Here is a 60,780-nt window from a genome sequence, read left to right as displayed (position 1 = left end):
AGAATTGATTGCTTATAGGAATAATTGTGATTCATTTTGAAATTGGAATTCATTTGAGAAATTTGATTTCTATAATTGATCAAAAATCGTCGAATACTGTCAAGTTTCGAATAATAGCCATTAAAATTTTTGTGACCGGTACTAGGACACCCTGGTTCAGTTTGTATTAGGCGATAGTTCGGGTTCAACATGGAAGATAACGTGATGGATTGTGCTAATTGATGGATTGCTTCTACCACAAAATTTTCGGAACTTGAATGTAGTTTATCTATTGATTCGACTTCATATTTATATATAGTGCGAAACAAAATTACTCGTCTTAAATAACTTTCAATCTAATACGTAAATGGTTTAAGTCTTGAGTCTCAATTTTTTTTTTTTTTGTTCGAGGATTTAATCTTGTACATGCTAATTAATTTATACAAACGATATTTTAAGTTACAAAACAAGAAGGAAAAAAAAACGATTTTTTTTTCTCCTATGGATTTGAATTTTTGATCCTAAAAATATGGAAGGTAGTCAATATTTTAAAAGTTTTCCAGCCTGAAAATATTGCCAAAGTTGTTTAGGCAGGAGAGCGATTGAATGTTTGGATCTCTTAATGTTAACAAAGCTTTTTGAGTATTTCGCTGTATTTGAAGAGCTTTTTTAAGCGAATCATGAAGGTTTTGCACACTATTATAAGATTCGTTTATCCAAAGATAATTCTATGCAAAAAATAACTTTAAATAAATATTATTTTTTATTTTATTTACTAATTGTCGAAAACACTTTGCATTGCAAAATATAGAAATTTTTTTCCATAATTTTTAAGAAAGTAATTTTAAAGGCAAAATGAGAAATTTGAATGAAATCGGACTAATAGTTTCTAGGTAGTCAAAGTCTAAAAAGAATCTATTTATAGAAAATTCGATTTCTGAAGAACACTTCGATTGATTTCATTCAAATTTTAAATTTTTGATTTGCTTTAAAAGTTATACAATACGAAATTGGCAAAAAGGAATTTTAACATTAAGTGATTCAAACTTTCAACCGCTCTCCTTCATAAACTGTTGATACCATATTTTGCAAATGGCAGGTGCTTCTCCTGTTTTAAGGGTCTAGGAACTGAATCCCTCATAAAGTTAGACATTTTCAAACAAATAAGATCGATTAGTATTATGTACATTAAAATCCGATCAATAGATAAAATATTTTCAGGGTTTTCCCTTTTTTGCGCCCTGTTTATACATAAGTGCATACATCGTTATTACATAGCGCATATATGCGTACATATATTGAACATATATAAATTGTGTATATACGTACAAACGTACGGGCGTACAAATATACCCACATTTACATAGATACATATATATGTTACGGGCAATGTAATTATTTACGTCAGTATTCATAATGCTTAGTTATTATGAATAATGACCATTAAAATTGGGCAATTTGATAAATTTGAATTACTTTACGATAATTTCTCACATTGCCCGGTCATTATAAATACCGCTATTATTTCTTTGGGCACTTTGATTAATTGACAGCAATGGGACAAACACGTGCGTGTGGTGTGATTCTGGCTGGCCAATGTTCACCGGTGAATGTTGACAATCAAATTAGTCGCTTTGGTGAATGTCCGAAATATTTATTACATCCAATTTGATACTAATTTATTCGTGGATATAATTACATTTATTCGATACTTTAATACTTACTGACGATAGATTAGAACAAACATCATTGTTTGGAGTATCGGGCAAATATATACCGGGCAATGGCACTTGACTTTAAAAAAATATCCGTGTAGGGTATACCGGGCAGTGGCACTTGACCTTAAAAAAACATCAGTGTAGGGTATACTGGGCAAATGTATACCGGGCAGTGGCACTGAACCTTAAAAAAACATCAGTGTAGGGTATACCGGCCAAATGTATACCGGGCAGTGGCTCTTAACCTTAAAAAAACATCAGTGTAGGATATACCGGGCAATGGCACTTAACCAGACCTAGTGTGACTAGACCTTTGGTAAATGTCCGAAATATATACTAGGTCTAGTGCCACTTTTGCTATAACTTAAATGTTTAAAAAAATTAAACAAAGCGTTTGAATCAATTTTGAACTGATACCGAAATTATTACTTTAAAATTTAAAAAAAATAATAAAAACTGCGCCAGATAAGAGTAATTGAAGTAGTTGCTTTATACAGCGTATGTGCGGGAAAAAATTTTAAAAAAATTATGCAGGTGCATCTAAAAGTGGATGAATATCCCAAGACATCCTGTGGCTGTGTGTGACACAAATTGCCCACTTGACTTTTAGCATTATACATAATGACCGGGCAATGTAATAATTGCAACATAATTTATCATTTTGTCATATCCTTTTGGGCACTTTTTAAATTGCCCGGGCATTATAAACAATGCCCAATTATTTACATTGCCCGTGACATATACATTATATATTTATATAAAGTATGCGTGTATCTGCATATATGTGAATTAGCGTACATAAGATTATGCATACTTATATATACTACTTAAAGTATATATACGTATGTACAATACGCAAAAAATAAATGGACCATTCTATATAAGTTTTCATCTAATGATCGTATCTTCACATTCAAGGACTCAATCTTTAAGGTTCGAGAGGATGACATATATGATAATTACTTAGTGCCCACGATATTTAAAGTTACGAAATCAGACACAAAAACATACTTTCTCTGAACAAACATACCTTTTTTATGGTGTTTCTTGGGTTTTTGACTCTCAAATTATAGGGGTGGCCGTAATCTGGAAAAAAATAGTCCCAATAGTTATAGTCAGAAGAGCGGTTCAAGGTTTGTATCCCTTAATGTTAATATTTTTTACGTATGAGACCACATCTTGAGAGCATCTTAAATTAATTGAAAATTTTTTTGCACTCAATCAAAAAATTCGTTTGTCCAAAGCTAATTCCATGCAAAATATAAATTTTAGTCAAAATAATTGTTTTTAATTATTTTATTCAACGATAGTCTAAAAAATTTTGAATTTAAGTTAAACAATTTTAAATGGCAAAGCGCAAAATTTGAACGAAATCAATCGAATAGCTCTTAATAATGTGACTTTTTCAAAATTCAATTTTTCAGGAACTATTCGATCCATTCTACTCAAATGTTGTATTTTGCCATTTAAAATTTCCTTCTTTAAAATGTCATAAAAAATTGTGTACTGTAATAATCAAAAATTTTTTGGCTATTATAAAATAAAATTTTAAAAAAGTAAATATTTACTAAAAGTTATATTTTGCAAAGAATTATCTTTGGATAAACGAAATTTATGTTTGTATGCAAAATTATTTTAATTCGTTTTAAAAGTTCTCAAGACATGGTGAAATACTCAAAAAGTCAAATTAACATTAAGGAGTCTAAGCTTTGGACTCACACCTCACTATTGGGCGGCTCGTTTGACCAACCTATTATTAGGACCATATTTCCCAGAGTGCGGCTACGCCCTATATTTTGTGGGTCAGAAATGTGCATCAGTCGAGAAAAGGTATGTTTTTCAGAGAAAGTAAGTTTTATTTTTGTCTAATTTAATAACTTAAAATATGGTTTGCATTAATTAATTAACATATTTGAGATCCTTTGAATCCTTAAGATTGAGATCAAGAACGTAAATATCCGATTATCTCGCAGTAGAGTGAACTTTAAGACACTGTTCCCAGTAGAACACCGAAGTCAAGGATCACGGTCAGTGTGTGGATGGGTGATCACTTTGATCAACCTACAAAGGAACCAAAGGTGTGCGGTATCTATCCTAATTAAACTTTTCAACCATTAAAATCTCGATTTCACTCGCAGGTCGTCAAGCAGGAGATCCATCCCCTCTGCAGAGGATCAAAATTGTGTTGACATGTCTTCATATCATCCTCAGGAATGTTTCCCAACTCTACACCAATAGCCCATTGTTCATCGTTAGTGCGACATAGACCAACAAAAACAACCGATCATTAGATCAAAAAATTTTCAGAGTGGTCTGCTTTTTGTTTTCAACAAATAATTTATTCATTCTAAGTTTATATGACATACAATGTACTCACGAGTGCATGTACTATTTAATAACAATGTTATTCATACAACGATATTTAAAGTGACCACATAAATATAATTATATACTGCGTGTGTATGCATGTATTTTTACTTATACGTGTGTATGCATGCATTTTTATTTATACGTGTATATGCACCTGTATACATATAATGTATGCATGCGTTCCTGTAGGTACAATATACGTTTGTGTCCATGTACGTACATACAATTCATGTGTATATGCATAAAATTTCATTCAATATACGCAAGTACGCTCACAAAAATTTCCTCTTATTTTTCAGAGAAAGGAGAATATCTGACGAGGAAGTAATTTATTTTAATGAGGATTGTTTCGCTAATTCCTTCATGTTAAATATGTTGTATATTCACTGGTGGTTATTATACCTATAATATCATTTGTTTATGTATTGACGAAATAGTTGATTATGGTGTATCAGTTTTGTATTATTCACTAATGGTTATTATACAAATAATATTTTTATATAACAAAATACCTAATATAATTATGGCATATCTGATTTGTACTAATACACTTGTCATATACTAATTGTTATGATAATCATAATATTTATTTGTTGTTTTGTGTTAAAAAAATATGTTTGGAGCTTCTACATTCATTAAGCGATTTCTTTTAAAAAAATATTTTGTTATCATTACGTTTCCTACATTTATCATATCATACATATTAAGTAAGAGATAAATAATCATTTGCAATTTATTTATTTTGACAGAAGAAGATATTTCATGTTAATTTTCTTTGATATAAACTCATGTTTGTGAAAATTGCAACACCATGAAGGACTTACGCAAGTGAGCTGAAATTTTCGGAAAATGCAAAGTAGAGCATAATATGCAAATGATTAGAATTTCAGACCCGTAGCGCATGTGTATGCTGACCAGCACCCTCTGAACGGCGGATGGATCCGAATAAATAGACGGCTGTAGCAAGCCGTGTATGGTTATCGGTGGTTATCTGCTAGTGGCAAACGTTAGCTCAGACGTTACATATGCCTTTTCGACGAAAGACAGCGAGATTTCAACAACTTACGGAGTTTGAAAGGGGGAGAATCATCGGCCTTCGTGAAGCTGGATTGTCTCATCGTGTAGTAACCGCTCGTGTGCAGCGTAACAGCAGCACAGTGATGCGTGCTTGGAAGCAGTGGAAGGACGAGTGTCAGACAACTCGTAAATCCGGAAGTGGACCCGAAATGTCACGTCAGCTCGCGATGATAGACACCTGGTCCGCATGGCGCTGACAGACCGCACGGCTCCCTCTAGACAACAGGCAGCACAGTGGTCAATAGCTACAGGTGTTTCATTGTGTGCTTCATCAATTCGTAGACGTCCACTGCAACGTGGACTGCGCGCAAGGATTCCTTTATGCAGGATCACCATCACGCTAAACCATAGCCGCCTGCGGCTCCAATGGGCCAATCAACATAAGGGCTGGCGTGCTGATTGGCAGCATGTCGTGTTTTCTGACGAATCCCGCTTTAATTTGTGGTACCATGATGGCCGCATTTGTGTCAGACGCTATGCCTGTGAACGGCACCTTCCGGAGTGCATTATCGAACACCACAGTGGACGAACACCCGGAGTTATGGTCTGGGGTGCCATAGCATATCATGGACAATCTCAATTGCTACGAATTGTGGGTAATCTGAACAACAACCGGTACATCAGTGAAGTTTTACAGCCCCAAGCTGTTCCCTTCCTTCAAGCCCTGCCAGGCGCTGTATTTCAACAAGACAATGCCCGCCCTCATATTGCTAGGACTGTTCAATCCTGCCTTGCATTGCGGCAGGTACAGCTTCTTCCTTGGCCTGCGTATTCCCCAGATAAGTCACCGATTGAACATGTGTGTCATTTCGTTGATCGGTGCCTCACTCGTGATCCTCGTCCTGCTGCTTCTACAGACGAACTTTGGGTACGCATAAAAACTATATGGAATGCTCTTTCTCAGACAGCCATTCAAAATTTGCTTGACTCCATGCCACCTCGTGCAGCAGCGCTTATTGCGGTGCGTGGTGGCTACACAAAATACTAATTTCGATCTCTTGTTATTGTTTGTTTGCTTTGAAAGTTTAATCATTTATTTGTACCAGTACCACTCAACTGTGTAGTAAATTTAATTCAATTATGACGACTCCTTCATGGTGTTGCAATTTTCACAAACAGGAGTTTACAAAAAACTGAACATTTTTGCACTCATCAAAACTTCTCACACCGCATAAATTTCCGAATAAGAAAGACGAAAATATGCAGACCCTCTTTAAGTATTACATATGTTCTATTTATTTTATGTTTTCATTAATCAAATCGTCAAATAAAAAAAATTTCATATTAAACGATATTTTAACTTGTAAATCTCTAAGTTCTAAAAGCAAAATAAGTCAGACTGATAAAAAATGACTGTTTTCCCCAAAATAATCAAGCAAAATAGATAGAAAGGAGAATTTTTCTCGGATTGAGAAGCTATAAGAAGTAAAATATAAAACGAATAATGAAACGCGCCGTCACACAATCGTGGAAGAAATGACATCACGTTCAGAATGACGTTTTAGCTGACGTACACTAGCAATAGTATTAAATTGCATTGTCAATGAAAATCTCATGACAAGGTAGATTTTAGCTGAGCATACGAAACGCTGCAAACGGAAACCTTATAATTATGTAGATTTAGGATGATTTTCATCTTAGAACTAGCGTTATTCAAGGTTTTTTTTTTCACTTGAAAACCCTAAAACAACCTCGTTTTAAGGTTGTTAGGCAGAAGGTTGTTTTCCAAGGTTTTGGATTAGGGTAATGTGCGTAGAATAGAGCAGATTGTCGCAGACCTCGTTTTAAGGTTAGAAGGTTTACACGTAAACCGTGTAAAAAAACCTTTTTAGGTTTACATGAAAAGGTTTTTGTTGGGGGAAAAAACCTTATATTGCTATCTGGGGTCTGACTTTTTTTAAATTCATTTTCCTAGATATTTGAAATTCGCCTGGTCAGTGTGCGGATGGGTGACCCACTTGGATCAGTCTGCGCAGGGACCGAGGGTGTGCGGTATTGGTCCTCGTTAAACTGTGCTACCGTAAAGTGCTCGACTTCGCGTGCAGGTCGTCGGGCTACCGAAGCAGGGGTGCCATCCCCTCTGCGGAGGATCAAAATTGTGATGGCATGTCTTCGGATCATCCTCAGGGATGTTTCCCAGACCGTCGCCAATATATAGCCCATTGTGCAGCTCTAGTGCGACGTAAATGAACAAATCAAATCAAATGAAATTCGCCTAAAAAAGTTTTTCAGACATAGCGAAAAGTGAAAACTAATATCTGCTGACTAAACAATGGGGACCATATTTCCCAGTCTGCGACTACCCTCTGTATTTCGGGAGGTAAAAAATTCGAATCCGTTGAAAAAAAATATGTTTATTCTGAGAAAATTCGTTTTTGTGTCTGATTTTCTAATTTAAAAATATCTTCTGCACTTATAATTAGCATATTTGAGGTCTCCCTTTGAACCATTAAGATTGAATTTTAGAAGGTGAGAAATATTCAGGGAGGTCCGCTATAGGGGTTAAAGCATCTTATAAGGGGTAAAGCATCCTACCGGGAGCCAATTAACATCTCTCTCCTCCACATATATTCTTACGCGCGTGTAGAGCAAGTGGTTGTAACGCAAATGCACTGAAATCGGCGTTGTAGGAAAATTGTTTCCGAAGAATATTATAAAGCTGAAAGCACAGTATTCATTCTTATAAACTGGCTTTTTTCGGTAATCAATCAATTAATCAATCTAAAATCAAAACAAACTTTCCTCTTATATTTATAAAATATTTTGATCGCAAAATCTTTGTTAAAATTTGCTTGACAATTTTCTTTCTCTATTTAAAATAAAAAGAATGACTCTTACATTCACTTTATATTCAAATTAAATTAGTTTAAGCAATTTTAATATCAAGTTTGGGTATGGAAGAACCTTGTTCATATGATGATCTTCTTTCTCTTCAACGAAAGGAAAAGAAAGATTTATTAGGTTTGAAATTTTTTTATACTTCCATTCAATGAACTAAGTTTCGAAAAATTGCTTAGTTTCGAAAAGTATATTATTATCTTAAAAAAAATGGTTTTTCTTTTAACTAACTGTCCGTGATTATAATAAGTTAGTTTATTGCTACGTTTTGGACAAACATAGAATTAATGTAACACTAAATATTTTATAATGGGATTGCAAACGTTATCTTCCTTCCTTGGTTACTCTTCGCCAACTTGCCGTGATCATGATAATATCCCCTTTATGATTCATAATGCTTATTAACTGTGCATCAAATTATATAATTAATTTGTAAAAAATTACTGATAAAAATTAATAAAGAATTAGGACCTAAATAATTTGAATAAAATGCACACGTTAATTAATATATGAATTTACATTAAAAAATTGTTGCACTATTATGGGAAAGATATTGTTTTCAAGAAGGATACAGAATTTTTTGAATATTATTTCTGGATATAAAGTCTTATTTATTTATCCAAAAAGTGAGTTTAAATTGGCTAATTACAGTTGCATGAGGAATTAAGAGTATATTATACAATTTTTGGGCGGATTTCTATAAAAACTACGGCAAGGACAAGTGTCGCCAACCTTTTGGCGACCTATCTAAAAAGGTCACCCAAGGGTTGGAGGAAAAAGGGAAGCCTGATCGGGGAGAGAAAATATGGGGGGAGGAAGAGGCGTAAATTTCATGATCAAAAGAAAACTCATTTCCTCTGCCAGAAATGTTATCTTCCTTCCTCGGCGAGCAAACAGAACTTGTCGCCAACTTGCTGTAGTTATGATAATTCCCCCAATTTTATTTTTATAAACATTGGTGAACAAAGTTTTAATTAGTTTATTTATTAGCTGATGGAGAGTTATATAAACAAAAAAAATTCTTATAGAGAGATTTTGCATGGCATTATGGCTTTCCACTAATGTTATTTAATCTTTACAGTGTAGGCTCAAAAGTATTCTGATGGAAAAGGCTATACAGAATCTATCCGATGTAAAGTTCCTACATTTTTATACAATTGTTTATTACAAATATTTTACACAATTTTTGTCACCTTGTTTATGCTGTGCATTACTGTGATACCATTTAGGCATTACATATTTCATGACTTTTAATATTTCTTTAATTTCATAAATTTAATTTTTTTTAATCATTCTTAATCCTGTAATAATTAAATTAAGTCAATTTGATTTTTATCATGTTTTATAAAAAGCAAATGTAATACTTTTATTCTTTTTGTTGCAATCAATGTTACTTAACTTTTTAATTCAATTATAATTTTAAAAATGCTGCCTAATTAAAAAGGATTATTTTCTTTGGTTAATCATATCTAAGAAATTTCTCTATTTTAGTACAAAGTCAGAATTACACTATAAATATGGGGCATAATAAATACTGTATGCAATTGAATGAGAAAATGGTAAAAGGAAAATTCTGCATTAGAGTACTTATTTATGATAAAATGAATTAACATTAAATTTATCATAAATAGCACAAGATGTTTAATCGGACAATGTTTTAGTTATCTTTTTTTTACAATTTAATTTTCATGATTGTTTAATTTTGTAAGATCAGCTTCATCCAACAAAAGGTGTATTTTATTAAATTAATTGAATATAGTAAGTTATTCAATGTTTTTACTTTTTTACAGCTAAAACTCAAAAAATGAAACATAGTATAGCTAAAGGGGATAAAAAGAAGAAAAAAGAAGTAACAGCTGAAATTGCTCAACTTCTAGCTGATTTAGAGTTGAAACATGAAGAACAGCTTAAGTTATATGAAGTAAGCATTGTTTCTCTTCATTGGAAGTACTAAATCCATTTGTATTCTTGCAAATGGAAAATTTCCTTTGTTTCAATATTAAAATGGAAAAAGATGACATATTAGGTGCACTCAAACCAAGTCACCTATATGTAAAACCAACCACATGTGAAAAAGTGTAAGGAGATGTTTACAATTTAATTATTTTCTCTTTTTTTCACAAAAGATATTATAATTTTATTATATTATTTTAAACTGAAACTTAAATATATTTATTATTTATTTCACTGAAATGAGAATATTATTAATTTCAATTAGTTTATATTACCTTGTTATAAAAGTGTCTTTATTTTAAAATGAGTGTAATTTAAATTTATAGTCATACATATTAGCTACAAAAGAAAAGGATATTTCTTGTATTGACTTTATTGTTGTTGTTGTTGTTAATTTACGTCGCACTAGAGCTGCACAATGGGCTATTGGCGACGGTCTGGGAAACATCCCGGAGGATGATCCGAAGACATGCCATCACAATTTTGATCCTCTGCGGAGGGGATGGCACCCCGCTTCGGTAGCCCGACGACCATTGACTTTATGAGACCAACATTTTCTCTTATAACTCTATAGAGTCACAATAAATTAAAAAAATTTTGATTAAAGCTTTCTGGAATTAAGTTTTTTTAGTTCACATGAAATCTATGCCAGTATGTTGATATGAAAACCTAGGTTTTCAAATAAGGCATTTTAAAAAAAAAAAAAAAGATGGAAATATTCTTGATAATTAACCTTTTTTTAAAAAAACAAACAATTATATATATTTTTGTCATTTTAACAATTCATGTTAATTTCATAATTTAAACATTAGTCGTTATTGATTTATTAAGACTAATAACTTTAAGTTTTTGTTAACATTGATGATGTTTGAAAAGGCACTAATCTCCATTAATTATGGTTAGTACGAATTTTCTATGAGCATCAATAGTAAAATATCTAAATGCTTCAATTCTGATTTCTCAAAATGTATTAGCACATTAAGAATTTTTAATTTTCATAGACTACTAATGCTGCAAAAAAAAGAGTGTTATTTTCAATTCAAATTTTAAAATGACATTAAATTTGTATGTAAAAAAAAATAGCTTATAATTTTTTCACACTCGGTATATTTTTCCTATGCTCTTTAACCTTTAGGTGTATATTGTTTTATTTAATGTGTTTATTAAGGGGCAGAATGCTGAAAATCCAGATACTACAGACAATGGCTGTATCGAACAAGCAATATCTGATGAAAATATTAAAAATAATTCTACGAAGGAAGAGACTGATATTGTAGAGACATTAGATGAAGATAACGAGGCTGAAGCACCAAATACTGCTGCGAAAGTGAGCAAAGCTCAAAAACGAAGAGTAAGAAAGTTTTTCATACTTATACTTAATTTTTTAAATAGTATAAGTAGAAAGTTTTTCATACTTATACTTAATTTTTTGCCAATATCAAATTTTTAGTATAAATTTGATGAATATTTTTATTTTTTTAATAGAACTTTAACAAAAGTGCTTTTCTTTATCTTATTTATTTTTGATAATGTTAACTAAAACTATTAAAATTTGAGGCAAAATGTTACTTAGAATTTTTAGGCATATTTTATCTTTCAATTATAGAAAGAAAAAGGAAATATCTATTCTTTTTGCTTTAATTTCTTTGAAAAAATATTCTTTTTATTTGATAAAGAATGAAAAAGAAATGTACAATGAAAATGCAATAAAAGACACATAAGTGTACAATACAATGCTATAAAAGAAATATACAATACAAGAATAAAACTGCATTAAGAATTGTTTAACATATATTTTGAAAGTTTTTTTTCTCCTCTCTACTCACAGCTTAATATTATACTTGTGTAAATATTTAGTCTTACAGTGATAATTATTACAGTGATATTAAATGAAACAATATAAACTGCATCTTTTAAAAGAGTATTTTTAATTTTAATGTGCTTCTAAGTATCTTAAGCAAGCTTACAAAGTTCTAGCACTAAAAATTGATGAGTCTACTGTACTAAATCGCTTTTAATATAACGCAGGAAAAACTTTTATTCATGAGAAATGTTCAAAATTGCACCCTTTTTTCTTAGATGCCATGCTGAATTTTTATGCACATGTTTTTAGATGCATGTTTCAAGTCGTCGGGAAAAACTTCTTGTAACCTTTGAATACAGAAAATTTCAGATCATGTTTTATTTAAGGACAAAGTTTGCTTTGATAAGTTATGTAAACAAATCAAAATCTTACATATAAGCTGCAACAAATTTCCACTCATTTTGTAAAAGCTTTTACATCATTCTCCAAAAAAAAAAAAGTTTTTATGGTGTGCTGCATCATAAAAAAGCATGGAAGTGACACTTTATTTATATATATATATGTTGCTGGTATGTTATGCAGAGAAGTTGTACAAAAAAGTGGGTGAAGAAAATGGAAGTTTTTATTTCTAAAACGCTATAGTGAAGAAAAGATGTCTTATATAAAAAGAAGTTTGATATAAAAATTTCGAAATTGATTAATAGCTTCCCATTGCACATCACACTTGAAATATATTAAAACTGATAAAATTTATTATTTTATATTGTTAATATTTATAGCCATAATTTTCAAAATTTTGCAAGTGATAATACCATCTTAAAATTTTGTTTACCCAATATGGTCTATACACATACCTTCTAATATTTGAGGTTTTTACCAAATATTATTTACAATGGTAGTTGACTAAAGCAGAAATATTCTACGACTCTTAACAAGACGTAGGTCATATGGTTATGAGCATTTGCTCACTTGTCCTTCTATATATTTGTTTAAATTATTTATTTGTGGTGGTGGATATAATTTTTTAAATTTTAATTTATTAAAACATTAATGCATAAACACTATGTAAATTATTTTCTGAAACTATGGAAATTCTGTAGCTGTTAGGGGGTATATATCGACCACTTTTTACTGACAGTACTTCCTAATTAACATTAAAGATAAAGAAAAATATTTTATTTGTAATATTCCACAGCTACAGAATTATAATGAAATATAATGATTTTAAGTTTATAATTTATATTGTACTTTACAGTAGCGTGTGTAATTTTAAAAAGATTATATTTCTAGTTTTCACTCAATTCTGGATTCTATATAGTGAACTTGTGTTTGATAGTGCATTATTTCAACTTCCTAAGATTTTATTTACTAAGAAATAAATTTTGCTTTTAAAATAGAATAAAAAAGCTCAGCAACGAAAAGAAAGGGAAATAGCTATTGCTAGTCAAGCAGAAGAAAATTTATTTGGCCTACGCCACGTAGAATCTTTAAAGATAAAGAAAATCTTGTCTGATAGAGGGTTAGCTATCTATGAGGTTTGTAGTTTACAGTTATATTAAAATTATTTTTATAATACATTTTTAGCTAATATATATATATATATATATATATATATATATATATATATATATATATATATATATATATATATATATATATATATATATATATATATATATATATAATGCATTATAGTTTTGTTCCTTGCATTCTTTCTGAAATAAGAGAATTTTTCTATTATTTAAAAAGTTATTTTAATTTTATTTTGTAATGTTATTGAAGAAACAATTTATTTTAGCAATTATGTCATCATAGAGTTCTCTAACCCTACTGGTTGAAGTTTATTATTTGCCTATTATCAATCAATCCATTACTGTAGTCAATATTTGTCAATAATAACAAGGTGTTTTTTAATGAAATGTTTGTGAGTAATAATAATTGTTTAATGGCTTCGATTTCTTCTTTTGTGTAATTTCTATAAAGAATTTTAATTAAATTAAGACAAAAAATGAAGTTGCACTTTTTCCTTGCAAATCAAAATGTGCCTTCACGAGTAATAAGTTGTCAATAAAGTGCGAGATAACAACTTTACTTGATCAACATTTTGCTTCTGGTAACTTATTGTAGGCAGATACAGGCTGTTAGTAGCCAGGTACATCATAGTGGTGTCAGCTTAGACTTCTTTCTTTCTTTCTTTTTTTTTTTTTTTTTAAGAATTGAATAGTTAGTATTTATTGCTTATTTCTGTATAAATAATTTGTGTGTAATGTTATATTACTGTTACAATATGTAAGATACGGTAACTAATTTGCAAATATTTATTTTTGTTTTTAGATTCCTTCTGATGGAAATTGGTATGTAGCATCATTTTTATCATGATTCTTTAGTCTAAGGTATATGAATTGATAAATCATTTGGTTATTAGCTTACTGCTAACTTGAGAAATGGTAACACTCAAAATTGAATTGCATAAGAACTTGAGATAATTTTAATACCAGACTTCCATTGTCATAGTCAAAGTAAACAAGCATTGAGAACTGAGAATTGTTTGAAAAAATTTGTTATGTTGTTCACTTATTCAATGTTAATGTTAAATTAATATATTTGTTTATAATTATTATATATTTTTCTTAAATATTTGCTAATTTTTTTAAAATTTTTCTTTTAATATTGCATATTTTTTTAATGTAATGTTTTAAGTACTTTTCTACAATTTTAAATGAAAATTTTATGTTAAGATAAAGTATGATCTTAAAATAAACTGAGTCAATCACTCTTAAGAACGATTTCACAGCTGTAATTTTTTATAATTATATGTAGTTTTGTGTTTGTAGTGAAATCTTTGTTTTATAATGTAATTTTTTCAAAATTGTAATTTAAAGATTTAAGGGTTGTGTTTTAAAGTTTTTTTATTACTTATAAATTTGCTCGTGTTTTTGTTTTTTATTGTTAAAGAAAATTGCCTTGATACACTTTCTCTAATTTCCAGTTTATATCAAGCCATTGTGCATCAACTAACTATTTTCAATTTAGAAGTAAGATATTATTTTTGTTAATTCTATTCGAATTGCATATTTTTGAATGTTATGTAATCAGTTTTTATAGTAAAGTTACATTTGTTTAAAATTATTCTTAAAATAATTATTTCAATTGATAAATATTTTTTAATAATTGTAAAATCATAAGCAACTGTTGCTAAGGTTGAATACAGTAGGAAAAAGTTTAGAGATGGTCGTCTCAAAAAGGGTAAAAGAGTTCAGTATTTTCACAAAAAATGTAGAATAAGTACTTCCCTTAGTTGAAAAAAAAATTTCATGAAAATGTTAAAATCAAAAGGAAAAAGATAAAGGATTTTTTTTTATTTAAATGCAACAATCTATTTTATTTTTATCATGCACTTTAGAGTGATGTTAGTACACCCGCTAATTTATAAGTATGACAATTTAAATATATATGACAATATAAATATTTTTCTTAATGAAACTAAATGTTTTGCCAATTGGGTTATAAGTATGTTAGGTTAATGCTAGAATACCTATAAATTTATAAAATTATTATATAACAATTTAAGTATTTTTTTTAATGTAACTGAATGTTTTGCTAATTAGGTAATAAGTAGGTTGATGTCAACATACCTACAAATTTATTAAAAGATAATATGACGATATATATGATATGACAATATGATATGAAGATAATATGACATAAGCTTTCTTAATATAAATCTGTGTTTTACTAATTACTTTATTAGTATGTTAGGTCGTTGTCAACATACCTACAGATTTACTTTCAATAAAAATGAGATAATATAAGTATTTTTTTTTTAATTTAATGAACATTTTAATATTAAAGATAGTTTTAAAATATAGCTCTGTAAATTAGTTAAATTCTCTTGTCTAGTGAATAAACTTTTTGCTATTCTTCAATTTTTATTGATTCTAACAATCTAAAAAAACTTTCTATTAGTAGCATACAGTTATTATTTATTTATTGAAACCAATAATTAATTTGTATTTAAAATTAAAACCTGAACTGTAAATAGTAATTATTTAAACTATAAATTTAAAATTAATAATCTGATTTCAAGTCGTTTGCTTTTTAGATTAGATTTTCTAATTAAAATTATTTTTACTCTTTACTCCATCTTACCTTCTACTCCGATGAAAATAATTTTTGTTCATTTTATTATGCTATTAAATGTTTTAAATTTTTTTTTCTTTTCTTAAGGAACAGCATCACTGTCTCAAAATAAGACAATGTTTTCATAAAAAATAATATGCTCAGAAATTTATTAACTAAAATATTTCTCAAATTTGTATTAAATCTGGAATGTTTTTTGATTGTACAAGCTATTTTTTTTTAATCATGGTCTTTGATCCCTTTCAAAAATATTTGCCTGACATTAAATATTACTTATCATTTCCTGTCATCATATTTTAAATTTGTTAAAAATACTATAATTTTCTGGTTTTGAAACTTCGCACATTTTTATTTATTTATTTTAAAAAAATATCAGTTAGTATAATGCTTCACAAGTTGTTTTAGCAAATTTTAACATCTAAGGCCACTTTGTAAAATTTTTTATTTTTAATTTTTATTTGACTATTCATATAAATAGAATTAAGCTTGATGTAAATGCGTTTTGTTTTCTTTGAATACAAATACTGATAAACATTAAAAGATTTGCTTATTTTTTTAAACACATAATTATTCTATTTTTATGTTTTTTAGAAAAGAACTGTTCCATCTTTGCGGGAAGAAGCAGCTAAGTATTTACGATTGCACAAAGAAGACTACTTGCCATTTATCACTCATCCTGAAACAGGAGATATGTTGACAGATGGTAATATTCTCTCTTTTTTTTAGTTTATACAGTTAGTTTAGTTCAACCTTCATTCTTAAAGTAACTTTTGATCTAATATTCATTTGGGTTCATTTGTTTAATTTTTTTGGTTTTGTAGACACACATATAATTAATTAATAATGCTTATTAATTTATACTGACTTTCAATTAAATGAATTTTCCTTTCACTTAATTCATGATTGATTAAAATTTAGATTTTACCCTAAGTTACTAAACTTAAATCAGTGTTACTCTGTAGCTAATCATTAGAATCATAGGTTATGAGTTAAAAACAGGTTTATTATTATAATTTTTTTATTACGCCAAACAAATCAGCATAACTTAAAATAAATACCCTTATATTTTTATTGAAATGTTGATAAGTGAGAAAGTTTAATCTTTGCAATCTTCGAAGATGTTAAAATGTAATGATCTTTACAAAGCCAGCTAAAGTGGGAAATTTATTGGATGAAAGTTTAGATTATCTAAGTTTAAAATAAAAGAACATCATAAATTTGAAATACAGTCAAACTTGGATAATTCGAAGGGCAGGAGCCTCTGCAAAATTTCAAATTATCCAAACTTCGAATTATCCGAAAAATGTTATTTTTATGTCTTAAAATAATCACTCGTAACAGAAATTGCGAAACAAAGATTGTTTATTAATTTTAAATTAAAACGCTACAATTTTTAAAAATATTTAGCTATATCAGATTGCTTTAAAGAGTTTACTTGATTTTTTCTAACAAAAACCTTCAAGAATATTTATAGCTCTAAACACAGCTTCACTTACGTCAGATTGTCCTTCTGCATAGCGTCGATATTCTAATAAATGAACGACTGCCTCACTTGAAGTTGGAATTGGCCTCTGTTCTTCTACCTCATCTTCAACATCCTCTTCGTCTTCTGTTATAATATTCTTATTGTTTAGAACTTCAGATAGAATATCTGTATCCGATAACTCTCCACAAATGTCTATGTTTTCATCCATACTGACGTAATCATCGAACGGAATGTTGTCTTCCCATGCAACTGGGGGAGGTAAATTTTCATCAAAAAGATCGCTAGGGACAGTGTTCCTGATGAATCCTCCCTTCCGAAAACAATTTGCTATTGCTTTTTGGGTGACTTTGGACCATGCATTTTAACACATTCTTGAAGCATCGAGGAAAGTAATGGGACGCTTTTAGGAAGATTCAGTAAGGAGGTGTTGGACGACTAGACAATGCTTCTGTATAAATGCTTCAGATTTTTAATGATGCCTTGATCCATTGGTTGCACCACTGATGTCATGTTTGGCGGGAAAAAACAAACGGGATATTTTCCATAGTGGGTATCGATTTATGAGCAGTGCAGTTATCAATAAACAGGATGATTTTTCTATTTTTTCTTTGGTATGTGCGATTGAGATCTAGTAGCCATTCTTCAAAAATATTCGCCGTCATCCATGCTTTTGTGTTAGAATGGTATTCTATAGGCTTTGATTTGACATTTTTAAAACACCTTGAATTTCTTGATTTTCCATTCATCAGTAATGGTAATTTCTCAGGTCTAGGTCCATTTCCTCTTTAATCCTGTTCTGTTTGAGCAGATAAGACTATTCTCCCTCCCCCTTGTCATCTCTAAAAAAACTTCCATAATAGCTGAAAATAACCAGAATACTTTTCAAAAATAGCTGCATTTAAACTAGATTTTGTCATTTTTGAAAGCGCAAAAACTTCGAATTAAAGAAGTAGGACTTCGAAATAATCAAGATTTTTAGCATTAACTGAACATGCATGCGTCTAGGGAAAGAGAAAAGCTTCGAATTATACACGAATTCGAATTAAAGACGTTCGAATTATCCAAGTTTGACTGTACATTGGAACCTTGGTTTCACATAGTCTTTTTTGTATGTTATTCCGCCTCCTACGTCATTTTCTGCTGGTCTGTGAAAATCGCTTATACCAATAATGTTAAATTATTCCAGATTTTACGTTCCTCTTTTTAAGAAAATCCTGTTTTATACAAATCAAAATCATATTTTCTCAGCAACACTTGCATTAATTTTTTCTGAGTTCTTTCTTTCATTTTTTATCTTCTTTAAAAGAAGAGAGATTTGTTTAATAACTATTTGGCTGTTTTGACATTATTTTTATTTCATCTTATTCCATCTTTCTATTCCATCTTATGTCTGAGATTTTCCTTTGGAGTCAAAAAAATGTGGGATGGGGTGAAGCACAGAAAGGGGAAATATGCGAGTTTAAATTATAAAAATTTTTAATGGAATTTTTTCTACCAAACTTCAACTTTTGAATCTTGGAATAATCCAGTCGTTTAAAGAGAATTACACCAAACAACTGGTTAGGCAATAATTTCTTTTTCTTGATTCTAAATGCAAAATTAAATCATTAGAAAGCTCTGAATTTGATTTCTAAAGCATTGGACAGTATCAACTAAAATGCATTACAATTCGTTTAATAAAACAGACTCCTCAGTGTTCAGCAGAAACATTGGCACTTTGGAAGATCTTTAGAAATCGATTATGCATATATCGACTGCAACACACATCCCATTGCTTTTCAATTCCTTCAATATCTGATTTAATGCCTGTTCTCATTGATTGTGATGAAAACGATGAAGATGAATGAAAAATATTGAAGGATACACCCACAGTTGATCAAGAATTCCAAAGCATGAAAATTCTGAAACAATATTTATTTGCTAATACCAACTATATTTATTTGCTTTTGTAAACCAAAAAAGCTAAATTTGCAGACAATAATAAGTATTGTTTGGGATATTTTTGAAATAATATCTAAAACTGAAAAATAGATAAATGTTCTACTGGTTCATCTTGTGTCAATTTCAAAAAAATATGCTTCTAATTTTTTATATATATTTTTTACGTTTTTCCGCTTGCACTTTTTACGCTGGTTTGGCTGAAAACATGAAATTGGGATTCCACTGTATTTTCTCAAATGGTTTATTGAGGGACATCAAAAAAAATATTTGTTTAATGATTATAGATTAGTAAATCTATTTTAGCTGATTGTTTTTGATCTTGTATATCACTGTGTTCACACTATAAATTAGCTAAACTTACCTTGCCCACATTTTTGATAAATGGCTTATCTGTGCTCAATCTGCAAAAAAATATTTTGAAATACTTTAATTGATTATAAATGTTTTATTTTATTGAGTAATTATACCATTTAAAATGTCTTTTTTTCTTTTAATTTTTTTAGAGCAATTTGAAAAATATTGTGATGATATTGTTAATACTCCAGCTTGGGGAGGTCACGTAGAAGTAAGAAAAGTTAACATTTTATTATTTCAGTAGGTTGATAATTATTAATTTTCAACTGATTTTATAATTTTCTCTAGCTGAAAACTACAAAATTATGAACTACATACAAAATAATAATAATAATAAATAAATAGAAAAGAAAATCGGGAAGTAAATTCTAAACCTTTTTTTGTATAATCTACTCATTTTCCACATCTTTTTTGTCTTAGCATGGCTTTTTCTGTGAAAGAATTGCCAATTGAAATAATTGAAAATTTTTTCCTCATCAAAGCCTTCCAGCCTTTCTTTATCATCCGATGATAAAAAATGTAACAATAAGTTTGTAATTTTTAACAATTATTTTGGTTGTTATATGCAATAACTGCACAAAATTTCCTAAACGTAGATTAAATATTTATGAAAATATGAACATTTTTATGAACAAACTAATTTTTTTGTCTTACTTTTTTTATAACTTTAAAATATTTCAATAAAATTAAACAAAATCTTTGGAATATTTTAAAAATTAATTACAAAATTTTTTCTTTAAAGTTTGAAAAAAAAATTCTTGAAAGCTATGCATTATATAAGTAATTAAAGTAGTTCTTTTATACTGTACATGCGCGGAAAAAAATTTACTTTTTATTCATAATTTTGTAGTAAATTTTATTTTGCAACTAATGACAGAAGTTCGATTTGAATATCTTAAAAATTTAAAAAGTTTCAAGCAATTTTTAAGAAGTTTTTTACTTTTTAAAGGAAACTCAAAATGATAAGGGGTTTTCTCCACATATTATTTTGTATCATAACTAATGATACTAATGATAGTATCTAATAATGATAGTAACGAAGTAACTAATGATAATAACTTACAATAAATTTTCTACACCGAAATAGAATTGTATAAGGAAAGAAAACCTGCGAAAGAAAAGATACTTTTAAGTTGGATGGTCCCCAATAATACCGATGTCATTTTTAATAAGTCTTGCTTATTTTTAATAACCAAAATAATTGTTACAAGTTTCTAATTCATAGATATATTTTTTAGCATAGGGTGTTCAAAAACTCTATCCTAATTTATTTTTTATTATTGTCACCCATTTGTAATTTATTGTTGGTTCCTCGAACCTCTAGAAGCTTTAAACTTCATTGAAAAAAATGAAAAATCGCATAACCTAAATATTTCTAATTTTATAAAATGATTCTCATAGTATTTTTTAAGAAAGATAAAAAAATGTGTTAGTATAGCTGTCTTTTCATTGTTTTGTACAACCCCTTTATCCTAATATAAAAAGCTTCTTAGTCTTATGTCTTAATTGCCGTTTCAAATTGCAACATTTTGATGAAAAAAATCATTCAATGGTATGATTCTTAAGAATTTTGCGCTAGGATTTCAAAAGAATCCTTTGAGTAGAGTTTTAAACTTTAGTATAGAAACTGTTTATTTATAACTTCTAATACAAGCCCATATCCTAACTTGTTCAGATAAACAAAAAAATATATTTATTTATTTTTCTTCAAGCTTTAGTGTGTTGTGCTGTTTTGTTGCAGATAAAAATTTTATCAAACATCTGCTGCAAACCAATAGAAGTAATTCAAGCTGATGGTCCTAGTGTCATTGTTGGCGAAGAAAATTCAGATCCTAGGCTCATTATCAGGTTAAAAAAATTTCAAAAAAACTTTATTAATTTACTTTTTGCACTCAACCAACTCTTGCTTCTAAAGTGATTTCTAATATATTAATTTTAAAACCATTATAATAACAATGTATCTCTGTATAGTATATCTCAAACGCTTAAAAAATTGGTACATAACTAGGTGTTCCATATAGATGTGTGTAATATCTTTTGTTTAGGGATGCATTGGTTAGTAGTAAGGGAAAAACTAAAAATAGTTTAAAAACTAAGGCTGCATCTCAAAACAGTTTTAGACTATGAAAATAATATCTAGGTATATATTTGGATTCTACAATAATGTATTGATATACAAAATTTTAAATATGTTACCTTCAATATATTATGTTTCATGCAAGCAAAAAAAAATTTTTTTTAATCAATTTAAAAAAAAAAAAAAACTAACATTAACTTTAGACATGAGCTGCATTTTCTAAAATCATTTAGTATTTGAAATAAAGGCAAAAGGTAAAGGAATTCAATGCTACACATGTTTTAATGGAATTACTTTGTTTAATTCTTCAGCATCATAATCAATATTATCATTATAATCAATATTTATTATAAGCATAAGGCAGGTGAGTGTTCGAAAATTTCTACCCTTTAATGTTAATTTTACTTTCTTCATATTTCACCATATCTCCGAAACAAATAAATCTAATCAAAATATTTTTGCACACAATTTTAAAACTTGTTTATCCAAAGATAATTCCACATAAAAAATAATTTTTTAGATTGAATTTTAAAAAAATCATTTACATTTTCATCTTCATAGATTTTAAGATTGAGTTCTATTACATGAAAATCAGATCATTAGATCAAAAATTATTATGGTGTTCCCTTTTTTGTGCAGTGAACATAGTGTATCTAATTAAAATTTTTCACTACTTAATTTATTCTTACTTCATTCACTTTTGCTCATTGTTTCATAATAATTATTTCTGAAATAATAATATTTATTATAAAGCATTATAAAACTCATTAATTGATCTTTAAATTTTGTAGCTATCACAGGCACGTGTATGGATTAGGAGAGCATTACAATTCAGTCATACCAGCTGATAAATCATCAGATAATGCAACAGACATGCCATGACTTTTTCCTCCTGTGAGCTTACACACATTCTCTGTTTTATTTATATTCAATAAAATGTTTATATGTTCTCATGGTTTCTTTCTTTATTAATTACAATTCTTTTTGGAAGTTAATACAACGTAACAAAATCACATTAATGCATTCAAGACAACAATAATAATACTGATTCTTCTGGATCACTTTTCTTGAACAATTTGTATAACTTTATTTATTAAGTTCCTTTACTGCTATCTTTGCAAAATATTTGTTATCTGCTTTTCTCAAAAGTAAATCTTTCTTATTATTTGCATTTGGAGGCATCTAGCAATTAAACTCAAGAATTAAAGAAATCACAAGCAAGAAAAAAATAAGTTGAATACTTAGATTCAACAAACAGAGCTACAGCATTTTTTACAGCCACAGAATGTTATTTTAGTTTTAAATGTTGAACTTAATAAGAAAAGGAATGGTGAGGCTTATGCTCTATCTATATTGATTGGTGCCCTATTTTTTTTAAACATTCATTTATTTCATAATTGAATGTTTTTTTAAAAAAATAATTTTGTATATAAGTTTTATTTCCAAGTAGGGTTAAAAAATATATTGAAATTATATCCTTCAATTTAAAAAAGAAGAAAAAATTGCATTAATTTAAATCAGAGACACAATTTTAAAAAAGAGCCACCTAATTCAAAATTATGAACAAATAATAGGTCTTTTCTCTCTTTGGGATAGGGATAGCACATTAAATTTTTTTGGAAAATTTAGGTTATTAAATAATTAAACAGGCAGAATATTTTATCTTTCCTAGGTTTTTCTTTTATGTAATGCAAATGTTAATAAGATTTTCTTTCAAGACATTACTGCAAAACTTGAAAACTCTTGATTCATATTTATTTTTTTAATGTACTAAGTTTTTAATGTAAATTGTAATTTTATGTAAATTGTTAATCATGTTGCACCTATGTTAGATTTTATGAAACTATTTCATTTAAGATCTCATTAAAAAATTTTATTATATTTTTTAATGTGCTGTCAAAGGTTTTTTCCCCCTTATCATTATTTAGAACACCCTTAGTGAATTTTTTAAATTTACTTGAAAGTTACACATCAGCTGAAAGTTATTAATAATTAAAATAATTTTCTATATATTTTTAAACTTTTTTTTCTAAACTTTATAGATTTACCAAAATTTTAGATATTATTAAAATTAACTTGTGTAAAGACTTAAATAAAATATTAATAAGCTTCATCATCAATATAAATATTTTTGTCTTTTTCTTGAAAATACTGAAAGTTTCATATCACATTCTAAAATTACAAACAAAAGATTATAGCTTTTTAGTGTAAAAAGGAGTTGTGCTTTTAAATAAATGACCTGCAATACACCATCTTAGAAACATTTTAGAAACATGCATTTATGTGGTTTAAAATTTTTAGTGGCGTAGTTTCAAAATTACTTAGTTAAAAAAAGTTTTTTATTTATTGAAAACTGTTGGGTCGCAGATTTTTAAATATCGTAATAATGAAGGAATGTTATGTAGTATAAAGTCGAATTTTGTTAATGAAAATAAAAATACTATATATTGCGCATGTAAGGTAAATAATTTTTAGTGGTTCTAATCAATAATTTAAATAGAAAAGCATTAGAATTTTTAAGAAACCAGTATACATATTTTTAGAACTACTTTTTTAAAGATACATCATTCATTGCAATTTAATTAATAATAATTTTATGGATAGAATTATGTGTAGAGAAAAAATTCTAACATTTTAAAAATTTGCCTCTCTCAAAAGCTGTCAATCTCAATTTTTCCTCCTACTCATACAATAAATGTTAACATTAATGTTACTAATTATTAATTTCTTTTTTTAACATGGATAGTTTTTCTGACTATAAATCTAGTAGTGAAATTAATAATTTTGTATTTGTCCGAACTCTAAAAAATAAAAAAGTAATACAAAAATATCTACTCAGACCTCTCTTTTAAAAATCAATGAGCTCTTCCCAATGTCAACTAACAACTACTTGGTCACATAGTGCATTATATGCTGCTGAGAATTTTGATTTTATTACAATAATTTGATTTTATTTTTAACTACTTATCTTTTTTTTTGTAACATTTGAGATATTTATTTTTACAATTAGAGAAAAAATTATGAAATTTAGAGGGGAAAAACAAGATTCTCAAGATTTGCTTTTTAAATCACAAGAGGTATGCAAAATAAAATGCTGTTAAAAAAGGGAAACAAATTTTTAACATTTAATAGTCTCATTTTATGACTTATTTAATAAAATTTTATAGGCTTATTGATTGTTAAGACTTATTTCTTAGTATAAGTCACTGTTCAGTTACTGAAAGAATGAAATCCATAAATGGAAATTAGATAAAAGCAACACAAAAAAAATTTGTGCTTAGATCCGTTCTTATTTTACATTCTACAAAAGAATTCAAAGCACATTGCATACCTACACCTCGTTTGACAAAAAGCAAAATCTTTGCTTATCTGCAATTAATGTTTTTTAAAAATGAAAGAAAATTTGAAAAAGAATTATTTCAATCAAAGCGAAACCCCAACGCATATACCTTATAAAAACATATTTATGTTAGTCCAAATGTCTCTATTTGATATAAAATTTAAAGGCTACAAGTGTTCAAACTAAACACAATGTACAAGAATATCGACATTTAAGTCGATTTCATTAAGATTTTTCAGTTTTAAAATATTGAGAGCGAATTACAGTAATATTTAAATCTGAAAGAGTTCATTAAGTTTATTCAGTTGGGTGCAATCTTAAGTTTATTCGCTTCTACTGTTACACCTGCTCTGCTACCAAAGATAAAAATAAACATTGTTGGCGTTCTTCATATGCTACTTTCTCACATATTAGTGCCTTATAAACGGCTTTTAACTCTTCCTATAATAAATTCAGCAGTTTCATTTCATAAAAGAGTTATGGCTGCCAAAGTTGATGTTGAATATTGGTATGATATTTTTGTTTCATTGATTTACATTAAATATACTAAAAACCATTCTTCGCAATTAGGATTAAAATATCACTAACTAATACGGTGAAACCTCTAAATCATTCAAATATCAAAACAAAAATATTAACAAAACAAATAAATAGATTCAATTGTATTCAAAATATTTGTCTGTGATTCTTATTTAGAGAGTTTTTTGACGATCTCTTAAAAAGATCGACAACCTTATTATGCTTATGTTGCATTCCGAGTGCATTGAAGAAGATGTTATCAATGATTTATTTTTAAAGGTGAGAGTTAAATCAGAATAAAAGTTATTTTAAAATAAACTTAGCATCTCTCAAGCAAACAAACATCTTCTCATTTTTTAAAGCGGACTAATATTTATGCTATAAAATAAAATCCAAACTTAAACAAGAAACATAATTATTTATTTATTTAAAAGAGTTCTATCATTCATAATTGGTAAATTTGTTTTTCGATATAATTAGGGATCATATTTATTGAAGCTAAGTTTTATTCATCATTCGGTTTTCATGAAGCCAGCACAAAGTGGCACTGAGTAAAATTAAAACTGCTTTTGAAAAATCATGTAACTTCAATAACATTTTGAAGTCAATGGAGGTAACCTTTAAGAATAACCAGCCTTCATTCCGTTTTACTGTGCAAAAGAGAGTGGTTGCTCCTGAGAGGTTTCTCAGTATTTCTAGGTCATGCCTTGGAAGGATTAGATAAATTACCCTTTTGGTACAGAAAGTATTGGTTACATAAAAAAATTATTATTTCACTTGGAATGAAATTTCAAAATAACTCATTATTTCAACTGAAAATGCCAGAAATTAAATTTTTTCTCTTTCAAATATATTTAAAAATTATTTGGTCAAAATGTTTTTAAAAAATGGATATACAGTTTTCAGGTGCCAAAGAATGTGAATTCAATTAAGTAGTATATTTTCTTAATTTTGTATCATTTGACACATAGAGAAAAAAAATTCACTAGAAAAGTTCATTCCTGCACATTGAGAAAAAAATTTCAGATGATTTCTTCTTCCAGCAATCTTTAGTTTTTAAAAATTTAACGTAATTTCACCATTTTTTAAGCATTTATATATTATTTTTTTAAAAATATACCATATAGAAACTTATTTTTTTATTAAGATTTAAGGTGATTAATTGTATGATCGTCATTGAATCAAAATATATATGGGTAATGATTCAAAAACTAATCTTTTCACTGTGATTGAAATTGTTAATTAAATAAGTTAAAATTTTCAATCTATTCGAATTTAGTTTGGTTCTGATATTTGATAGTACTGTTTTCTCTAAACCATAACTTTATCAATTTCTTTCAGTGGAATGTGAGGCTATGAACCTCGCTTTGAGGAACTGAAGGAAATAATCCTTTCAGAAGTTCCTGAAGCAGAGGTTAATGGCAAAGTAGGAAGGCAATGTAAGTATCTTTTCTGCATTGAAGAAAGGGGAACATCATATACTACCATTTGTAAAAATAATTATTTTTTCTAATATTACAATTTAAAGGCATCAATTCTGTATTTTCTCTCTAAATTAAATTTTAGAAGAAAAGATAAGCTATGAAAATTTAGCTAGACAATTGTTCAGTTAAGAATTAATTATTTTCATGATCAATATTATAATAGTATATAATAAACAAATTATCTTTCGTAATCAGATCCCTATAACTGTAAGCAACAAAATTTCAAATGTTTTATGTATATTTATATATATTATAATAAGCATTTAAAAAAAAAATTTTTGCTAAGTATTTTTTTTTAAAATACCAAAATTTATAAAATTTTGTTGCTTGCAGCTCATATTTAAAAAAAGGCGCTTATGTGTGTTTTTTTTTTTTTTTTTTTTTTTTTTTTTATTCAGTGGTAAAGTCACGCGTAATGTTATTAACATTAAGTACATACCTAGAAATAAGTTGTGAAAATACCTTAAAACTGTTCTAATTTGAGTTTTGTAAACAATATATGTATTATTGTACTTATTTCTGATTGCTGATAGCTAGTTTGGGATGTTGTTACATCTATATTAGAGTTGGACAAAACGAATAATCAAAATGATTTAGAGTCAATAGAATCAGTTAACTTTGGTAATTTGAATCAATGAGTGCTTGGATGATAAAAATGATATGAATGTGATTTATCTATAAATGTTTTTAAAATACTTTATCACATTTTTTTGGTTGTAAATATAAATTATATCATTTGATTGTCTTTTTTTAAAAAGCGTAATTATAATCATTCCTTGTATTTTTCTTTCTGTTTAAGGGTTGATTCAAAATTTTATTTTTAATTTTAACATGAGCAAACGCAAAAAGAAGAAGAAAAAGAGAGCAGCTTAATTACAAAGATCCTTAGTTCAATCAGCAACCATCGGAGTTATTTTTTTAGCTCTTTTCAAATGGCTTCTCAATCAAGCTTGCTTATTGAATGCTAAAATTTTTTAGCTCAACTTTGTATGAATAGGGTTAAATTTTTTTAAACAAAATTCTAAAAATATGAAACCTATACATCCTCTGAAACCTTTGATTCATATACATTTCAGTTTACCGAAAGCGAAACCTATTGCCTTAGTTCCTATATAAACATCTTATTTTCCCATGACCTCAAATAGTTCAGCATCCCTAGCATCAATAATAGCTTAGCAAGTTGTGTTATCTTAGGTGTTAGACAGCTTGTCTCCCAATGAAATGACCCATGGAGGTTTTCTTCTCCTTAAAACACAAACCTCCATGACCACACTGCCGTAATTATGCCGTTGGTCGCAAAATTGGGATCCACAATCCCCATAATTGATTGAATGAAGTGATTCAAAAGAGTGATATGGATCCATAATTCGAATAAATCAATTCCAATCGAGTGATTCCAATCACTGTTCCAATTAAGTTATTCCAATTTTTCATATCAAGATTTGATTCAAATCACTATTTGAATCCCAGATTGAAATCAAGTGATTCAGATAACTGATTCAAATCATGCCATTCCAATCAGTGATTCAAATCACTATTTGAATCCCAGATTGAAATCAAGTGATTCAGATAACTGATTCAAATCATGCCATTCCAATCAGTGATTCAAATCACTATTCGAATCAAGTGATTCATAACACTGATTTGAAGTAAGCATTTCAGATCAAAGGTTTGATCCAAGTGATTCAAATCATTATTTGAATCAAGTGATTCAGCTCTTTGATTGGAATCAAGTGATTCAGATCACTGGAGGAAACTTTGTGATTTGAATCAGTGATTCCAATCAAGAGATTCAAAGTATTATTCCAATCAAGCGATTCAGCTCATTGATTGTAATAAAATTATTCAGGTCACTGAATCATACTATTCCATTCCAGTGTTGCCACAGGCTACTAAAATGCGACTATTTGCTACTATTTTCGGCCTTAGGCGACTTTTTTTGCTTGAAAAGGCTAAAAAAGCAACTATTTTCAGGAATAGGCGACTATTGGGAGACTTTTTTACTCTTAACGAAGTTATTTTTATACTTATACTTATTTTTCGTAGACTTACTGTTACTTTGCGATTGCTGCACAATAGCTGTTATCTTTAACTTTCGTTCTGAACTCAATAGATCAATGAAAAGAAAATATAAATTTAAAAAGTTTCTTCATTGGTTTTTTTCAATTATTATCTTTCATTTTAAGCGATACAATTTAATGGGTGTATTTTGTACTTAATTTTGTTATCAAAAGTTAGTTTTTTTTTCAAATTTATTTAATGTAGGTAAGTATAATAATTTGATTATTTTTAGACCAATAAATGTTCAGTTGTTTTTATTTATAAAAAAATTAAAATAAAGCTTACCTTCATTTAATTTGCTTTTATTTTTGAGAAACTGAAAACAAAGTTTTAAAAAAATTTGGCTATTAGTTAAAAAACGAAATTTTTTTAAAAAATTTAATAAAGAGTTTAGTAATGTTTGGATGCTTTTAAATAATTTAACATTGGTACTTAAAAGTATTTTTTTTTTAAATTTTATTAAAATTCTTCCAATACTTGTTTGTTTTATAATTTGTTAGATAGTCAGTGTCATTTTTAACGGAATAAATCTTCAGTCAATTTTATTTTCAAAAACAAAAATAATAATAAATAAGTAAAAATATTTTTGCATTTATTCAGTACAGAATTTTGACCATTAGTTAATACTACTTTATATTATTTTAAATAATTGAATAAAAGAGGGTCTAATTATGTTTCAAAAGCATGGTTTTTTTTCCAACAAATAATTTAAAAAAAATATTTTTTTTTTCTAAAGTGAACATTTCTTTGGTTTGTTTTCTACTTTCGTTTTTTTCTTTCAATTTTAATGCACACATGTAAAATATTTTGTTACAGTATTATTTCTAAACCAATAAATCTTAAATCATTTTTAATTATAGAAAAATGAAATAAATCTTGGGTTTGCTTTTACTTTGACTTCTTTATTATTTTAATTGAAAAAATTAAGCAATAATATTGATATTATAGTAGAATATGTTTAGAATTAATATTTTCTTTTATAATAGATTTATTCCTTTTTATTTATTTTTGATTGATTACCCATAGGTAATTTCTGAACATATGCTAAATCGCGATGTCTAACGGACGATGTATCACGATTTAAAATTTCTGACATCAACCAGTTCTTATCATAGTATTTGACAACTAAGCTACAATTTTAATTATTTGGCTGCTATTTTTGATAAATTTTTGCTCCTGTTCAGGCAACTATTTTTATAGTTTTAGGCAACTATTTTCATGCTTGAGGCTACTAAAAGCAACTATTTTTGTTCATTTTTTACTGTGGCTACCCTGCATTCGGATAAGTGATTCAAATCAAGTGATTCAGATCACTTACTCATATCAATTGATTCAGATCAATAATTATAATAAAGCGATTTGGATCAGATATTTGAATGAAATGATTTGGATCAGTGATCTGAATCAAGTGATTCAGATCTCAATTCATGTTATTCAGATTACTGATTTGAATAACATCATAACTTAACAAATCAATTGAGAATTATGTGATTCGAATCAAATGATTCAAAACTCTATTAAGCCTAGAATGAATATTCGAATAGAGTTGAGTACTGAATATTCAGTACTCAATTCTAATCTGTATATGCTGATACATATGTTTAAATCATGTAATAGTTTTATTTCTTTTCAGCTTCTTTTGAACTCACCATAAATTCAATCTTGGTGTTTTCCAAATTAAAGAAGAATAAATTTCCCGATTTTAACGAAGTATGAATACTTTCTCTTTTTTTGAAATTCTCCTTACTTACTTGTGATTATAATTATAACATTTTCAAGTAGTGAAAAGATAAACTTAGTGCTATATATATATCAATAAAGTTAAACAATAAGAAAAGAAGAAAAATAGATACAAATCAGAATGCTGTTTATGTGACAGGACTTATGTATGTTAGTATTCTTTTTACCTAGTTTTTCTTTATCTTATTTATTTAGTTTTATTGTTTTGTAATATTGTAATCTAATTATGAATAGTTTTAATATGCATTAAATTCAGTAACATGTGCAGTCAAACTTTGATCCATCGTATCCACATCATTCGTTCTCCCGTGCGCATCACCTTCTTTTACTGGTCCTGTCACAGATTCTATTCCTTAAAATGTTATCGATGCCCGTCTAAATCATATTAAAAACAAGCAGATTATCGTTTCTCAAAAGTTTTACGAACATTTAAAAAAAAAATCAAGTTATTTCGTTTTTTGAAGAAAAACTGCAACTTTTAATGTTGATAATGCCGAAAATGAGAATGTGTTACAGTTTGGGGGAAGAGTCTGAAACATCATGTTCACTATTAATGCACCAGTTGATGAAAATGTTGAAACTTTAGGTATGATGTCAGATGAAAAAATAATTGTTGAAACTGAAGAAGTGCAAAAAAATGCCCATGGATGTGGTGAAATGGAACCACAATCAATACACATTTTCAGAAAGATTAAATTAAATTTTGAATCAATGGGAAACTTTTTATCTTTGAAATTATTTACAAAGATTAGCAAGTTGCAAATGTCGAAAATTTATTTGCGTTGTGAAGAAAAAGTGATCCAACTATTTTATCTATTTTAAATAAATAAATCTTTTGCATCGTAAATATGTTTCCAGTGTTTTTTAATGAAAAAACTTCATATTTTTATTCTAAATAAAATAGATTTTCTAAATGAAATAGAAATTATTAAAATAGATAATAAATAAAATAGAAATTATTCTAAATGAAATAGAAATAGATTTTCAAATGTTTAACTTTTTTATTACTTTTTGTACTTTTTCAAATCAATATTTCATATTGACTGGTTTTATATATTGTTTTCTTAAATCTATCATTTGCAGTGAATAGTCCCTTGAAAAACGATTAATTAAAGTTCCACTGTACTGTATAGTTAAGATTTTTTCAGTTTCTATCAGTATTAATACTGATAGAAACTGAAAAGTAATACTGATAGATATTAATACTGGGTTAGAGTAAGCACAGCATTAATACCAATGCTGTGTTTACTCTAAAAAAAAAGTATGAAAAAAAAATGGCCGTACAAAAAAAAAAAAAAAAAAAAAAAAATTAGAAAGAAAAAAATTCTTTGTATATTAAGAAAAAATACTTAAACATTACAGCTGCAATTATTATATTGCAAACAGGTCTTCACTTATTTTTTAAATAACAGGATTTGCTCTTCATTTTTAATTGGAATTCTATACTATTTAATTAATGTTAGTTTTGTTGTTTCTAAAGCGACTTGCCACACTAGCGAGCCTGCTTGATGAAACCGAGCAAATTTAAGGCAGAGTGTGCATTTCTCGTTTTTCAGTGGCGCAATCTATGGCCAAGAATTTGTCTTCAGCTACACACACGTCACACCCGTTTATAGAGTGGACCCATTCATACATCCATTCATTCATCCACAGATCGTAATTTTTGACCTGGATCAGAGAATGATCGATCTCCAATCCAGTACCCCCTGAGGTATTGATTTTTTATGGGAACATGGAGAACATTGCGACTTGACAGATTTAACGTGCATCAGTCACCATTTACTACATGCGGGGTTTGAACCCACTAATACTCGGACATGGGCCCAGGCTATCCCGGCCTAATGTTCGTTTTAATTAATGTTATTTGTTGTTATTTGAAGCTGAATATGTCTATATGTATATATTTTTCTTTAGGTTGTGGAATTAGTTCAGGAGGTCCAAAATGGAAAAGAGGTGCGCTCTCTCATGTAAATGACTGAAGGCTACAATCAAGTTACATCTTCTAATTGCAGTGACTTTTTGAGTTGGTTTAAAGAGATGTTCATGATAGCTCTTCTACAAGGTCATTCCAGGAAGAAGCTTGATGTTTTTGGTCTGTTTCTTCCCTCACAAATTGTCATTGCTTTAACTCAGATGTTATCTTGATATGTTACGCTTTTCAAGTTCGGCTGACATAGTTTGAAAAATATTCTCTTATAATGCTAGTAATCTCCAATATTTAAATTAGGCAACTGATTTGACCTCTAATTAACATTTTACAAATTTAGCTTAGTGTTGACTCCTATTTATTATTGATTCCTATCTATTAGTAGTACTGTAGTATTTCCTTAATTTTTAGGTTTTGAAACCAAATGTATTTTAGCATTTCATCTTTATGATTTACAAGTTTTGAGTTTAAAATAACAAAATACTCAGTGTTACGTTTACCAAATTTTAGTGTGTTATTTTTAACCTTTTACTATTATATTTATGGAGAAAAAAAAATCAGAATTTCTAATATCACTTTTTGTTAATGTTATATAGTTACAATTTCTAATCTTGTAATGTGAACATTCAAATCAAGCTGTTAATTTTTATTTATTACCATTTGCAAGTGTTATGCAATAATGTTTTCCTTTCTTTTACTTTTGCTCTGATAAAACTCTTAAATTAATAAAACTCATTAGAAATAATTGAAAAACTTAATATATATGTTCAGAAATTTTCGCAATTTTTTTTTCAAAGAGTTAGTACATTTTAGGTACTAGAAAATAAAAAAAATTCAGCTAATAGATTTTCAGTAGAATGACCAATGTTTAACTCTTTGCCCACAAGGTACAGAGCACTGTTTTATAATATCATTAAAGTTTTGATTGTACAGAAATTTTTATTTGCATAATATTCCTAAACTTAAACTTAATTTTTGATGAATTAATATTTTTAATTACTTACAGATTTTTAATTTTAATAATTAGGGAAATAAGCAGAAAATTCAAAACGTCTAGTTGTATCATATATCTTATATATTTGTTTGTTATTTTAATTTATTAGTTGTAAGATAAACAAATGAAGTTAAAGACAAACCTTAACTTTTTAATTTTTTAAGACAAAAAATCAGTATTTGAATCAAATGAACCTCAAGTTCTGAAATTCTGCAGTGCAGTATTAGCCATCATTAAATATTTTTTGATTAAAATGAGGTAATTGCATAACATTCTTAATATCAAACCGTAGTAGGTATTATTAAGAAAAAGAAATATATATTTTAGTTTTTATTACAGAGTTTTAAATTTCATTGATTGGTAAAGAAAAATTTATACTTAACTCTAATAAATTTTATATTGTTTTCATGACTCATTATTTTATTTTTATGGATCATGGATTTAAAAACATTGTTGCACAACACTAGTTGCAGTGTTAAATTGTACTTAAAAATATTGTTTTCATGTTAGAAGTGGTCTGTCGGATTTATTTAAATTAATACTACTTGCCTTTCAATAATAGATACCTAGCTATTTTTGCACCTTTGATACAATTTAATTTTCAAAGGTTTAAAAACTGAATATACAAATATATTGTTTGGTATACAGTGTTTGTAATGTATGCAGTGTTTGTAATGTGTTCACATTATAATTCTTAATATTTTTTGTTTATTTAATGAATTATATTTCAAATTAGAACTGATTCATCCTGAAATGTTATAAATGGTCTTATTAACTATATAGTACAAATTTAACTACAATAAATCTATATTTTTCTTGAAATTTATTGTGATTATTTCATTTTTTTTTTTGAACAACATACTGATTTTTATATTTTTTACTAGAAATATCTCCACTATAGCACGAAAATAAAAAAGTTATTTTTGTTTATGTGTTTAAAATTTCAAGAACATTGTAAGAACATTTCAATTAAATTAATCTTTATGAAATGAAAGATTACCTAGATTTTAAAAGTAGCATAAAGGGGCAAAAAAATTTGTTATTGTTTGTTTTTTGCTGTGTGAGATTTTTGAACGGAACTAACGAATATTTTTGCACCGTTGATTTCAAATCTGCAATTTAAGGGGCCTTAAAATGTAACATATCTTAATATGTTTTGAAAGGGAAAAAAACTGTGTTTATTGTATGGACTTTTTCAAATCTCCATTAAAATTGAAAATAAAAAGGTTTACTTAAATAACCATTAGTGCTTTTTCTTCATTACTTATAGAATCCCTATAATCATATTACTTGTTTAAAAAATGACCCTTTTGAGCAGTTGGGATTCACCAAATCCCTCACATCAAACTTAATATTGAATTTCAAACCAGCTCATGGTATATGTAACAAATATAAGTGGGAAAAAGCGATTTTTCAACATAATCTTATATTCTTCTATTGGCTTGACAGCCCTTTGTCAGAGCCTTCCCTAGGACCTTCCTCCATTCTGTTCTTTTCTTTGCGATTGTTCTTCAGTTAGTAATTCTTAGGATTTTGAAATTCTCTTCTACACAAGCAAGCTATCAGATTTTAGGCCTACCTTTAGCTCTATTTCTCATTGGTTTATAATTGAAGATTTTGAATGTCAACGAAGAAGGGTCGATTCGACAGACGTGACTCGCAAGTTTTAAGCTACTTATTTTGATGTATTTGTTGATATAAGCTTTCTTGAATAGCTTATATAGTTCAAAATTATGTCGTTGTCTCCATAAGCCATCCACATTTATAGCGCCAAAATTTTTTCACAAGGCTTTTCTCTCAGAAACAGCAAGTAGATTTATATTCTTCATTAACAACAATAATAAAAAATACTTAAAAGCCTGTAAATCTTAATACAAAAGAATATAGGGCAAAACTAAAAACATTTGCTGCTGGTTAGTTGTAGCATTTTTTACTGTGGCCGTGGTCACTTTTTCAAAAACTGAAAATTGCAAATTTTTTAAAAAAAGCTACTGATATTATAAATGTAAGACATTTTTTTTAAGCGTTTATCAAAATATGGTAAAAATTAACATGTTCATTTATATGCTGAAAAAAAAAAATCAGAAAGAAACACAAAATTAGGTAGTTTTAAGAATATAAAATATTCATAATAATTTTTAAAAATTTTTCATTGAGTGGATTTTCTACAAAAAAAAAGTGGCGAATGGCAGAGAAGTTTTTAAACGCTATTTGTTATGTTCTTTCCCTTTCTACTGACCCATTGCTCTTGACTGCTGAGAACTGAATTAAAGGTGTTTTAGCTCTCGTACTAATGCTCAATCCCCTTTGACTTGACCTACTAATGGATGCAATCCTGAGGACTAAAATCAGTCTTGAGAAAAGATCGAGTGAGCAGTCGAAGTAATGCAGACAATTCTAACACGTTTGGCTCAATTCCCAGACGGCAGACTCCTTTGATACTGGACTACAAAAACTTATTCCCGAAATGACAAGTGTTAAAATTGGGTACTTGCACTTCAAGAAGAAGAAGATCACGGATAGCCACACATGTGACCTATGACGTCAGTGCCAGCTGATCATTTATAAGCAAAATGACGTGTTAAAGTTGAGCAAAGTTTCTCCACATAAATTAGAATGTTAATTAACGTGAAGTTAATGAAATACAGCGCGGTATCGTACATCGAATTTGTTGTCAATATAATTCTTTCTTGTCTACGTTTTTTACTTAGCTTAGATTTATAATTTGTTTATGTATTTATTATAACTGTGATATATTTTTGTTTTGTCTACCTGACATCTTCGAAGCATAGTTAGTTTGTTTATGTTCTACATGGCTTCGTGCCTGTCTTTGTGTTAAGTATTATGTAAAGAAAGAACTGAAATCTGTGAAAGATTATAGAATGTTTCACTTAAGAGAATTGATGTTTGACGGGCTTGGCTTACTCGAAATAGAATGGAAAGAGCAGTTGCTAACGTAAGCAAATACCAAGTTTCAACAACCTATCAGGATCGAGATACCCACACTATGCCACTGCTGGTATCCCATTGGCAGGGCTGATTGTGCTCTGGAAAAAATACGGATTTCTGGAATTTTCGCTAACAGTGATCCGGAAGTTTCCGGAGATCGAAGGTCCAGACGTTTCAAAAAATCATTAATCACAGAAGTTTCCGGAAATCAAATTTTCAAAGGTGGAACTTAAAAACACAGTTTATTTTATTTGTTTGTAAGGGGGAGCCAGAGAGATACTTTATAAGCTCATATTCATGATTAATTTTCATTTTTTATCAGTAAATAGTTGTTATAATCATAAACTCAAGAAAGAAAGACATATTTGTAAATTTTAATTACTTCTCCAGGTATGTGTAAATGGCATAGGTATGTGTAAAATTTTAAATATTTTTAAGTGAACTAGGAAATATTGAGAAAAAGGAAAAAAACCTTGTTTAAATTTTTTTCAATTAAACTGCTCTTTTTCTCTTTTTTTTTTTAACTCAATGAATTTTCCGGAATTTTGACTTGGGCTCACAATCACCCCTGCATTGGGTGCTTGTAATGAAAGAAGTAAAATGATTATGCCTAACCATGTGATTTAAAGGTATTGGTCTAGCTAGCCTGATTGGTTTCTGAATCGACGAATGCCACGATTTACCTACGATGACTTCACTTGCAGGTATTCAATTCCGGTGGTCCTCATGTTTAGAGATAGTTGAAATATAATTTAACAATAAATCTTTCTGGATAATTATGTTTTGTTTCTTTTTAAGGACAATGGGAAACTTATTTTTCGTATGACACTATTAGCTTTGCTAATTTTTAGCATCTCATTTTTTTAAAAGTTAAATGTGATCGTTCTACTTTCTATCTATTAATAAGACAGTTTCTTTTGCTTCTGAAGGATACAGCATAATGTGTTGCTTAAATGAATTAGATGGTAAAGCTCAGACATTTTTCGTTAAAAAAAATATTTCAGATTGTTGCTCTAGTAAAAGGGCTTATTCAACAATGGTTGACAAAAGTAAAACCGGGATTAAAATACAAAACCGCACGAGCAATTTACTTAGTAATAATACGAAAAAAATAATGAACTGTAAAATAATGAGAGAAAAATATTTATAAAACTTCTACACTTTGCAAAAACTGAAATAAATTTGATCTTAGATGGCTAAGGTAAAGCAGAAACTAATTTTATTTAATCTGAATTACCAGCATTTCCATCAAAAAATCTTATATTCCGATTTATTTACACGGTTCTTAAAATTTGTATATCCAGGTATCAAGCATGTTGTGTATCAGTATCAGGTAAAATTTGTATATCCAGGCTTAAAATTTGTTTATCCCCAAATGGTATTCCGTGGAACCCTAGGCTTCCATGGAAGAGGTAAAGAGGTTCCGCGAGTGGATTAAGCGGTTATTTATTTATACGATTATTTATTTATTTTACTCTTGTGATGAGTTTTAAAAATGTATTTAAATCTAAGCTATAATTCATAATTTACTTCATCATTCGGTTGCCTTTGTGAAATTATTTAAAGTAAAATGCCAATTAAATAGAAATGGCATTTTTTGAGCATAATATTTCTAATAAAAATATTTTAAAAAAATTATGAAAAGAGCAAGCATTTATTAAATATTGCATGAGTATTTCCTATCACTCTTTTCAAATCAAAATAAAATAAATAAAATTTTTAATAAAGTAAGATGTTTCCATAAAAACCATTTTCGATGTTTAAAGCAATTTCTCTAAGTTTTAATTTCGAAGTAAATTATAATTCGGATAATTTTATTTATTTTCAAATTTAACGTCGGACAAGATACCTAATTTAAGATTATTAAGGTATTAAGGATGAAGCAATGAAAATTTTTCATCTCTATAATTTTGTATTTTAAAAACAGTCATCTATAGTTTATAACGTTCACAATTACCTTAACGAATTTTATTTATAAAGTTCGAGTTCTGCCGGAAGAAAGTTGGCTAATAAGTGCCATTGCCCTGTATAGATGAAGGGTTGCTTTTGTGCTCTCAAATTTGCTAACCTCAATTTGGCGATTTTTTTTCGTAATCATAAATAATCAAAATTCCTAATCATAAATAATCCCCCGTTTCAGATTTTTACCAGAGCGCGTTGGTAACTCCTAAGCCTTACCGTAAAGACTGGGTAAAAGTCGGAAATGGAATCATATTAAATCATGAACTTCGGACTCTTACTGTGGTGAATTATCCAGACTTCAGGCTTTTACAGTAACCATATATATAACATTTTTTGGGGGTACAAAATGTTCGAATCCGCTACTTTTGGAGTTCCCTGTTGCTACTTTTAAGTCTTAAATTCTGGCAACACTGCTTCTGAGGATAGTCCTTCCCAGCATGTTTCCTTGTGGATTGAAGTTAAGGGAAAGGACAGGCCATTCATGATAAGCACCATGTTACCTCCAAAAACCACCACAGTGAAGATTTTTCGACGTAAATCGAATTTTTGGTAATCGATAGCCTCCAGACGGTATGGAGTGAGAGACCTGTTAAGTTGACCGCTATAGCTGTTGCCTTCACATCCAATTAATGATCCTCTACCACTACCTGCTCCTAATGGAGTAGAAATATTTTTTTCCCCCTCATACCTTACCAAATGCCCACAAAACTGTCTGGATCTTTCAAATTCTTTTTTCTTCTTCTTTTTTTACTGCTCTCATATTCTTGAAGATAGCTTTCAACTTCAGATACTGCTTAGTTCTTATATATCTCAAAATTGTTTGTATAATTTATAAAATGAAATAGTAGATGAAAGAAAAAAAGAGGAAATATTTTCCAATGGACAGCAAGTTGGAGACTCTAAGGGTGTAAGAAGGCGTCAGGTACGGCGTTAAAACAACGTAGGTTTTTCCTGAGACCGCATGAAGACTACTCATTATCGAAAAATGCTAGAAACCTATTTTGTAGAGAGAATTCGTGGTGCGAACCAAATTTTCCAGCTGGACAATACCTCAATTCGTTGAAAAATCTTCACTGTTGTGTTTTTAGCATAACATGATGTTTTTCATGAATATCCTGCTCTTTTTCCTAGCTTTAATTCTCAGTAGGGCTGTACAGTCCGCAAAAAAAAAAACGAATCACCCTGAATAACTTTCGTTCTAATGATCGGATTTTCACGAACTAAGTGTCAATCTTAATGGTTCCTGGGGGTGACCTCAAATATGCTTATTAATTAGTGCTAACTATTAATTAAGTTACGAAATCAGACACAAAAACGTACTTTCTCTGAATAAACATGCATTTTTTTTTACATATTTGGATTTCTTATCTTCTAAATATAGGGGGTAGCCGCAATCTGGGAAATGTGGTCCCCATAGTTTGGTCAGGAGAGCGATTCAAAGTTCGTACCCCTTAATGTTAATTTCGCTTTTTGCGTTTTCAGTCATATTTTCAGAACTAATGAAGCAATTCAAAAAAAATTGCACCCACTCATAAAACTCATTTACCCAAAGATAATTTCATTCAAAAAATAATTTTTAATAATTATTTATTATTTTTTATTATTTAATTAAAGTGAGGATGAAAAAATATTGAATTATAAGGTATGAATATTTTTATACCATATTAATCTACATATTTTTCAATTGAAAAATCTAAAGTTTCAACTGTTTTTATTTATTAGAAGCTGAGAAAAATTAAAATTAATTATTTTTAAAAAAATAATTTGGCGACAATAAAGAAATCTAATTGGGGCGATTAATATTAAAATGTGATAAACTTGACTTCGCGCGCGTAGCGTGAAATTTCATTCATATTTTTTTCGCTAATAATCGTTTGCTCATCTTTTTATTTTTATTTCTTTCACACTATAAAATACGATGTTTCTTTTTTAGTCATTTACTAATTTATTTGCAATTTAGTAAAGAATTTTGAATAAAAAATACTTTATTCAACAAATGCCTAGTTTTAAAAAAGCGTGCTTCTGATAGAATACACCAGATTGTGCTTATTTAATGTGATTATTATTTTTTTTTAATTTTGTTTTTCAATAACTGATACAATTTTAATAATATACATACGTATGCATAGATTTGGAATAATATATTTATCAATTTCTTGAATATATATTTTATAAATATTAATAAAAATACGTAGTCAACATTTTTAAACATCTCTCACAACATCGCAAATTTCTCAACATCTTATAGGGTAAACTAAACAATGAAGGAACACTTAAGCTTAGCTTGCCTTTAAAAAAAATTCATAAAAATTTCAAAATTTGTAATTTTAGCTAAATGATGGTGTCGACATATTTGTTATTAAATGCAAATTACGTAAAAAAAAGTTAGATAACTTACATAATATTCTTTTATGCTTTTGGTGGTTTAAATAATAAGTAGTAAGATGACCAAGTGAAGGAACAGTTCTTACCAGTGCATAAACACTAAATTTTCCAGAGAATGAACACTTAATTTTGAGAATGTTTGATGCTCGTTAGGAATCCATAGGCCACACAAATGTCTAAAAACAAGATTTTTCTTGGAATTACGACATATAACCATAGTTAATGAGGAAAATATTACTTTTTTTACAGTCATGGAATGGAAAGTAAAATATGTTTGAATACATAATTTTAAAAAAATGTTTTTCATTTTTTTCTCACAGTTTAATAGTCCGTTCTAAATTATGAATGTTTATCATTGTCTAATCCGATGATGCTTTTATTATTATTATAATTCGATCATTTTTTTTGTTTACTCTTTTCCCCATATTTTTTAAGCTTTTTTTTAAAGCTTTTTAAGTACTTTTTTTCTCTTCGTCATGAGTAATTTATTTATTTTTCTTTTGATTTAACCTTCCTCCTTTTTCCAAATTTTTGGCCAATGTAAATGTATCTTCGAAATTTCTTTTGATTTTCCAGTTCCATTTCCAGAATTCCTCACTGGATAATAAATGAGAAAAAGGAGTTTCGAAGTTTGAGTAAAACCCATCTCTCATTGACTTATATCTAGTAGTTACTTATGAAACCAATTGTTTTTACAACTAACAATGCCTCAAGAGGACTTATCTCAAAATCAGTTTTCAAGATACTTTCATTATTAATGTTAGTTGTCTCAGCTTCAGAGCCGAAATTTGATTATACAATTGTTCTTTTTGAAATAAATTCTTCAATATTGAGAAAAGCACAGGCTATTGGATATTTGGGAGATTAAAATTTTCTGTCAATGTTCCTTTAAAAATTTGCAACATAACTTGTGAGATTTCCTTCTCAAGCTTCTGAAGAAATAGCGCATCGTTACTCTCGAAGCATGTGTTTTGTTGATAAGTTGTCTTGCTCATTAACTCTTGGTGTCTGTTTTGCATGCATTTGTTACAGTCAACGTTTTCTACATCGAATGAAAAAATATCGCATTTCATAAAAGCATTTTAACTTCATCAGTTGATGCCTCAAATCTTATTTAAAAATGGATGTAAAATTTTCTAGACATATTGTTTTACAATTCTTTTGTTTTCAAGATCCAACGAGATTTCCAAGAATTACGTAGAAAACTAAACCAGAAAATTTGTTTTGAGGAACAAAACTTGCTCAGTTTCAAATTGATATGAGATTTATACCTATCCAGAAGAAGCAAAATATGGAATTTGATTGCATTTTTAATTAGCCATGGGTAGAAACATTTGCAATATACTAGTAAAATGTTGCTGCGGTCATCGTTTCATTTCATGAATAGCTTTTTCCAATGAAATATGCAGCAGGGACTGATTCTGTAATATCTCAACGAATTCTTCTGTAAGGAAAAACTACCAATGGAGGTACTTTTTCTTTCTTAGGTACTTTAGAATATAAATCCTTATAATTTTTAAACCCGCAGATTTTTCCCGTTTAAGGGCAGTATTCAACTCTTGTTTCATTCGCATTGTAAATACAATCACTTTATAATAGGATGCCAGGGCTACTTCCCTCCTAAAAATTCTTCTGAAGTTCTTAAAACCAGTATTTCGAATATTATTCTCTAAGGGAAGTTTTGCCTTTTGAAATTATCTTCGCATTGCACTAAGTTATCGGTGGATGTCGCCTTAAAAAAACTTCACCCATTTTTCACCTAGATAATAGTCTTTAAATGGATTTTTCCTACCAGTTCCCGTTAGGACATTAAAGACGGCAATAAGATAATAATTTAGCTAATTATTGGCACAAAATCCTGCAAAGAAATTTTCCATTCCAGCTTTTATTATTATATTTAGTTGTTATATTTAGTTAAAAAACATAATTTATTAAGGAGTCTAAGGTATGATGTAATAACTAATCACTACATTTATAAAGATAAATAATAAATTAATTATTATTATAATTCTTTAAATAAATTTAGCAATTAAATTTGCATATTTAAATGAAATTGTTATAGGAACTATTCATACAACATTTAACTGAATTTTAGGAGTCCTCTATGTCGCTGAACTACTAATTATCCATGTAAAATCATATTTCACACATACTATTCATTCACTGGGAAATCTATTCTCAGTGAAGGAACATGCCTGTTCCTTCACTGGTTAGAAGTTGTTTTTTTTTTATTTTTAACCTAATTTTGATTTATAATATGACAAAAGGTACAAGAAAATTGAAATTTTTCTTTTATTTTCATTAACTTGAAAAAATCCCAGTAAAGGAACACTTGTTTATTCATTGGTTTTTCATCGTTCGGTAATCCAGTTAATAAACACCCCCTAATCTCAGTACTTGCTTATGTTATGATGCTTAAAATAAATAAAACATAACTTCAATGACCATATTTTGAATTCTTTTTATCACAATGAGAAGAAAAAGCATTATTATATGCAATTAATTGTAGTTTAAACGGATAACAACAAACACTGACCTTATAATTTTGTCAAAGAAACAAGGCGTTGAACACATACTAACAAATTCAAAACTTTTTCCAGCGAAGACTCAAAGACTAGGTAACTAAATGCATTGTTAGATGACTTCCTATTGTTAGGTAGTAAGCTACTGTTACCAATCAATCTAAATTGAAACGTTTAAAATCTTATTTCTAAGAAATATCTATGAAATGCTCCTTCATTTGTTGGTTTACCCTATATCATCCTAATCTTAAAAGAAATTTCCGGAAGTGTATCGCAGAACTATTTTACCAACTATTTAATTAAATGTTAACATTTTAAAATTCTTATTCTTTACCATTTTACGTTTATTATTTCTTCATTAATATACTAATAATTTTTTTAGAACTTTAATTTAGATTTTCTTTAATTTAGGTTTCCTTTTCAAATTATAGTCAAGTTTTTTTTTAAAGAATTATTGTCTGCTAGCTAAGGATAAAACCTTGCTAAGAAATTAAAAACATTCAGCTGTTTTTAATTATTTAATGCAAAACAGCTGATTATTTACTTAGCATACTATTTTTTTTGAAAAAAGAATATAAATTATTGATTGTCTTTTTTTTTGTTTTTGTTTCTTGTGACTTCAACTTAGATTATCTAAAATAGTGTTGATGTTTCATAAGTCACTACAAAGAGGATAAAGATACTGAACATAAAAAGCTGTGGAATACGTAGACAATTTTTTTAGTGTCTTAAAATATCTCAGTATCTTAAATGTCGTCCTACTATCTTAGTTGCGAAATTAAATTTTTAATTATCTGACCACGTGTGATTCACTAATTATATCATTATATCTTTTAGTCTTTATGATACTAAGTAGATTTTTTTTTCTGATAATATACTAAACTATTTAGTTTAATTTTTAACTTTAGCATGATTTCCAAGATATTATTGTAGTATAATTTGTTATCAGGAAAATGCCTTATTCTGTTAAGCAGGAAATACTAAAAATTGAAATTTGTAAGGATTCCGAAGCTGTGCCAATTTTAGAGTCATCTGATTTTTAAAAAAAATGCTATAAAAAATACACAATTTCCGAACTTATTTTAATAAAAAAAAATTTAAAAAAAAAACGTTGCAAGTAGGCTAACATACTTTTTACAGAAACTGTGAAAACTAATTTTTCCTATATTTCGTCAAAAGAGGATAAGAATGATATTGCTCCAAGGGACCTACTCAATAATTTCGCTATTTCCAGAATGAAATCTGTTTGATCGAAACTTATTATTCCTTGAAAATTAAAACGAGGGAAAAATTAACTTTTATTATTTATCTAAGCTTATTCCATTTGTTTAATGATAGCGGTATTAAGGTTAAGGATATGCGTCGGAAGCTCCGTTTATTATTATACTATAAGAGCATTAAATCATGTAGCTTGAATAATTTAAAGTAAATTATTTAATAATTTTAAGCAAATAAGGGTGTAAAAATAAACTCTATCGAAATACTCCGAAAGTATACCCTGAAATATACGTAGAATAAACTTTGGAATCGATATATAAAAAATACCTTTTCAAACAACTTCGAGTAGGACGGAAACGCTAACTTGTTTAAAAAAGTTGTCCTTGTAACTATTTAATTTCGATTCCTGGTACTAGGGGACATTCCATTTTCACATTCGACTTTTGAAATTTCAATTGTAAACAGAATTTTTTTATGACCTTAAATTAAAATGTTAAGGCTTGCAGCAAAAAAAAAATTTTTTTTTACTGCATTAATTTTTTTACAAAGTAGTGAATTATTATTTTTTCAATCTAAGAACCTGTGCCTATAACATATGTAAAAGTTATTTTAATATCGAGTGAAATAATTTGATATGTTGTGTAACTAAATGGATAATCCCAAGAAACTGAATCGAAAATATAAAAACTTCATTGATTTAAAAAAATAATAGATGATAATAAAAATAGACATGTTTTGAGCGTCCAATAATAAAAGTCACAAGTTATCCAAGCCTGACAAGTCTTGAGAATGGGCGATTACATTTGAAGACTCGAAACATGTCGACTTTTACTTCCCTCTTCATATGTTTTGAAGCCAGTTGAGTTTTTATCGTCAATTATACTGTTTTACATTTGGGTCTTGATCATTATTTTGATAAGGATTTTACACTAGTTAAAGTAAACATATGCATTTTAATATTTTATCAGGATTCATATGGTCTTTAAAAATGTAAGAACATCAATATTGTAAAAGTTATATTTAACTTAAAAATTAACATTTTGACACCAGATATTTTGAGTTAATGAAATTAAATATTTTATCTCTTAAGTTTTTGTGCCCCCATTTCAGTATCTTAAGGATCTTACGAGCTCTGTTTAAAAAAGATATCATCAGATATATATAAGAAAGCAAAAATAACCATAGTAGCAGTATTTGGTGGTAAATGTAGCTTATCGTAATTGAAGAATATGCTGTGCGACATTTTATGGTGAATTTGCGAACGTATAAGTTTCAGAATGTATCGAAACATGAGGATGCTATTTGCTAATCATCTTTATCCAAAGGAAACGATGTAACCTAAATATCTAGTAGAATGAAGCGATTTTTTAAGCAATGAATCCTACAATTTTCAACATATTATGCAGCATATTACTTTAATATCTTATTCTTAAACATAACATATTTCAATCTTTTTAAAATGCCACTAAACATTCAGCAATTCCTTGAGTTATAGAAAACGAAATATCGTAAATTATAGAAAGCCTTGTGAATGTGCATTAGAATTATTATACAATCTAAATTTTATTTTTCAAGCACTTTTTTTTTCTTCAAACTTTCTTGTCTAGAAGACTCGATTAAAACTGTAAAAATGATTATCCCTAAAATTTTGTATATAGCTATAATAAGTTATGCTCATTTTATTTTAGTATAAAATCCTCGAATAAATATAGTAAAAACAGTGTAATCTAAATAATATCAGATAAAAAGTTCATGTATTTAAATTCTAAAAACTATCATAAATAATTTATAAATCGATTCAAATTTACTTTTCAAAGGAGATTAAAATAATATTTTTTTAGCTTTTTGGACAGAAATCCCCTAAAAAAATTGTTTATGGCCTGGAAACTTCGAGATATTTTCTATTAACAATAAATTAAGCCCCTCCGAGCAATCAATGAACATTATTTCAATTTTTTTACTATCAGAGTTTGGTTGCGTAGCAACCTAGTAAAATTAAGCACTCCTCTTTTGAATTAGTCAATGGGTTATCTTAAAATATTTATTTGCGCAGGCGACTTTTTTTGGCGGTTTTCTGGACTATCGCCAAATATATAAACCTTTATTGCGGCCCAATTTACCACCCAATTTTTTTAAAATTTTGTCTACCCCCACTAATTCAAGGGTCTAGATTCCAAATATGTAAAAAAAATTATATGTTTATTCAGAGAAAGTACGTTTTTGGGTCTGATTTCGTAACTTAATTAATAGTTAGCACTAATTAATTAACATATTTGAGGTCTTCCCCAGGAACCATTAAGATTGACACTTAGTTCGTGAAAATCCGATCATTAGAACGAAAGTTATTCAGGGTGATTCGTTTTTTTTTTTTGCGGACTGTACATACCAAAAAGGGGCAGTTTCAGTCTGTGGCAGAATCGAAGACTTATATCATTAAAACCGAAACTTGGCATAATATTTATGCTACTCTCCTCCTGGTATTGGTAAATGGTAAGCAACGTCGCATATTCCAAGTCTTATATATACACGTGGCTGGTATTATGGCTATAATCAGAAATGGGTTTATTCTGATAGGGCATTTCCCCCCTCCTTTTTTTTCTATTCGTTTTTTTTTCTTTCTGTATGGGTGGGACTGGGAGTGAGTTACTCCTCGTAAATATATGTTTGAACATCGACTTACTTAACATACATATTTGGCTCATATTGGTTTCCTTTGAACCCAATTATAGCAAAAAATCAAGGCGGTTTTACGTAAGTGGGACGCACTTCGACAAACGATAGCGACGATATTTTTGCTGGGAATTATGAAAGTCAGGTCATGCTTTAGTTTGCAGTTTTTTGAGAGCTTTAATTATGAATTTTAAAAAAAATTGTACAAGGCTACTGTCAGTTCCATCCTTTTGTCAGGTGCCAAATGCAGAAATCAGAAAAATAAAAACCTTTCAAAATAAATGTGTAGTAATAAGGTTAAGAGTCTTCTGATCTAATCAAGCAAAAACCTTTTAACATAAGCCATTAATGAAGAAATCACAAAACGACGACTCGGCCACTTCTTAAGAGCAAATAAATCCCATCCTGCAAATCTAGCAAGCACACACTCACCTGGCGGGAAAAGGAAAAGGGGTCTATTATTGTGAAGATGCATATGAAGGAAGTTCTTGACAAACTAGGATTAACAATGCCAGATTGAGGGAAGTATGATGCTCTGCCAAATAAGTATGCTTGGATAAAATGAGCCAGTGTGCACGAAGATGTTAGGTAGGTTGATTATTAAATTTGAGCACTATCCTGCCCAGGCGATTCATAATTATTACTAAATTTTAGTAGGAATTCTTAGAGAGTTTATTGTTTTTGCTTCGATTGTTAATTAACAGTTCACCGTAAAGCTTTTATAGTTTAATAACGATTTTAAATTGGCAATTTTTATTGGTAGGAATTGTTTCCGGCAGATGATGTGACTGGCATAGTTAAGTCGGTGAGTATTTAAATACATAATTTTCTTTCCACTAATCTAATTGCAAAACTTTACAAGACAATCCAACGCAATTTATTTATTTATTTATTTTTTTGCACAAAAGTTCAATGCAATGTTTCAATTTCACTTTTAATCGAGATTCCAACAGTTTTTGAAAAATTAAAAAAAGTGGCTGTAAATTTATGATTTTGAAAAAGTGGCTGTAAATTTTTGACTATAGCAGCGATTATTTACTTCGCAAAAGTTACTGTTATGCTTATAAAATGAGATGGTTAGATAAACTAAAATCTAAGTTAATATCATTTTTTAATTTTTACTAGTTGTGTTAAAAACTAGCATGTTATATAGTTTTATTAATTCGGAAAATGTTTTTTGGAAGTCAAGTACAATTTTCGCAATTTTTTTAATTTGATTTTTTAAATTGAAAATTTACATTTTTTAAAATTATAATTCACCACAGTTGTTACACGTTACCTCATGATTAGAAACAGCGAAGATAGACTTCTTAGTTCACTCGGTAAAAGTGACTACCGGATCTAAAAAGATTCAAAGTTTAACCCGTTACCGTACTGCCTAGTTGTAAGGTCATTGGGAAAGAATTGTACATATTAGTGCCTGGTTCCAGCTAAGAATTTTTGAATTCTTGACCCATTACAAAGTGGGTAATTTTTTGGTGGTTGCGGACAATTCTGTTGGATGGAAATCGGGAGATAGGAGAATCAAAAATTTGCAATATGTTAAAATAAATTTATTCACGACAATTTTATGCTCAGAGGCGTGGTGACTCAGGAGATAGAGCATTCACCTTCCAATGAAGTAAACCGGGTTCGAATCCCCGCGATATTCGGGATAGCGATAGAGTCCCCTTGCCGTCAGGCTAACGGTGGGAGGTTTTCGTGGCTTTCCTCTCCATGTAACGCAAATGCGGGTTAGTTACATCTAAAAGTTCTCCACAAAGTCAAATTTATCTCAATACCTCATTCAGGAGTTTCCTTGTCGTCTGGATTGAGTTCAAAATTACAAGGCTACTACGAAGTTGAACATTAGTAGTTGTAAACCCAAAATTGGGTCGGCTGTTCAACGACTGTTATGAAATAAAATACAATTTTAAGCTGGGTCGGGATAGCCTGGTTGGTAGGTTGTTCGACTCGTGTTCATGAAAACGGGAAAACGGGCGAATTGTGGGAGGTTTTGATGGCTTTCCTCTCCATTTTGTTCAAATGCGGGTTAGTTCCATCAAAAAGTCCTCAACGAAGGCAAATTTCTCCCATTACTTGATCCTTTGCCTTCTGAATTGGGTTCAAAATTCAAGGCTAAGGAGTTGAACATTAGTAGTTGTTAACTCAAAATTGGGTCTGCTGTTCAACGACGCTTATAAAATATAAAATTGTAAAATTTTATGCTGGTTCGACTCCGGCTCGACAAAAACTATTTTGAGCCGTAGAGGCCCAGGGAATAGAGGGCTAGCTTTCGAACGAGGTGACCTCGGTTCGAATCCACCTCTCCAAATGCGATAAAAATCATAAATTTGGCGAATAAAATTGTGTTTTGGCAAAAATATTTGAGAATGGTTTTTTTTCCCGCTAGAAAGAAACTTATATATTTAAATCGATCCTCAAAATTGCGTCGAAATGAATTTTTCTATACAAACCAGTATTTTTTATTCGATTACAGCAATTTTTGGTAGATGCGCCTCATAACCAATTAGAATTGGGTCCAAATAATATAAGCCTGAAACAAACTACCATAAAATAGTTTTCTATAGGGAAAAATAGATTTGCGTTTGGAGAAGACTTTCAAAAATTGAAGAATACTTTTGATATTTGGCCAATTTACTGTCAAATAATGTGAAATCCTTAGCTCGGGCTCTGTGATAGCATGACGCCGTTTCTCCTTCGTGTTAAACACAACATGCAGAGTTGAAAGTTAGACGATTTTATTGTTTAGCATGTCATTAAAATACCACAGGACTTATTTCAGCAAATTTGAAAAATTAGATAGCAAAACACATCAAAAATTATAATTTAATTTTCAGGTAATAAAAGAAGTGTTTGAGACTGATGAAAATATCAATGATGATATTCTAGCCGAACAAAGAGCAATGGCTGTCGAAGAAAAGGTTTTGTGGAATCTTTCCAAACTACAAAAACCATTCAAATATATAGGTAACTCGTTAAGCCATATTTATACACATAATATTAGTTTCTATAATTTCATTTAATATTTTGAAGTATAAATAAAACGTTGATAAATGTGTGGAAGAGTATGAATATAAATCTAGGATGAGATAAAAATATTGAGATTTTGAAATAATAACGTGAATCGATATACTGATTTTACGGGCACATTTTGATTGTGAAATTTTTAACTTGAGAGTGAAATCTGAACTTTATCATTGAAAAAGATTTTTCAACACAATAAATTTTTAAAGAAACTTCCTGATGATTTTTAAAGATGTTTAGACTTATTGAAGTTATATGTCTACAAATCCCAAACATATGTTACGATAAATGCTTCTGTAAATTCCTCTAAGATATGATACTGAAAGAAAACACAAATAATTAAGATCAAAAGGATAAAACTTCTTTGAAAAAAAACGCGCTAAAAAGCAGCAGAAATTTCAGAAAAAAGTATCAATACAAAACAAATGAAATAAAAATATGACCACCGAAGCCGACGTCTTCAGGGGGTACCGGCCCCGGTAGCCATTAAAAACAAAACCATTTCTATTTGAGGGAGAAGCAAAAGCTTAAAATATCTCCCTCAGTACCCCGATGGTTTTGTATAGAGGTCCAGGAAAAACAAGATACATTCAAAAGAATAAACAAATTACGAAAAGAAAATCAATAAAAATCATCAGAAAATTAAAAACTCACAGTCACAGGTCAAGAATCAACTTCAAAAGCGGAGGAAAAGAAAACACTAAAAACTGAAAAACAACGCCCCCTATAATAATGCGCAGTAAAAGTTTAAAAATGATATGAAAAGGTCAGGAGAAGGAGATACGTAGATAAATTAATAGAATGCTTAACTGGGGTTGCTCAGTTAAGACTAGAATTGCGCCCTGTTAAAAGAAAAAATATATAAAAACTTAAAAACCATCAATCATTTTTTTTAATTAAAAAATTAACATTACAAAAATTAAAAGGAAAATCATTTTTACTCAAATTATTTAAAAAATTATCCACAGCTTCCCGAAAACTTTCAACATTATTACAAATTTTCTTGATCCTAACTAATTGCGAAAAAACAAGATTTTTGAATATTTTACTACACAAATTAGTTTTAAAGTTGCAGAAAAAAAATAACATTAAAATTAAAGGCTTTTCTTTTATCAAACACACCAATTTTAATAAAATTGTTAACAATATCAATTTTAAAATCTAAATATTCAATATTAAAGCAATTTTCATTAGTTTTTTTCAGGACCAAATCACCAGGATAAATTGTATAAATAAAATTATAATCGTCACAATTAAATAAAATCAGATCATCAATGTATCGGAAAGCATTAAGTACTTTATGTTCAATAAATTTAGCCTCAAAAAAGTGCAAAAAAATGTTGGCAAAAGCCCCAGAAAAGGAATTACCTTGTGGAATTCCAATAATTTGTTTATAAAAATCTAAACCATTAAAAAGAACATTCTCAAAAAGATTAAACTTGCATAAATCTAACCAGTTAAACCTATCAATTTTTTCATCAAATAAATACTTGTCATAAATACCTTCACAAATCTCAATAATTTTTTCATGTGGTATGCTGGTATACAAATTTTCAAAATCAAAAGTGTTAATGCTGGAAATATCATTACTTTTAATAAAATCCAAAACTTCAACATTACTTTCAATAATAATATTTTTCTCTTCTTTAATTTTAAGCAAAATAATTTTTAAAAAACAAAAAAACTTTTTACTAATATCAGAATTATAACTATTAGTACCACATGCTATAAACCTAAATTTAATCGGATTTTTATGAAATTTAACTATTGGAAATAAATATGGAAATGTAATCCTATTTAATTTAAATTTTAATTTTTTACTAAATGCAATAATTCTTTTTTCAATAACTTTTTTATCTTCTTTTAACTTTAAATAGGTATTATTTGCATTATATTCCCCAATAATCAATTTTTTAAAAAAATATTTACACATAATACAGAAATTATTTGAAGCTTTATCTACAACAGTAACAATGAATTTATCCTTAAGATTTTTAATTTTTCTAGATAAATCATAATCAATAAAAGTACCTTTAGGAAATGAACTAAAACTGGTATTAAATAAATTAAATCTAACCCTTTCAATAATTTTAGCTTTCCACTCAGAAAAACCTTCAACAGGCCAATGATATTTTCTGGAAATTTTTGCAATAAAAAAATCTAGATCTTTTTTAATGGATAAAATAAAATCTTCTTTTTTCATCTTAACTCTGGTTCTAAATTTTGAACCCTTACTTAAAATGCTAATTAGATCCTGATCACCCACAATTCCGATACATTGATGATTTGATTTTATTTAATTGTGACGATTATAATTTTATTTATACAATTTATCCTGGTGATTTGGTCCTGAAAAAAACTAATGAAAATTGCTTTAATATTGAATATTTAGATTTTAAAATTGATATTGTTAACAATTTTATTAAAATTGGTGTGTTTGATAAAAGAAAAGCCTTTAATTTTAATGTTATTTTTTTCTGCAACTTTAAAACTAATTTGTGTAGTAAAATATTCAAAAATCTTGTTTTTTCGCAATTAGTTAGGATCAAGAAAATTTGTAATAATGTTGAAAGTTTTCGGGAAGCTGTGGATAATTTTTTAAATAATTTGAGTAAAAATGATTTTCCTTTTAATTTTTGTAATGTTAATTTTTTAATTAAAAAAATGATTGATGGTTTTTAAGTTTTTATATATTTTTTCTTTTAACAGGGCGCAATTCTAGTCTTAACTGAGCAGCCCCAGTTAAGCATTCTATTAATTTATCTACGTATCTCCTTCTCCTGACCTTTTCATATCATTTTTAAACTTTTACTGCGCATTATTATAGGGGGCGTTGTTTTTCAGTTTTTAGTGTTTTCTTTTCCTCCGCTTTTGAAGTTGATTCTTGACCTGTGACTGTGAGTTTTTAATTTTCTGATGATTTTTATTGATTTTCTTTTCGTAATTTGTTTATTCTTTTGAATGTATCTTGTTTTTCCTGGACCTCTATACAAAACCATCGGGGTACTGAGGGAGATATTTTAAGCTTTTGCTTCTCCCTCAAATAGAAATGGTTTTGTTTTTAATGGCTACCGGGGCCGGTACCCCCTGAAGACGTCGGCTTCGGTGGTCATATTTTTATTTCATTTGTTTTGTATCTAAGATATGATGTAATACACGTTCTTTTGGTCAAAACTCTTAATGGTAAAATGTCCACAAATTAGTAATATCTTTATATAGCATAAAAATATAGTAGTATAATATACTTTTCCATTGTTTACAGCAAATTTTTATTCGTGAGAAAATCACATGGTATCACCCAGTTTACCACATGAATTTCCACATCGTTTTGGTTGTCATCGGCGTAAAATTTATAAAAGTCATAAAAGTTTTCTTATAAAATATTAATTTAAAGGCGTTTACCTGTAATATACATTGTTCTTACTCTACTCTGCTATTATTACGTTTTTGATCAAGTATTGGGAGAAATTTGCCTTTTTGATGGAACTAACCCGCATTTGCGTTACATGGAGAAGAAAACCTCCCACGGTTAGCCTGACGGCAAGGAAACTCTAACCCATTATCCATCTGCCACTGAGGATATTTTACGCCAGCACTGTGGTCAGTGCAGGCTGGAGGCAAAACTCAAATACACCAGCTATCGGTAGGATTCGAATCCGCTTCACCTCATTAGAAGGCAAACGCTCTATCATCCCCTGAGCCACCACGGATCAAGTTTTAGGGATTTTCAAATTTCGTGAACCGAATAAAGTTCACGAACACGGAATAACCGTGAGACATAGTTTGATTTCTTACTATATATATATACTTTAAAGCTCAGTTACTCAAATTCACAAAAATGTCATTTAGATCATCTATCTACTCAGCTATTTAATAATCTTTCTGTCAATATAAATGAGAAGAAAAAAACTCAATTTTCAACAATATCATCTTTGGAAATTTCTTTTATACTAGAGAACTGAAATATGAATAATTTGAAATGAAATATGAATCATTTTCAGTGACGTGCGTGATTCTTCAGAACAATGGATCTGGCTTGTGCAGTTCTGCATCTTGTTTCTGGGATAACACAACTGATGGTATGTTTTGCTTTGAAATATTTAGAAGCCATGCATAAATGTTTCAAAGATATAAATTTTGATCTGTTTCAAATATATAAATGTTTCAAAGGTATAAATTTTGATATATTTCAAAGATATGGTGTTTGAAATATATAAATGATGTTTCAAACTTATAACTACACAGGAAAAATTTAAGTGAACTACGTCAACTTGTCGTCCAGGTTTAATGACATTTTTATGATATTTTAATCAATGTTAAATAGATCCATCAAAGTGAGTTTTCAAGAAAAAAAGATTAAGAGAATGAGAATTGCATTTAATAAAATTAAACTAATAAAATTAAATTAATGAAATTTAAACTAATTAAATTAATTACAAAAGATTACAGAGAGTTGGAGATCTTCGAGATCTCCAACTCCAAACTTTGCATCTATAGGCCGCCTGTTTTTACGGCCCTTCTGAGATATGCCACTGCCAGATTCGACTTGGTACTGCCTGTTTGGAAATCAGACTTCCACCAGACCGAGTTGTATCCTATCGCTCTGGCCACTATACACGAGAGATACCCTTGCCAGCAATAGCTGCAGGTTTTTACTGATGGATCCGCCACTCTTTCAACTGGTAGAGCTGGAGCCGGTGTTTACTCCAAATATTAGAGGCCTCGAAGAACCTCTTAACACTTGGGCAGATAATTTTGATGGAGAAATGTTTGCAATCCTTATCGCTATTACAGCTATTGGTGAACCGTCTGAACAAAACATTGTTATCTTTGTCGATTCTCAGGCTGCTATTCAGACCATTTCTGAATATAATTTATACCCCTCTGAACTTGAATTTAAGTGTAAACTACGCATTGACTCTCTTCTTTGTTCTGGAAGAGAGGTGGTCCTCCAGTGGATCCCTGGCCATTGTGGCATTTACGGAAATGAACGAGCTGACATGTTGGCTAGAGAGGCTTCAGCATTGCATCCATCTTCTCATCCAGTTCCCCTTAGAAATGCAAGGCGGCTTCTTAAGAGCAAATTCAGGCACAGAACAATATCTGCTCTTAGGGACTTAGCTGATGGAAAGTCCTGGGCTAGCCTTCTTGATGACCAGTAGCGCTCTCACCTTTCCCTCCTTCCAAGAGCTGAAGGAGTTGCTTGCCTTAGAATAATCACTGGACATGACTACTTGCAGGCCCATCTATTTAAAATTAACCTGGTCAATTCACCTCTTTGTGTGCTCTGTAACACTTCGCCTGTGACTGGGGAGCATCTATGTGATTGCCCCTCTCTCCTTGACAATCTCTCTTCTTGTGATTCTCCTCTCTTTTGATTCTGGTTCCTTACGAATACATTTACGACTCGCCCGTCCCGAAAAGGTTAAAGTTTTATTATTTATTTCTTGTTAATGAATATATATTGTTTTTAGGTAGCGTGACTGTTCAATGGGAAAGTTCACTGAAATATTGTATTGTCTCAGTGTTCGGATTAGCCATATAAACAGAAGAAAATGTTGTTGTCAAGCGTTAAAAGTTCTTCCGTGCTGTATTCGTCAGTTATAAAATAAAAGCAAACTGTCAAAATGTTGGTATTTAAAAAGTATTTTCATGAATTTTAATGATATTTACGATTCCAGGGTTCCCACGACCTGGAAAAAATAAATGAGTGGTAGTTAAGAATTTTCAAGGCTTATAATATTTAAATTTATCTTTCATTTGTGAATTACGAAAATATTCCCAAGATGTTTTTGTATCCTTATATATTGCTTTAAAATTACATATTTATGGACAGCTCAAAACATCAAGATATATTTTACTTTTGTTACCACTTTAAAAAAAATTCCAGACCGTGGGAACCCTGAAATCAAAAGATCTTATCAAACATTGCCTTGGCCGAAAAATTCTCTAAATACATACGAAATATAAATATTTTTAATATATTACCTTCCCAAAAAATTCAGTTGGTCGGAACTGTCGGTCGTTTCTAGTGTATTGGAAAATCTGGAAAAAATTAATAACTAGTATCAACTTCCTTATGAAGAAGGTGGAAATTTTTTAATATTAGCTTTCATTGTCGAATTAAAATTGCATAATAGTCTCGTTCGGATCTACAGGGATATTCAAAATTCCCTCCGTGGTTTCGAAGCGTTATAGTAAAAAAAAAGAAGACGAATATGAAAAAAAGAAACATGAAATTATTCTGAAACTATTCAAGTTTTACATACATACATTACAGGTGTTCTATGTGTGAACCCTTGGTCACACGGCATACATCAATGCGATAGTCCAGTTCTAGCCCGGAGGGAATTATGAATAACCCTGTATATGTATTTACTTTGGAAAAATAAATTATTCTGGTATCTACAGAAATAATAATATAAAACATTTATTACTATTGCTACCACATTTTAATTTTTCCTGGTGTGAATGATCCCTGTGCTAGTTACACGGAGATGCCAACTTACTCCGGACAGGGGATAAATGTTTCCGTGTGGTAATCTTTTAATGTATAATTCTTGGTTTAGTAAATTCTATATACACCGAAGAGCCATCACATTATGACCACCCTGCTAATAACATGTAGGACCACCTTTAGCCCTCAAAACTGCTAGTACCCGCCGTGGCATTGATTCCACAAGGTGCTGATAGGTAGTCTGAGGTATCTGGTACCAAGCGCTCACCGACTGGTCCTGCAATTCCCTCACATTGCGAGGGGGTAGCGTGGCAGCACGAATTTGGTTTTCAAAGTAGGACCACAAATATTCTATTGGATTAAGGTCAGGCGCATTTGGGGGCCAAGACATGACTTGAAAGTCACTGGAATGTTCCTCGAACCAATCCATGACGATTCGACGCTATGACATAGTGCATTATCCTAACAAACTTACACCGGTAAACACCATCACCCACAGGAAAAACTGTTGCCATGAATGGGTGAACCTGGTCTGCAACTATGTTCAAGTAGCTTACAGACGTCAGGGATTGTTCTATGGGGATTATGGGTCCTAATGTGCCCCATGAAAACATTGTTCCTGGGCGAGAAACCATGAAAACCTGGGCGAGCCCATTGTTATAGATGGAGAATGGTCATAATGTAATGACTCTTCGGTGTATATGTATTTTTTACTCACTGCTACTTCTAAATAATTCAAAGGCTTATGTGATACGCCACTTAGTTACAATTATGCCGTATCGTGCCTTTTAAGAAAGTTGTCACAATTAACCGAAAATCTGTAAATATTAGTTGGTAATTGACCGTTTTTTAAACTATTTTGTCGAATCCGGAACAGTTTGCATATCTGGTTATCTTATTGTGGTTTTTAAACGATGGCGGAAACTGATTTAAATATTTACCTACATTATTATTTCAATACCAGAGGAAAAGCCTAGATGGCTCAGGAGATAGAGCGTTCAATTTCCAATGAGGTGAACCGGATTTGAATCTCAGCGATGACTGATCGATACGAATTCTGCATCCGGCTTGCACCGACCACAGTGCTGACGTAAAATATCCTCAGTGGTAAACGGATCATGGGTTAGAGTCCCCTTGACGTTAGGCTAACCGTGTGAGGTTTTAGTGGTTTTCCTATCCATGTAACGCAAATGTGGGTTAATTCCATCAAAAAGAACTCCACGAAGACAAATGTCTTCCTATACTTGATCCAGGAGTTCCTTTGTCTTCTGAATTGGGTTCTAAATTACAAGGCTACGGATTTAAACGAACAATCGTGGGATCCAAAAAATTGGGTCGGCTGTTCAAAGACGGTTATAAAATAAAGCAAAATACCACTGGGAAAAAATATTTTTTCTAGAGTGTAACAGTTTGCAGGTATGATTTAATCTATGCAGGGTGGTACAGTACTGCGGTTACAATCTTAGAGTTAGAGAACATCAAAAGAAGAATTGCAGGGCAACCCATGGCCAAAAATGCCGTCGCATGCCACTAGACGAGTTACCCTTTTATAAACTGGTAGTTCATGAGCATTTGAAACGATATTCTTATTACTATGAATTAATTTAATATTATGTTAATTTTAAAATAATTTTTTTCAAGAAATTCATTCAAATAAGATTAGAAATGGCTGTTTTATTGTTAGTTGATGTTTTGGTGGCTAATTTGTAGAGTTTGGCAAGTCAATAGTCATCAGATTTTTAAACGGCATAAAAAGGAGTTATTTCTGGTGCTATTTGAATACAAATTTTGACTAGTTCATGTTACCTCAGGCGACTAATATTTAATTAAAAGATATTGAAATTAGCAATTTATCTTGCGTATTTTTTCAATTTGCTATTAAATGCGATTGAAGAAAACGTTTTAATTTTAAATCTGAATAATTTGAAATGTAAGTCATAGTGGTAGATACGATTGACTAAATAAAGAGATAATAAATAAATAAAAATGAATTGAGTTTCTACCACTTTTTACATTTATAGTCGCCTGGAGCATCCCTGCTAGTAGTTTTCAGAAACTGAAATTAGCTGTTACCTAGAGAACCTATAATTAACAAAAAATTAAGGCAGGTTTGATAAGTACTTTAACTTTAGTTAAGTAAGTTAGTTAAGTTAGATAAGTACTTTAACTTAAAACTTAAGTTTTAATACTACTTTCTTTAAAATAAAATCACGACGGTTTAAGATTTGATGTATAAAAATTTAAACTGTTAACAAGTTGTGGTAAAAATGGTTGACCAAGTAACGCTACTCACAGATGGCGCTAGGGATTAAAATTCGCCATGAGAATTCCGGGTTACTACTTCCGATTGATTATTACCTCTGAGCTTGAAAAAGCCCATCCAATATTATTATTAGTAATCGAAATGGTTTACAGGTGGCGCAGAGCAGGAACTCTACCTATCGCACCACTCTGCATGTTTTCCGTATTAGCGTGTGGATAGTCAGAGGAGAAGGATCCATGTTAGTTTCTGTCTTGATTTTCACAAAGATTAAAAAGTTTTAAGTTAGGAAACGACACGGAACTGAAAACTGCATTAATCATAGTTTTAAAAGAGAGCGTTGTGAAAATTTTAGGAAATATTTTCGACAATTAAATACGTAAAAATATTATGGAAGGGGAAAATATCATACTGTATTTCCATACAATTGAGGAGAGGAGGAAAAGGAAGAGGGCAGAATCAAGAGATGGAACCAGATGGCTATTTTGGCTCGAGCAGTTAGAGCAATCGAGATAAAATGACGCATTGTTGTGGTCTTAATGGCGTAAGAAATTTCTACAATCAAAACTAGCAACAAAAAAAAGCATGCTATATAAAGCCATTATTAGACCTGTGCTTACATATGGCTCAGAAACCTGCGACGTGACAAAATCACATGAAAATAGATTAGCCATCTTTGAGCGAATGGTTTCAAGAAGGATTCTGAGTGCAGTGGTAAACAATGGTATATAGAAGCAGAGCTATTATAATGAGATAACATCAATGGTGTATGGAGGCTCATACATAAATAATAATGAGTGAACAACAATGGTATATAGAAGCACATATATAATAATGCGAGAACAACAATGGTATGTGGAGGCACATATATAATAATGAAAGAACAGCTGTTGTGTATGGAGGCACATTTGTAACAATGAGAGAACATATAAATGGAGTCACAAATATAATAATGAGAGAGCAACAATGGTATATGGAATCACATATATAAGAATGAGAGAACAACAATGGTGTATGAAGTCACAGATGTAATAATGAGTTATATAGGCTATATAAAGTGGCAGAGAGTATCCATTATATTAGTGTAAATCATAAATCTGCTGGACACATCTGCCAAATGGAACAATCTTCCTTAACATTCAGAGTCGTATTGCAAACAGATAAAGACACAAGCCAGAGACCGACTTCTGACTAAGATGAATTGATTGCATTAATAAAGATTTCAAAGAACTTAAAGGAAAAAACTGAAAAATCCTCGTGTCGAAGAGAGTGGAATGGAAAAAAATCCTAAAGAAAGCCTTGGCTCACATAGAGCTGTCGAGTTAATAAAGAAGAAGTTATCTAAATCAACTCTTCCAATTTGGGTATAAAATAGCAGTATTAAGTATTATCAACAAATAAGTATTAGATAGCATGTATTTTGATGAGCACGTATACCTTGTTTTTGCATTATCGATTTTAAAAGTAGACTGATTGAGATTCCAGTCCTTATCTCTTTTTTTAAATAAAATAAATTAATAGAAGCCAT

At 29.3% G+C, this 60,780-nt stretch overlaps 2 protein-coding genes and 1 pseudogene across 4 annotated transcripts; all 3 read left to right on the top strand.

The window, feature by feature from the left end:
• The first annotated feature begins 7,738 nt into the window (after positions 1-7,738).
• On the top strand, positions 7,739-22,686 carry LOC107445986 (deubiquitinase OTUD6B). 2 transcript variants are annotated; one of them, XM_087165622.1, is made up of 11 exons: positions 7,859-8,105; positions 9,064-9,114; positions 9,773-9,903; positions 11,104-11,286; positions 13,137-13,274; positions 14,074-14,093; positions 14,729-14,774; positions 16,471-16,582; positions 19,810-19,871; positions 21,402-21,508; positions 22,529-22,686. In XM_087165622.1, the coding sequence occupies exons 3-11, from the start codon at positions 9,787-9,789 to the stop codon at positions 22,617-22,619; spliced, it is 876 nt and encodes a 291-aa protein (XP_087021748.1). In that variant the 5' UTR covers positions 7,859-8,105; positions 9,064-9,114; positions 9,773-9,786; the 3' UTR covers positions 22,620-22,686. The 2 variants fall into 2 exon arrangements, with proteins under 2 accessions (XP_087021747.1, XP_087021748.1); XM_087165621.1 differs by lacking the exon at positions 9,064-9,114 and having other exon boundaries at positions 7,739-8,105.
• Positions 22,687-25,250: 2,564 nt separating this feature from the next.
• LOC107445995 (migration and invasion enhancer 1-like) lies at positions 25,251-34,624 on the top strand (annotated as a pseudogene). The gene is made up of 4 exons (XR_015434571.1): positions 25,251-25,585; positions 26,938-27,035; positions 30,775-30,851; positions 32,796-34,624. The product of XR_015434571.1 is annotated as a migration and invasion enhancer 1-like (transcript).
• Positions 32,853-56,148, top strand: LOC147807765 (dynein light chain Tctex-type 1-like). The gene is made up of 6 exons (XM_087166804.1): positions 32,853-32,973; positions 38,892-38,995; positions 48,272-48,313; positions 50,349-50,478; positions 54,537-54,614; positions 56,010-56,148. Exons 1-6 carry the CDS (start codon positions 32,853-32,855, stop codon positions 56,078-56,080), a joined length of 546 nt encoding a protein of 181 aa, XP_087022930.1. The 3' UTR covers positions 56,081-56,148.
• Positions 56,149-60,780: the final 4,632 nt, after the last annotated feature.

The sequence above is a fragment of the Parasteatoda tepidariorum genome, chromosome 6, assembly GCF_982258835.1.
Source record: "Parasteatoda tepidariorum strain Cologne lab strain chromosome 6, Ptep-v5.0, whole genome shotgun sequence".
NCBI lineage: Eukaryota > Metazoa > Arthropoda > Arachnida > Araneae > Theridiidae > Parasteatoda > Parasteatoda tepidariorum.
The sequence above is the reverse complement of the archived record's forward strand: the minus strand, read 5'-3'. Positions and strand labels throughout refer to the sequence as shown.

Excerpts from the sequence above, each read along its gene's own strand:
- LOC107445986 (XM_087165621.1), top strand. The coding sequence starts at position 8,039 with ATGGAAGAACCTTGTTCATATGATGATCTTCTTTCTCTTCAACGAAAG. Across the intron at positions 11,287-13,136 it reads GCAAAGCTCAAAAACGAAGA|AATAAAAAAGCTCAGCAACG; the intron begins GTAAGAAAGTTT and ends CTTTTAAAATAG. Across the intron at positions 21,509-22,528 it reads GATCCTAGGCTCATTATCAG|CTATCACAGGCACGTGTATG; the intron begins GTTAAAAAAATT and ends TAAATTTTGTAG.
- LOC147807765 (XM_087166804.1), top strand. The coding sequence starts at position 32,853 with ATGACTGAAGGCTACAATCAAGTTACATCTTCTAATTGCAGTGACTTT. Across the intron at positions 32,974-38,891 it reads GAAGAAGCTTGATGTTTTTG|ATTTTTACCAGAGCGCGTTG; the intron begins GTCTGTTTCTTC and ends CCCCCGTTTCAG. Across the intron at positions 48,314-50,348 it reads TGACTGGCATAGTTAAGTCG|GTAATAAAAGAAGTGTTTGA; the intron begins GTGAGTATTTAA and ends TTTAATTTTCAG.